This window comes from Mesoplodon densirostris, chromosome 3 (genome assembly GCF_025265405.1).
Source record: "Mesoplodon densirostris isolate mMesDen1 chromosome 3, mMesDen1 primary haplotype, whole genome shotgun sequence".
NCBI classification, from domain to species: domain Eukaryota; kingdom Metazoa; phylum Chordata; class Mammalia; order Artiodactyla; family Ziphiidae; genus Mesoplodon; species Mesoplodon densirostris.
The window spans coordinates 88641492-88713580 of NC_082663.1; positions in this window are offsets into that span (position 1 = coordinate 88641492).

Below are 72089 nucleotides of genomic sequence, written 5' to 3' on the forward strand. Positions count from 1 at the left end.
AAATCATCTTTGATAATGTCTGAAATGTTGAATTAAGAACTCTAGTATGATATCAAATGCATATATCAAACTACCATCCCAAAGTCAACAGATGCAATTTTTCATATATATAGGAAATTTTGATTTTTGATAAATACCTATAGAGGGGTAAATTAAATAATGAGCAGGATGCTTGCTTGTTAGGCATTAGGACAAATTCCTAGAACAACAACAACTGAAAGGTGTATCATAAGAGACTGAAGCCAATGAATATATCCTAAACTGTCCCCCTAAAATTTGAGTCAATGGGGTCTGCACAAAATGGCAAGGTTTTAAATAGTACACAAAAAAGCCTTCATATAATGGACTGTTTTATAGGTCTCCACTCAATTAAAAGTAGATACTGACCAGAATATTTCATCTGAAAATAATTTAAATGACCATTACATGTTTATGAGCTTTGATCCCTATTTTGTAGAAGACATTGGTGGTGGTATCTTAGAATTTTGCGTGCTCTCTTCTCTCTCTCTCATTCCTCAGTACCATCATCCCTTGGTATCTGAAGGGCATTGGTTCCAGGACCCCCTACAGATACCAAAATATGAAGATGCTCAAATCCTCTAGTCAGCTCTCTTATCTGCAAGTTCTGCATCTAGGGATTCAACCAAGTATGAATCACAAACTTCATACATGATCCACGGTAGGCTGAATGTACAGATGTGGAACCAGGGAATACAGAGGGCCAACAATGGGACTTCAGTATCTTCTAAGATTTTGTTATCCATGGCGGGTATCAAGGGACCACTGAATAGATAGATAGATAGATAGATAGATAGATAGATAGATAGATGATAGATAGATAGCTATAGCTATAAATACAATCTCTAACTTATGATGTTTCAACTTATGATTTTTCGACTTACAGTGTTTAAAAAGTGATACAAATTCAGTAGAAACCATACTACAAATTTTGAATTTTGATTTTTTTCCTGGGCTAGCTATATGTGGTATATACTGTCTCATGATACTGGGTGGCAACAGCAGTGAGCTGAAGCTCCCAGTCAGCTACTGGATCATCAGGGTAAACAACTGATACATCTATTACCATTCTATTTTTCACTTTCAGTGCAGTATTCAATAAACTACATGAGCTATTCAACACAATATAAAATACGCTTTGTGCAGATGATTTTGCCCAACTTCAGGCTAATGTAAGTGTTCTGAGCACATTTAAAGTGGGCTAGGCTAAGCTATCATGTTTGGTAGATTCAGCGTATTAAGTGCATTTATGGCTTAATATTTTCAACTTAAGGTAGCTTTGTTGGGTTGTAACTCCATCATATAGAGGAAGGTCTATATATAAAATATTTACTAAATATTACCCATTAACAATTTTACCCATTTCAAATCCTGACAGTGCTGTTTCCCTGTAGAAATTGAACAGTTCTGAGTATATCTAGATATGGTTCATCATATATAAAATTTGATCAAAAATCAATTAATTTATTTAAAACTGATAAATGAAAAAATAGGCTAATGTGAAAGTTCAAATAATCACAAAAATTAAGATTTCATTGTTATATTTGGAATAGAATATAAAGCATAGCATATTTTTATTTTGCTGGCAAATATGTTGAAATGTTAATCTCCTGCACACACAGTCTCTCTCTCCATAAAAAGAACTTTAGGAATTACCTAGCTAGAGATCTTTCTGTGTGTTTTTGGAGTCATTCTTTTTAACTGTGTGGGAATTTAAATTTTAGATTCCTCTCTAGCATATAAAGAATAGTCATCAACACTCATCACTCATTAATGAATTTCTGAAGGTGTCAAGTCACATGAAAGCTATGGATAATCAGTATAGTTATATTCCAAGCTGATGTATTTTCTCAACATTTCCTTGTAAACATTTTTACTTCATACATCAGCAGTTTCAAATAGCAAAGCAGCTGAGTTGTGAGGGGAAAATGTGGCCTAAAGCATTAGCATTTTCATTTTAGCCAGGACTAAACTGAGAGTAGCAGAGTCTCATTTCTCTGATGCTTGATCTCACACCCATTGTGTACACTTTCTCCAGTAATGTCCCCCAGATTAGAGAGATTACTGAATAAAATATATCTGATAGTTTCAATGGTATCTGGTAGCTACAAGTAATTTACAGATGTAATTCTTTTATTGATTTAAAGATGTAATATTGTTAAAATGCCCATACTAACTAAAGCCATGTGTAGATTGAATGCAATTCCTATCAAAATTCCATGATATTTTTCAAAGAAATAGAAAAAAACAACACTAAACTTTGTGTGGAACCACAAAAGACCCCAGATAGCCAAAGCAGTCCTGAGAAAGAATAAAGCCAGAGACATCACACTTCCTAATTTCAACCTATACTATAAAACTGTAGTGATTATAATAGTATGGTACTGGCATTAAAATAAACACATAGGCCAATGGAACAAAAGAAAGCAAAGAAATAAATCCCTGCATATACAGTCAACTAGTATTTGACAAGGGAGCAAAGAGTAATTTCAATAAATTGTGTGGGGAAAAATGAATAATCACATGCAGAAAAATTAAATTGGACCAGGTTCTTACACCACTCAAAAACATTAACTCAAAATGGGTTAAAGACTTAATTAATTAATTAATTAATTTTATTTATTTATTTATTTATTTATTTTTGGCTGTGTTGGGTCTTCTTTGCTGCGTACGGGCTTTCTCTAGTTGTGGTGAGTGGGGGCTACTTTTCGTTGCAGTGCGTGGGCTTCTCATTGCGGTGGCTTCTCTTATTGCAGAGCACAGGGTCTAGGCAAATGGGCTTCAGTAGTTGTGGCACACGGGCTCAGTAGTTGTGGCTCACGGGCTCTAGAACACAGGCTCAGTAGTTGTGGCGCACAGGCTTAGTTGCTCTGCGGCATGTGAGATCTTCCCGGACCAGGGTTCGAACCTGTGTCCCCTGCATTGGCAGGAAGATTCTTAACCACTGTACCACCAGGGAAGTCCTAAAGACTTATTTTAAGCATAAGATCTGAAACTGTATGATCCCTGGAAGGAAACAGGGAAAATCCTACTTGACATTGGTCTTGGCAACAATCTTTTGGATATGACACAAAAAGCAAAAGTAACAAAAGCAAAAATAAGCAAGCAGGACTACATCAAACTAAAAAGCTCTTCACAGCAAAAGAAACAATCCAAGAAAAATGAAAAGGTAAACTACGGAATAGGAGAAAATAATTGCCAACCACATATCCAATAGGTTAATTTCAAAATATGTAAAGAATTCACACAACTCAATAACAAACAAAAAACAAACAATCCAATTTTAAAAATGGACAGAAGACCTGAGTAGACATTTTTCCAAAGAAGACAAACAAATGGCCAACAGGTACATAAAAAGATGTTCAACAGCACTAATCATCAGGGAAATGCAAATCAAAACCACAATGAAATACTACCTCACACTCATTGGAATGGCTATCAACAAGAAGACAAGACATAACAAGTGCTGGTGAGGGTGTGGAGAAAGGGAACCCTTATGCCCTGTTAATAGGAATGTAAATTGGTTCATCTACTATGAAAAACAGTATGAAGGCTGCTCAAAAAATTAAAAATAGAACTACCATATTATCCAGCATTCCCACATCTGGGTAGATATCCAAAGGAAATGAAAACAGGATATCAAAAAGAAGACTTCACCCCTGTGTTTATTTCAGCATAAGTGACAATAGCCAAGAAATAGAAACAATCTAAGTGTCCAACAGCGGATACATGGATAAAGAGGATGTTGTATGTATAATATATAAAATGGATTATTACTCAGCCTTGAGAAAAAAGGAAATCCTGCATTTTGTGACAACAGGGATTGATGTTGAGGGTATTATTGTAAGTTAGGTAAGTCAGACAGAGAAAGACAAATACTGTATGAGATCACTTATATGTGGAATCTAAAAACTGGTAGAAACAGAGTAGAATGGTGTTTACCAGGGCCCAAGGAGTGGGAATTCGGGAGATGTTGGTCAAAGGGTACAACCTTGTAAGTAGAAGATATATAAGTTATGGAGCTCTAATGTACAGCATAGTGATTATAGTCAACAATACTGTATTATATACAAAAAAAATAAAAGAAGAAGGAAAGGAAGGAAGGAAAGAATGAAGGAAGGAAGGGAGGGAGGGAGGAAGGGAGGAAGGAAGGGGGGAAGGGAGGAAGGAAGCGAGAAAGGAAGGAAAATTTTTCAAGAATTTGAAATAACCTTTCAAATATCATAAAATGAGCACTGAAGACAGAAGTGTTTTCTCTATCTTGATTTTTATACTCAGAGATATTCTTCACCCAGTTTTACACCTAACTTCAAGGCTTTAAAATTAACTATAGACAGTATTTCTATAAATAGATTGTGTTTTTAACTGGGACTATTGTACCTTTTAACCCCATGGAGTTGCTCTTTTCTTCCTTGAATGAAGAGAATAGATCAAATATGGCTGAAGGGCCTGTATACAACAAAGAAAGAATTTCTTCTTTGCCCCAGCTGTCATTATATAGTGGACATGCAAGTGCACTACCAAGAGCCGGCATTTTAAGTCTAATTTCCCTTCAAAATGAAAAATGAGAATTTTGTCTCTATTCTATGAACATAGTTTCAGAAAATTTAGAGCAAGAAAGTGATTTCACTAGGATTCAGACTTATAAATTGAGGTTAATAGTGGAATCTTTGATAGATTTTCATGTCTTCAATTCTACATACAGCTCTCATAGAGATCAAAAAATCTCATTCACTTAAGAGGAGATATACCCTCTAATAAATGAGTCAGTTGTTTCAGGTCAGAATTAATTTCTGGTCTTTGTAAGTTTCCTAGGAATTCCTCAGATATAAACTGTGTGTTGAATACAAATTCTTTCATTCACTTTTTTTTTCTCTCTTCCAAATTGAGATTATGCTGTTATTAAAATGCACATGAATAAAGACTGAATAAATAAAGACTGCCCCCAAGACTGCCCATTTTCAAGGGGGATTCCCTGTTATAGAACTAGAACTCAATTTATAAGTCAATAAATATTTTTGAGGGTTACTATATACCTGTACTGTCCAACACACTATATGCATAGCTTTGTCAGATTTAACATTAAAAAATAAAACCAAGGAGGTAGGGTCTATGCTCATTTCCATTTTGCAGCATTTTTTCAGTTGAGAAAACAGGCATAGAGAGTCTAGTTAATTGTCTCAAAGTCTCTCAGATTGTAGGTGGTGAGGAAAGAATGAGTACTCCAGCATTCTGGCACCAGGGCCTAGAATATTAATCTCTGTGCTGTTTCTTGATAAAAATAATAGTTTTACATCAGTCTTTCAATATAACTAAAGGTGATTTCATAAATAACTTCATAGATTGTTATTTTTTAATTTTGTCCTCAATAAACATGTAAATACAAAGAATCTGAGACTTTTTAGATAAACCTGTTAGAGAGACTAGGTAGTATAAGGGCAGGGAATGAGGAAAGAAATCAAATAATATTTTGTAACTCTTTTATTTTATTTCTTGAAGAAAAGGACAGTAGGTGCTTTCACATATGCCTCAATAATATTATACACTATTGTAAATCTCAATATATAAAAAATGAATTATTTGTGCCAGCTGAAAAAAAATAATGTCATGGGGCTTTCTCTTGATCCTATAAACATTTTGCAGTTTTCAAATTGCAATCAATAAACATTTAAAATTATATAACTAGTTTGTATTCAAACAACATACAGCAGAAATATGAAGTTGCACATTAGAAGTTAATACAGAAATTGAAAATAAGATTTTTTCTAATGCTGGATTTTTTAAACTTAATTTTGTTACTTATTTTAATTAATTTCACTTAATTTTTTTACTTTGGTTTTCTAGCCTACCACCAAGTACTTTAGGTTTTAATATGTCAGTTATGAGCTAAATTAGATTAATCATTATATTTTTCTAAATAGAAATCCACCTTAATCGCTATTTTGTTTTTCCTGTTTTCTTTTTTCTTTCTTCAGTTGTAGCATCACCTCTTTGCAAAATCTGAATTTTATCCCAATGGACAAGTCCTTTGATAAATGACTTTTATAGTAAAAATGTTTCTAATTTTTAATATAAACAATATAGTCATTTCAATTTTAAAGAAATGTCAGGCTATTAAATGAAAGTAAATCAGTGTGTTGAGTAACTTTTAATCACTTCATAGTCCTGTCCAGACTTACTAACTTCTTTCTGTAAAGGTCACTGGCTAGGAGAAGCAAATTACTTTAACAGCTATCTCAGGAACATAAGGATATATTTATTTGAACAAGGGTATATTTAAGACTTTAAGTGTTTAATAGCAAATAATTCTATAGCAATTCCAGAAATAGTCTTATGCAGTTAAATATCGAAGAATATTATATATATATATATATATATATATATATATATATATATATATATATATATATATATATATATATATATGTAAGAGTCCAGTGAGATATTTGATGTTTGATTACAGAAGTGAAAGGAGAAACATGACCACCTAGAAAAGCTCTGTTAACAGTCTCTGTAGAGTCACATCACAAAACCTCAGTCAAGTACATATCATAGAGAGAGCACATTGGATATCTAAAGTGGCAGGTATGAAACTTGATACCTACAGAGACAGACTTCCTGAGCTGACCCAATAGATGACATTTACCAATTGAAGTGAACACTTAGGGGAAAAAAGACAAAATGAAATGTTTAATATGCTTATTTAATAAGGACCTAGAAAAAGTTTATATCCAACTTCTATGTGGATACTCTACTTGCAATGGGTCTTGAGTTAATATAGATTATCACAAGCACAGTGTCTACTAATTAAAAAGCTCCAAAATAGAAAGGAGGCAAAGATTTCTTACTTCACTAAAGATGATATCCCTTCTCTTCTTGAAAGATGAAAACAGAAGTGTTGGCCTCTATAGTGGGAAAGAGACTGAACCATGAACCAGCAAGTGAGTTTGAGCCCTTGTAACCACCAGCCTTATAATGCTGGGCAAGTCTTTTAATTTCCCTTGATATCATCTATAAAAAATAGAGGTTGAGGACTTCATATTTCTTATAGTTCCTTTTGGCTCTAAAAGCCAATGATTCAATATGTTGATTAATACTTTTCTTTCAATAAAGCACATGTTACAGAAATTGACTCTAATTTTTAAATATAAACACATACAGGGTTTTTATATATGCATATGTATAATACAGATAATATGTATGCATATATGTATAATCCATTGCATTTTCTTTTTTATTTAATTTTTCAAGGTTAATGATTAATGCCTCCAATAAATATACAAATTAACAAAATTAAGTCAAAATTGCCAATTTTCCCATCAATTAACAAATTCTAGATAATGCTAAAAAACTTGCCAAGTATTAATGCCACATATTCCAAAATCCACATTAATGATACAACACCTCACGAAATCTTAGATGAAGACAAAATAACATCATAAATAATTATCTTTATCCGTCTCAAGAAGCTATGAAGTAATGAATTGCATGTCTGAATTCAATCTATTTGACTCAAAGGTGAATCAAAATGAAGATGAAGAATTACACAAATACCGTCAAGTGCCCACCCCATTGTATTTATGAACATACTGTGATTTTGGTTTTTATTTCTCTGTGTCATTTACCAATTCTAAAACCAGAAAAGGGGAGAAAATAATATTTAAGGGCTAGTTTCCCATCTTATTCTAATCACTAACAAAAAAGACTAGTTCATCAGTCCTAGGTAATGAGTTCGGGAGATAGCTATCTCATAAAAGCTTATGAATTTATCCTGAGCAGTAGTTTGAGAGGTCAGCTTGTCTCTTTCAACTTATAATGAGATTGGCAACTAAACTATCTAAATTGATGGTATCTTATCCTATTGTAAATGACCTTGAGACAAGATTATTCCGTTTCTTTTCTTGGTAATCCAATAAAAAAAAAAATCTAGCCGTGGCTGGAGCAACGCAAATTTACCCTCCTTCAATAATGAAAGAGGTTACTGCTGCATGAAAAACAAGATGAGCAAATTTTCCATAGCCCTTAATTTTCTATTAGGAAATAACTTTGAAACTCTTTAAAGGCTGAAGAGAGACCATTTTTATTAAAAATGAAAGCTGAATATAACTAGAACTATCAGTGATGAAGCCGTCAGCTTTTTCCATATGCTTTCCTTTATTCTCTTCACTCTGAGAGGCTGTAGACCAGGGCTCTGATGCTCATTGTTGCCACTTTCCTCCAAAGTCTGCTCTACCCAGTGTTTCCAAAAATTAGAATGCCATGCCCCCAAACTGTGCATCTTCCCAATTTGCAACACACTAATATTAAAGACATGACAAATTATTCAACACTATCATATTAGTCACTAGCAAATTGATCTATTATTGCCATCAAGAAGGTTAGCCATTTTAAAGTAGACAGGTTTTAGATATCAATTTAAAAGGAAGTATCAATAATATTTTAAGCCAAATATATTTTCCACACCCTAAAACCCTTCATCACTTTCTTGCTTACTCTCATCACCCAGATTTGAAATACTGGAGGAAATATTTGAAATCAGACTTTTCCAGTTCTCTCACTTTCCACATATAATTATTTGACAAATTCAAATTCTTCTGATCCAGGGCTTATTTACCTCAAATGATTTGCATAATTTTGTAACTATATACATTCCCTGGGGCCAGGGTCCAAGCATTCAACAAATTCTCAGAAGGGTTCTTAACTAGCTAAATAAATAAACATATAAAATATTGCATCCATTCTTACTAGTAGTTGCCTAATTCTGTTTTTCCCAGCCATCCATCCTTCATTCCTCCAATTTATAATATACCCCACTGACAAAGTAGATCTTTAGACTGTCTCATCACTTGCCCATTAAAACAAAACAAGAGGGGCTTCCCTGGTGGCGCAGTGGTTGAGAGTCCGCCTGCCGATGCAGGGGACACAGGTTCATGCCCCAGTCCGGGAGGATCCCACATGCGGCGGAGCGGCTGGGCCCGTGAGCCATGGCCGCTAAGCCTGTGCGTCCGGAGCCTGTGCTCCGCAACGGGAGAGGCCACAGCAGTGAGATGCCCGCGTACAGCAAAAAAACAAAACAAAACAAAACAAAACAGAAACCAATAATTGCTGGATCACATGGTAGGAGTATATTTACGCTGTTGATACTATGTATAAAATAGATAACTAATGAGAACATACTGTATAACACAGGGGACTCTACTTAATGCTCTATAGTGACCTAAATGGGAAGGAAATCCAAAAAAGAGGAGGTATATGTATAGCTGATTTATTTTGCTGTACAGTAGAAAGTAACATAACATTGTAAAGCAACTATACTCCAATAAAAGTTAATTTAAAAAAGAGTATATTTGGTTTTTTGTTTTTTTTTAAGTGTCAAAATGCTTTTGTAGCAAATGCAAATAAAGTTGTTTCAAACCACAAATTGTTTTACATAAAATCTTTATGGGAATAATATGTATTGCAGCACAATAAAATAGGTACTTTTTATAAATTTGGTAAATGTTTTGAGGGCATTTTTAAATTAATTTTTTATTGGAATATAGTTGATTTACAGTGTGTGTTAGTTTCTGCTGTACAGCAAAGTGAGTCGGGTATACATACACATATATCCACTCTTTAAAATTCTGTTCCCATATAGGTTATTACAGAGTCTTGAATAGCGTTCCCTGTGCTATTCAGTAGGTTCTTATTAGCTATCTATTTTATATATAGTAGTGTGTGTATGTCAATCCCAATCTCCCAATTTATCTCTCCCCCCTTTACTCCCTGATAACCACAAGTTTGTTTTCTGCATCTGTGACTCAACTTCTGTTTTGTAAATAGGCTCATTTGTACCATTTCTTTAGAACCCACATCTAAGCAATATCATATAATATTTGTCTTTCTCTGTCTGACTTACTTCACTCAGTATGACAATCTCTAGGTCCATCCATGTCTCTGCAGAGTATATTTAGTTTTATTAGAAACTGGCAAACTGTCTTCCAAAGTGACTGTACTATTTTGCATGCCCACCAGTAATGAATAAAAGTTCTTGTTGCTCCATATCTTCGCTAGCTTTGGTTGGTGTTGTCATTGTTCTTATTTTTCACTATTCTAATGGATGTATAGTGGTATCTCATTGTTTTAATTTGCTAATGACATATGATATGGAACATTTTTCTTATGTATATTTGCCATCTGTATATTTGTTGAAGTATCTGTTCAGAACTTTTGACCATTTCTTCACTGGGTTGTTTATTTTCTTATTTTTGAGTTTTAAAAGTTCTTTGTATATTTTGAATAGCAATCTTTTATCAGAGGTATCTTTTTCAAATATTTTCTTCCCATCTATGGCTTATCTTCTCTTAACGTTGTCTTTCATAGAGCAGAAGTTTTTAATTTTAATGAGGTCCAGCTTATCAATTATTTCTTTCATGGAAATAATTTGATGTTGAATTTAAGTAGTCATTACCATATGCAAGGTTACCTAGGTTTTCTTCTATGTTATCATCTAGGAGTTTTGCAGTTTTGTGTTTTACGTTTAGCCTTGTGATCCATTTTGAGTTAATTTCTGTGAAGAATGTAAGGTCTGTGTCTAGATTCTTTGTCTTACATGTGGATATTCAATTGTTCAAGCACAATGTGTTAAAAAGACTATTTTTGCTCCATTGTATGCCTTTGCTCCTTTGTCAAAGATCAGTTGGCTATATTTATGTGGGTCTATTTCTGTGCTCCATATCCTGTTCCATTGATCTATTTGTCTCTTTTTTCATGAATATCACACTATCTTGATTACTGTAGCTTTATATAAGTCTTGAAGTTGGGTAGTGTCAGTCTTCTGACTTTGTTCTTTTCTTTAAATATTTTGTTGTTTACCTTCTCCATATAAACTTTAGAATCAGTTTGTCAATATCCACAAAATGATATGCTGAGATTTTGATAAGGACTGTGTTGAGTCTATGGATCAAATTGGGAAGAACAGATCTCTTGCTAATATTGAGTTTTCTTATCCATGAACATGGGATATATCTCCATTTATTTAGTTCTTCTTTGATATCTTTCATCAGGGTTTGTAATTTTCCTCATATAGATCTTATACATATCTTTTTAGATTTACAATTAAGTTTTTTTTAGGGGGTGCTAATGTAGATGGCAATGTGCCTTTAATTTCAATTTTCATTTGCCCATTGCTGATATTTTGGACATTTTAGTTTTTTAGAATAGCTAAAATATTCTGTGTTCACATAACACATAATATTTTTGAATCATAACTTTTGTAATGGACTTTGTATCCTGATCTTAATTTTTTCTTCTTGCCAATACAAAGGCACAATTTAGTATAACCACAAGAAAAGAATGTAGAGTTTTCATTTACTCCTTCAACAAAAATACATAGCATACTTGCTCTGTGTCCATCACTATGAATTCAAACTAAATAATAAATAAGGTGTTGTTTCTGTCCTCAAGAAAGTTTTCTGCCTAATTGAGAAGACAGAAATAAAAAGAGTTAACATGAAACAGCAAGTTGGCAAAATTTTCTAAAGAAAGATACTGGAAGATACTTGTATCCGTTGCAAATCTTCTCATTTTATTTTTGGAAGTTTTAGTCAAGTCAAAACCAAAACATTTTAGAAATTTACAAAGCATTTCTTTATAAACAGGTAAAGGAACTTCATAATTCATAATCAAATTTCTGTGATGATATTTTCTTGAATGTAGCAAAGGATATATGGCTGTTAGCTGGATTTTTCTTTTTTCTTTTTTTTTTTTTTTTTGCGGTACATGAGCCTCTCACTGTTGTGGCCTCTCCCGTTGTGGAGCACAGGCTCCGGACACGCAGGCTCAGTGGCCATGGCTCACAGGCCCAACCACTCTGCGGCATGTGGGATCTTCCCGTACCGGGGCACGAACCCGCGTCCCCTGCATCGGCAGGCGGACTCTCAACCACTGCACCACCAGGGAAGCCCTAGCTGGATTTCTTTTATGGTCATGATCTCAAGTCCATGCTTAGAAGTATTGTGATATATGGAGCTTTATGTTTAAAAGTTGGCATTCTTCTTTATGATTTTGTTTTACAAAATGGCTTTTAAAAGAAATTCATCTTCACTTGTCAATTGAGAAAAGGAATATTTTTTACAAATGTTAGTGGCACAAATAATTAGTGAAGACATCTTTTATGTGAATGTAAATGCTGATCACAACCCCATTGAAAATAAAAAGCAATAGGACACAGAGGCAAAATCTCTAATATCAGGCTTTTTTCCCCAGAAAAGAATGTCATACTCTGCCGGTTTCATTCATTTAGCAGTTTTCACCTTCTCCGATTGATTGCCAGATGCCTATGTCAATATTTCTGTTTGTACACATTAAGCAATTAATTCTTGTCATTATGCTTTATTTTTTATTTATGTTAATGAGGCAGAATCTATACAGTGGAGAGCAGGAAATTTTCCATTCTGATGGATAAATAACATTTGTGAAAATCTTGAACATTCAAAATGTGTTTGTCTTGAGCAGCATGAGCCACCAAATTTTAATGACAGACATACAAACACATTCATCTAGAACTACCTGACTGGATTAAAAATTTGTATCCTATTAAAATAATATGCAATGCTCTCTGTGTAGTCATAATTGGTATTGATGTGGGAGATGAAGTATCAGTGTAATATTCCACGATTAGTTGTGCAGATCTGTTCAGTCCCCCTTACAAGCTCAGTGCTATGAATAGATTTAGTGAGTTAAATCTCAAAAGCCATTCAGATGGGATTCAAGCATTATTCTTTAATCATTATTAAAACTAAATTCTATAGTGGGAGGGGGAAGTAGAGAATGAAAGCAATGCTGAGCTAATCATACTCTTATTGAAGTCTCTCAGGGAGTCTTAATTTAAGAGTTTTTCTCTCCTGATGTGGCCCTGACCCTCTGCTCCACTTATGCACCCCCCACACAGATAGAGCTGTCTGGGGACTATGGTCCTCACAATGCATTTCTTTTCTCTTTGCTTATTTATTATCAATTTAAACCATTATTGATATGTTAGATCTTCATTTCAGTCCAGTACTGTGGTACAACTTGCAACAATTTTATTTTCATTTCAGAAACCCTCTACTATTATTTCTGATTATTGATAAGGTATGATAAGGGGAGAAGACAAGGAGGAGAATTGTTAGCTTTTCAGTGAAGTTATTGCTTGAATTAAAATACCCAATAAGGCTGTCTGCTCCAATCTAGGGTAATAACACGGGATTTTACATTTTAAAAATATATTTAATTATATTTAAAACTAATATAAATTTAAATATATTAATATATTTAATTTAATTTTCAAATAACATTTTTAAAAATAGGAAGGTATATTAGGCTTCAATAAAATTATTTTTTTCTTAAATCAGAATTGCCTAGTTAGAAATAATTTCACATATCTCATAGAATATTATTATAAAAACTTAGATTAATAAAATAAAATTTCCATTGTATAGAACATAAGAATGGCATCTAAGTTGTCCCTATGCACCTGTCTAGGTGAGAACATGCTTTTTCACCGTAATAGTGAAGACTCCTCTTATAAAATCAAAAGATTTAATCACTTTCAACTGCTGATGTGAATAATTCCAGCCAAAAGGTAGACCTGTGAATTCAGTTGTCATTTTGGCTTCTAAAATGGAGCCAATTTGCCAAATAATAATGATTCGCATCTGCATTTTGCTTTACTCATATTATCTCATTCCTCAAGTCGCAACTAAATGGCACCTCCTCTGTGCTGATCTCCCTTTCACTTGGTTTATGTTAAGCACTATAGCTATGTACGCCCAAAGCAACATTTAATTCTCCTGTTGTTTTATTATATTACAGCTAGAGTCTATTGAATTGCCTCACTTATTCATGAGTCTGTATGTTCTATAAAGGCTTCACTATGTCTATCTTATTCAAAGTTTTTTGGAAGCATCAAGTAGAGTGCCTGGCACATGGTAACTCCATCATAAATATTTTTATTATTGTTGACAGATACAGAAAAAGACTCACAGATAGTGTATGTGAATAACAGGATCAGCCTCAGCATCTGAAAGCTCCCCTAATTCAGAGCCAGAACCAGAACCCAGACTAGAACAGACTTGCTGGAACTAGAACTTGTCACTCGCAGCAGATTGCTGTTCCCACAACGTGGCCTAACTCTCTCCACTGTGGACAAAGACTGCATTTTGCGGTCAGCTACAATGTACCACACAATGGAGTGTTCTCCTTATTTTAGATGCATTTCATTCTCAGAAAGGATTGTAAAAAATACTTTAAAAAATGACAAATCTAAGGTAGTTTGAGGAACAATATCAATGAAAAATAATGTTGCAAATGTGACAATTTATATCACCTCATTATTTGTTTTAAACAGGCTCTCAAGATGCTTACAAGCATGCTTTGAATTTAATTTCCACATAATGTAAGCTCTTCCAGAAGATGAATATTCATCAACAATTAGTATTTCTAAGGATGCATACCTTGCTATGTATCTCTTTGTAGTGCACTTTATTAGAAAAAAAAAGAGCATTTTCACGCACTTTATTAGAAAAAAAAAGCATTTTCACTTATCATTATTGATTTTGCCCAAAATATGAATTTTGATGTATTTAAAAGGGCTTTTGCTTAGATACTGGAAACATAGCCTTTATTTCCCATAACAGTCCAAAGAGCCCCAGAATAGGGCAGATTGCCCTTTATTACTTAAGGGCCTGTAAACAAACTCCCACAGGTATGGCTGATTTTCTTTCAATCTCTGAGACTACTGGAATTAGTCCAAATTCTGAAAGTGTACATCCAGGCCATTTGCTGAAACAATGCTATGTACATTTTTTAAATGCTTCATTGATTGAAGAGTATACCATTAAACTGTTTTTCACATATTCTGCAGCTGTGCATTCATGATATTTTGTTTAAGGAAAAATAGTCTTCTGAGAAATTAATTGATACAAGCCAGAATTTATTGGCCATTTTAAGCACTTGTCTATAAGTTCCACTTACTGAATAAGTAGTTCTATTAGCCTCAAACCCTAGCAATTTCAGCATATGAATACCCCAAGAAATGTGGCAGTTTCTTATCTTCCAATACCGACTTGAAAATGAATTAGTGCTAAATTTTGTTTTGCCTAGGAATTAAATGATAATTGGCTGCAGATTCCATCAGAATTCTAATATGAATAATCCAAAAGAGTTAACCCATCCTGTTGATATCTACATTTCTGAAACTCAACTAGAATGTTGATTTTGTTTTCTAACTTGCATTGAGTCCCTATAAGATACATGAAATGAATAAGATTATTTTACATGTGTGTTTTATAATATTTATAATTCTTTTCAGGAATGTCTAACATTATCTTGTATATGAGAAAGTAGACCTGGGAATTTTTTTTAATTTAAAAAGAGAGAAAAAGGAAAAGAAAAACAAACCCAAAACTGTCTAATTACCATCTGGTTAATCCAAGTGAGATTATGTTCTTCTGATTCCAAAGTTGAGTTTCTCCTCTACATTATATTAAACATTAAGAAATACAATGATGTTGCTACAATTTTACCATAGGTGACTCCATAATTTTTTTTTATGTCCCAAGATTATTTTAATTCAATTCAGTCCTACAAGTGCTGGGGCATAAGAAAACAAACAATTCTTTCATAGATGCTTCTCTCAAAGAGCTTAAAATCTAATTTAGAAAACCTGTATCCAATTATGATAAAACAGGCCAACAATGAAAAGTGAAGAGGAAATGTGCAGCTTTCTTTGGTAGCACAAATGAAAAAAATATTACTTCAGTTGGAGAAAATTATAAAATGAATCACTGATTCACAGATGAGTGCATCTCTGAGTAGAAAGTAGAAGGAAGGCTAAAGAATAAAGAGACATGAATGTAGAAGAGTGAAACCCAGAGGAAAAGCATAGTAAGAGCAACAACATGTCAAGTATACTTGGGGAAAAATTATCTCATTAGCCTAAACATAAAGTAAATAAAAAAAATTAGGAGATACATGTGGAAATGCTACCCCTGGCTGGAAAGCCTCTCTTTCTTCTTCGTTCTTTATCTGGCAAAACTCTGCCCTTCAGTGGTCTAATATCTCCAGTACAGAATCCTTTTCTAGATTCCACATTCATGTAGCAGAAACATTAAGAGCAAGTGTACTAGTTATCTATAGATGTATAACAAATTCCCCCCAAATTTGGCAGCTTGAAACTATAACTTTTTATCTTATTTCACAGTTTCTGTGGGTCAGGAATCTTGGAGCAGCATTGCTGGGTGGTTCTGATTCAGGCTCTCTCTCAAGGTTGCAGTTAACTGTTTGTCAGAGTTGTAAGCATCTCCAAGGCTTGATTGGGGCTGAAAATCCACTTCCAAACTTACTTCTGTGGTTGTTGGCAGGCCTCACTTCCTCTCTAGCCCTTGGCCAGGGACCACAATTCTCTACCATGTGGGCTCTCCATATTCTGCCTGTGTCCTCATGAAATAAGAGCTGTCTTTCCTCAAAGTGAGTGATCCAAGGGTGAGCAGAAGTGAGCAAGAGAGCACCCAAGACAGAAGTCTAGTCTTTTATAATATGAACTTAGAAGTTACATCCCATCACTTCTGCTCTATGCTACTGGTCACTCAGACCAACTGTGATTCAAAGTAGGAGGTGAGTACACAAGGGTGTGAATACTAGGTCACTCAGACCAACTGTGGTTCAAAGTAGGAGGTGAGTACGCAAGGGTGTGAATACTAGGAGAGAAGATCATTGCAGGCTATCATGGAGGCTGTCTCCCACAGCCAATTAAGCTGTGTGTCCATGTCACGTTTCCAGAGTCTGAGCTGGGCAGGAAGCAGTTGTGTTCTCACAGAATCAGTTCAATGATGAGAAGCTCCAAGCCTGTTGATTCTGTTGTCTGATATTCAGAATGCTAATGGTCATTTTAAGTCTTTGAATTCCTTAAGAAAAAAGGCATATCATAATGCTGCCCACAGGCTTCTGGGGTTCCAAGACAATTATTCTCTCTCAAGGATTTACATTAAATTATATTTATTAAAACATTTTTCTCCTACCTAGTTTCAGTGTGGCTTAACGATTGCTAACCATCATTGATGAGAAATCTTCCTCTAACACTCTTATTCAAAAATTTCAACATCACCGAGAGTGTAATTCATTAAGCAAGATACCTTAAAATAACTGCATCTAACTCCTGTATACAGTATCTTATTCTTCATGTATCATCCATTGACAGGTTTTTATACCTGGCAACACAGTATCTCTTTATATCTTATTTTAGTCACATAATGGTTTAGCCAAAATTTCTGTAAACACTTTCTAGGAAGCCACCATCTTATAGACACCTTACACTTGAGATTTCTGCCACCTCACTTTACACCTTAATTTGTTCATTGCTTTTTCCATAGACTTGAGACCTTAAGGTGCTTTCCAAGTGTGCTAGGGATCAGATATAAAATTTTCTCCTCTTCAAAGCTCTTTTGGTTGACTTTACATCTTCTTTGGTTATTCTACTACTACCTCCAAACATTTGCATACACGTCTATAAGCATTCTTCTCCTAGGGTTCCCTTCCCTCTTCACTTGTCCGTTCATGGCACCAAGTTGCTCCTTTTGTATTTACTGAAATCTTTTCTTTTCCATAACATCTTCCTAGACTAATTGGAAGTTAGGTAAAAGCTTTCCAGAATCTATTTACAACCTAAAAGTGCATCTGATTTTTATGAGTAAGTAATACATAAAGTTAGTCATCATTTTCTTTTTTTTTTCTTTTTTTTTTTTTTTTTGCGGTACGCTGGCCTCTCACTGCTGTGGCCTCTCCCGCTGCGGAGCACAGGCTCCGGACGCGCAGGCCCAGCGGCCATGGCTCACGGGCCCAGGCACTCCGCTGCACGTGGTATCCTCCCGGACCGGGGCACGAACCCATGTCCCCTGCATCGGCAGGCGGACTCTCAACCACTGTGCCACCAGGGAAGCCCATTTTCTAAGTTTATTAAATCAGTTAATAATATTAAATGTTGGGCTTCCCTGGTGGCACAGTGGTTGAGAGTCTGCCTGCCGATGCAGGGGAAATGGGTTCGTGCCCCGGTCCGGGAAGATCCCATGTGCCGCGGAGCGGCTGGGCCCGTGAGCCATGGCCACTGGGCCTGCGCGTCCGGAGCCTGTGCTCCGCAACGGGAGAGGCCACAGCAGTGAGAGGCCCACATACCGCAAAAAAATAAATAAATAAATAAAAATTTTAAAAAATAATAATAATATTAAATGTTAAAAATGATACAAAATAACATATACTATGATTACAAACATATAGAAATATTATAGTTAATATAATACATTATACTGATTTTTTAAACTTGAAGGAAGTACATATATATTCTAAAACTATTGTATTAGATTAGTAGATCAGAAAATTTTTGACTTTTTTCTATTTTCCAAATTATTGATTATATTAGGTTAATTTTACGATTGAAAATAATAGAATATGAAATGGATTTTAAGCAATATAAATTATATGTTTCTAACCAGTAAGTAGATAATGAAATAAATATATTAGAATATAAGTAACTCAGTTTAAACACTTAGATCAGAACCAGTATAGTTTATATGAATTAGAAGATGTACATTGAGGCTTTGCTACTGTGTTAGCATTGCCTGGCCTCTTATTTTGAGAAATTATTTTTAAAAAAACTAATATATGTGGAAAACTGTATTAGTTTCCTATTTCTTCTGCAACAAATTTCCAGAAACTTAATGTCTCAAAATAACACAAATTTATTTTCTTACAGTTCTGGAGGTTAGAAATCTGAAATGAGTATTATGAAGCCAAAATAAAAATATGAGCAGTGCCACATTCCTTCTGTTGGCTCCAGAGAAAAATACTTTTCCTTTACAGCTTCTAAAGGCCACCTGCATTCCTTGGCTTGTGGTCCCTTCCTCTATGTGTAAAGTACAACACTCCAACCTCTGTCTCCATCAGCCCATCTCCTTCTGACTTTGACCTTCTTGCTTCCCTCTCAAAAAGACCCCTGTGGCTCCACTATGCTCATCTGGAGATTCCATGATAATCTTTCATTCTCAATTTAATCACATCAGCAAAGTTCCTTTTGATGTGTAAGTAAGATAACGTATTTCGCAGATCCTGGAGATTAGGATGTTGATATCTTCAGAGAGCTATTATTTTGTCTAGCACAAAACCCTTATTGGGTTTTATATAGAATAAAAAACTACATAAGTAGCATTTTTCCAAGTTTGTTCTGTTAAATATAAGATCATATCCATGAAAGCAGAGTGATCTGATCATGAGAATAACAGAGATTTTAAAAGACATTGCCAGTGAAAACTCAAACTGTTTCTATGTAGGATATATATGAGCATATGTATGTTTATATGGAATATATGTATAAGCATAGGTAATTATTTGAGCATCATAGAACAGCATAGAATCTCTCTCTGAAAGTCAAGTGTTTTTGTAATCTTATCTCTACTGCTGCCACCCCTTAAAAACAATAGAAACTTTTTACTGTTAAGTATTATTTTAGTAGCTATAGCTAAATTTATGTTTTAATCAGGAATAAATGGTTATGGGATTAGCCACTTTGTGATTATAGTATATTGTGATACTTAAAAAGGCATTAAAACATTCCAACTTAATATTTCCACTATAGTTATTTTAAGTATTACCTTAAAGTCCATCTGCTGTAATACATACATAATACCTCATAGTCGAGGGTGGGAGGGAGGGAGATGCAAAAGGGAAGAGATATGGGAATATATGTATATGTATAACTGATTCACTTTGTTATAAAGCAGAAACTAACACACCATTGTAGAGCAATTATACTCCAATAAAGATGTTTAAAAAAAAAGCAAGGTAAACAAATCATTTTTATGTATGTCTCTTTGTATAATTTATAGTACTAAAAATTATTATGTAATGTCTAATAATCAATTGGTTAAGTAAATTATAGGGTAACCATATTACATAGCCAAAAGTCATGTTTTAGAAGAATACTGAATGTTATGGGGAAAGGTGTTTTCTTTTTTTGATTTTTAATTGGGGTATAGTTGTTTTACAATGTTGTGTTTGGGGAAAGGTTTGTGATGGATTGTAAGCAAATCCAGACACAAACCAGTATGTAAAATATGAAAATATATATTCATGGCCAAAGAGAGTGGGAAGATATATACCAAACTATACTTAGAGGTTGGATTTTTATTTTGTTTTTTCTGCCTCTCCTACATCGAGTGTTACTACTTTTATAACCAGGGACAAAAAAAAAAAGGTTGCTTTTACTGGAATTATGATCTGCTAAATTTTTAATGTATTTCAATGAAACCAAATTTAAACTAAATGAAAATAGCCTTACAAAATAAATGCCAAGCAAGCGGTAATTAAAAAAAATAAAAAAATTTAAAAACCCTCATAGTCATTTGTGCAAATGCATTTCATTGATTCAATTAAAATAATTATAAGTCAACTGATAAAATATGTTTGTACTTAAAGATGGAAATTTCAATTTGTGATTCTTAAATAGTGATATATCTATGCTAGAAGACAGAAAATTTTTTACATCAAATTTAGTGATATGCATGAACAATATTCTGGGAAACCAGACAGCTTTCAAAGCTTATCTGATTTTTAACTTTTCAATTAAAGTACCCTAAATTATAAATTCATATTCCTTTGGAAACTGTATGACATTATCAGTGGTAACTCAAAGATCATCAACTGTAAACAAATAGAGGCGTTCTTTATCCACACAAATAATTAAAGAACTCTGATTAAGGAAAGATTTTACAATAGATTAACAAGTATACATACTGTTTAAAATCCTGCACAGATTTCCCACAAAGCCATGGTTCTCTACACTGGCTGCTTAATAAAATCTGGGATCATTTACAGCTACCATTTCCTGGGCACCAATAAGATTATCAGAAGTGGAGGGGTGCTTGGCATCAGTGTTTTTTAAAAAGTCATTGAATAATTCTATGTGCTATTTAGGCTGAGAACCTGCACTAAGCAAATGATGTTGGATGACAACCTGAAACTCTGTTGCTTTGTCTTCTGTATATAATTGGCCAAGAGAAAGACGATAGTTTTCAGTATTGGTTATAATTTTACAGCTCATATATATGTATATATGTATGTACACACACACACTCAGTGCATATATATGTATATTATATATATTATACAACCATATATTATATGTACACACTGAAAACTATGTTCTTTCTCTCAATCAATTATTTTTAATTGCCACAGTTCTTCAAATTATATTAGATTTTTAGACCTAGGGATATAGAGTCAAATCCAAATCAATGGCAGACACAGGAATTATAATTCCTAAATCCGGACTCTCTATAAGAGTAACTACTGTCATAATTTCTGTTAAATGATAAATGTATGATAGAAATAGATATTTAAAGGACTTTTACCTATTTGTTTGTATATGGGTGAAAGGAATTGACATTAGTTGAATAACCACTATTATGTATGTACCCATGACTATAATAAGTACTGAGACTAATTTAATCTTTAAAACTATCCTTTGAAGCAGAATTTTATGTTTTGTGTTCTCTTTAATAATAAATTTAACGACATAATTAATGCATGATTATTATTATTGAAATAATACAAATCATTTCAGAGAGTTCTAAGTTTCCTTCAGACCACACAAACACACATACTTTCACAGAAAATATATAGTATTTTGTGTATTTTGTTTGTCTTGTTTTATGTAAAAGTTGTCATCCTATATATATTCATCTTTCACTTTTTAAAAAATGCACTTTGGATAGTCATCTGTGTTGGCATATAAGGATCTTCATCATCTTTCTTAATTAGTGCATAGTAATCCACAGATGAACCAAAATTTATTTAACTATTCCTATATCAACATCTTTTACGTTGTTCCCATTTTTACTATGAATCTCCTACTTGTAGAGATAACACTGATATGAACATTCTTCTTATGGAAATTGGTGGATATTTCTAAAAGATTGAGACAGAGAAGTGGAATTTCTCCGTCACAGAATGTGCTTACTTTAGTGCTAAGAGATAATGGTGGATTGTCTTATATAAGACTGTATCATTTGTACATGCCAACCATTAATGTCTCAGAATATCCATTTTACCATTTCTTTGCCAAATCTTGATATCATCCAACTTTGACTTTTGGTTCTCTGTTGTATGAAAAAACTTGTTATAATTTGTATTCCCTTGCTTATTAGTGAGATCCCCTTTATGTTCATTGGCCATTTTTTTCCCTTTCTGTGAGTTACCCAGTCATATCATCTACCCCTTTTCTATCAGAGTGCCAATTTTTTCTTTATTAATGTTAAAAATTTATAAATTATTTTGTATTTTTCCTTTTAGTCAGTGACCTGTCTTTTAACTTCATTTAGGGTGTTTTATCTGGTAAGAAGTTTTTGATTTTGATATGGCCCCAATTATCATTAGTTTCTTTTAAGCCCTTTGTTTTCATGTTTTGTTTAAAGAAGGTCTTTATACTCAGTCATAAATATATATATTACTGTCTTCTCTAGTATTTTATACATTGCCCTCTTTATATTTAGGTTTGTAATACATTTGAAAATATTTTATGAGTGGTATGAAATATGGGATTGCATTATTTTGCTAATGTCATCATTATGCAAATGGCATCTATTGAATGGTCCATTTTTTCTCCATTGAAATGAAATACTACATTTATCATACATCCATATACATGGTTCTGTAGGTGAACCCTCTGTTCTTTTCTAGTCATATAGTTATCTATGCTTGTGCCAATACAGTTTTTAAAAGGGTATCTTTGGAACATCTTGACATATGGTAGGATAATTCCCATTACCTGGTTCTTCATTTGTAGAATATTAGCTGTTGATTCTTTTCTCTTCCATATGAACTTAAGATCAGTTTGTCATGTTTCAGCAAAAACCTATTAAAATTTTGTTGGGAACTTAATTTGACTTTTATATTAATTGTCTTCTTGATGATATTGTATTTTCTCTTCTATGAACATAGAATATCTCTCTGTTTATGCAGGTCTTCTTTATTTTGCCCTAAAACAAATTTGTATCATTAAAAAACAAAATAGGTCTTGCATCCTTTTTAAAGGATCATTTCTAGGCAGTCTATAGTTTTTGTTGTAATGAAGCAATATTTTTTTCATTTTATAATTATTATTTCTGGAATATATTTCTTCACTGAGAAACTAAATAGCTTTACCTACTCATTCATTTATATCAAGGAGAACTGATTGTGGACAAAGATGTCATTGTTGCCAACCTTAAAATCCAAACAAGTTTTGTGAGGATTGGTCAAACTCAAGTTCTTGTACTTGCCAGTTAATTCTCTTGGACTCATAGATAAATGTTCAGAAATACTATTATCCACAAATATTAGTAGTTTTATCTCTTCATCCTTTTTCACCTTTCTTTCTCATTTATTTTTGTTGATTTGATTCTTTGGCTAGAAGTCTCAGAAAAATGTTAAAAACTAAATGTTTTAGTGGGACTTATGCCTTTTCCCAAATATGAATGGGAATACTTTTATCACTATTAGATATAGTGTTTACTGTAAATTCCTTTCTCAGGCTAAACAAATTCTCCTCCTTCAAATAATTTTAAAACTTATAGTTTTGTAATAATAAAATTTGTCTCATCTATTTTAAAACAGGACAAACTAACCAGGTCTAGGTATTAATAAAATACGAGTAGGCTCTTTAGGAATCAACAATAGCACTGATAGTCATAGAAGTTACAAATTATTGTGTACCTAATATACATATGGTACCATGAATGTTTGTATACATCTACACCTGTAGACAATTTAACAATATTTTAATAGTCATTCTTATGGATTAGAGAGGTTAAATATTATGCCCAAATTCACCCAGCTAAATAATGGTGGAGTTAGGATTTGAACTCAAGTCTCAGTGATTACATCTACTGCCACATCTACTGCCGCCACACTAGACACTATAATTAAAATAGAATCTGCTTTTACAAGGATCACCAGAGTCTATAGAATTATGATATGGATGGAAATATTTTAGTTAATATTTAAATTTCAGTACAAGTGTTTGGAAAATGCTTCTAACAACACCCATGTGATTTAGGACACTTCTGTTATCCCCTGAATCTGGCCTTTGATTTGCTTGTTCCTGTACCATACATTTCAAAGAGGCATTAAAAGAAAATGTGAAAATATTAAAGGAAGTCAGAGACAGGAACCATGTTGCAGACTCTGACCTGTTGGTATTCAGCATAAATTAGTAAGTAAATAATTAAACTAAATTTGGTTTGCATGGTCTAGTTCAGCCCATCACTACCACCAGGAAAATAAAGTGGAAAACCTCAAATTCATACAACAGTGACCCAATACATAAGGAATGCCACTCCCTGGTATTTTAGGCATAGGATACATTTATGAGCCACAGTATCTTTTTCAGTATTCTGAAGCACAGCTCTTGTTTCATTTTGTTGCATCTCCTAAAATTTCCAGAACTCTTCTGTAATACTTTGCCCTTGAAGCTGTCAGAAGAATTGAGAATTGAAAATATTTTCTTCCCTAAATTGGTACTTCCTTGCAGATAAAATGTGTTGAGTGTGTTTTTTAAATGCTACTTGAGAGCTGGAAGTGGAAAATAGTGTGAATTCTGACCTTGAAATTTTTCTATACACTTTCTTGCCACTGAATAAAGTACTTAGTTTATTCCATATGGAGTATCCTGTCTTGTGTAGCATGGTATAATATAGACTCAGTCAAAACAGTCTCTACATTAATAATATTATATTACAGTGTTAACCTGAAATTTAGTATTATAAAAAAGAATACATTGAAAGTTCTTAAAAGCCCATATCAGAGTTTCATTAAATTAAAAATGCTGTGTGTAATACTTCTAAAATTAAAATGATTTATTTCATTTAAATGTACAAATTATACCTGTACTTAATTTGTACACATTAACTACTTTAGGCATTTTTCTAAGAAAATTAGAAAAGAAGCCTCAGATTTACATATAAGAAATATGGTAGGGATATGTGTGTGGGCAATTTTTAACCCTAACTCCTATGAGCCTACTTTCTACATATTAACTATTGTATTTATAATATCAGATTTATTAAAGAAGACATATAAAGGCCAAATGACAGTGTTACATATAGAACAAATTAGAGATCTGGCTTATAGATTATAAGAGCAGATATATTGTGATTTTAGTTATAAAAATAATTTTGAGACCATGTTATATACTAGTACAAGTTAACCAGCAAATAGCAATAATAATAATAAGAGCAACAAGAATAGTATTAATGATAAAGGGGAAGAAGAATTCCCCTTCTATGATACTATGAGGTAGGCTTCATTCTAAGCTCTTCACATATAATAACTCATTTAAGCTTTTCAACAACCATATATAGAACTTACAGTTATAATTCTTTTTTTGTCAGTAAGCAAACAGAGGCTCAGTGAAATTAATAAAGTAGTACATGATGGACCCAGATTTTAAAGCCAGACAATCTAGCCCAAGAATGTATGACTGTATATGCCATTGATTCAAAGTATAGTGACACTAAAATCAAATGATCATTAGTTTAAAAAAAATTGACCTCAACCATACCTTCTACTAGCTTTTTGATAATGATCCAAGGAAAGCTGCATTTAATGCACACATTTTCTTGTCCATTGGCAACTATGAAGGGGAGAATTGAGTAGTTTTTAAAATTTAGTTAATTTAGAAATTCTTAGACCCATGTACAATAATGTATATACACGTCTCTGAGAAAGACAAATTGTTTTCACGAAATAGCTTCTATACATCTCCTCTCATATTCTTTCCCTCTCCATATACTTTTCCAAGACAAATGCTTGTGGACCACATAGGTTCTTGGTTGCAACAGTAGTCAAGGCTAGCTAACTAGAACATTAAAGGACTTTATTTTCAGAATCTCGGGCAAATAACAAAAGCAACTGGGAAGACTAGAGAACCAGGCTCAGAAAATGAGCAGAAATCAAGGGAAACTGGATGCCAAAAACATAGCCAAGGCATTCTCAAGTAATAGTCCATTTCAAATACTATTACTGGTACACCCCTACCCTTCACACCACCACTGCCTCTATGAATGTTCTCACCTGCCGCAGGAGCTTTAATCTCTCCATCCTGAGTCAAAGTCCGGGAAAGTATCTGATTTGTGAGCCTGGCTAATACACTTACACCTGAGCCAACAGAGAGAGGAAAAAGGAGGCAGTGTTCTTCTTCCCTTCAAGACGCACACCATGGGAACCCTTGCCTCCAACAAGAAGAACAAAGTTTATGCCAGGTAGCCAAAAATACTATATTTTTTATATGCTCAAAATCATTAGCGCCCAGCATTCAAATGCACCTGCCTTGAATCTATGTCATTTGTGATATTCTATACCAAAGAAATGGTTAGGAAGTTGCAGATGATAATTTAATTAGATATTTCACAACTGCATTTATTTATTAAGCACCATTTACTACTTATCATGAGCCAGACACTGTCCTGAGTTTTACAGGAAGACTGAGTCAATAGTCACACAGACTCTTTGATGTAGATATTATGATTAGCCATGATTTTACTCATGCAAGAACTGAGACATGACGCTATGTAACTTACCAAAGGCCACTCTTTAGAAAGCAGCAGAGCTAAAATTTGTCCAAGACAGTTGGATTTCAAAGTCCATGCTCTTAACCATTATTCCATGCCGTCTCTCACTGCAAGTCATGGTCTGCTAGATGAGAATGCCTGAATACTAACAGTAATTCCACTGCTTGCACCCCAATAGGTCAGATAACCAACTGAAGATTCATTTAGTTTTCCATGAAACTATGTTATCTGAAACCCAATATTTTTTAACCCATTGTAGTCTATAGCAAGCACTATCAGCACCTCATCTAAAAACCTGTCTCGTCATTTCTGTGGGTTAGTTTTCTGCCCCCCTGGAATCTCTGTGTTTTTGCTTATAGCCTGCACCTACAACTCTCCTTGGAGGACTGCCATACAACTACTAGAGCTGTTTTGCCTAAATAAGCAGACAGCTAGAAGTCCCCCTAAAGTGGGACTTCAATAACTGAGCTGTATATAAGTATAAAGCTCAGTATCATTGCCTTGATCAACAGTCTTTATCGGTGTAAATAAAGAACTTACTCTCTTACAATAGAGAGTTCCCCCTTGGGGAGGAGGCTAAATTCCCTCCATAGGGCTTTTCCTGAAATCATGTCCATGCTTACTCTCTCCTTTCCCTATGCTTACTCTCTCCTTTCCCTATCCTGCCTGACCCATTCATTAACCTTGAATGCTATTCCTTAATGAATCTCTAGCACAGAAATCCTCACTTTGGAGGCTGCTTCTAGAAAATCTGACCAACAGCAGGGCCCTGTTGAAAGCAAATAACACTGTTTCTGATTAACTTAAGCAGAAAAATAATACATTGGAGGCATGTTGATCAGCTCAGGAGATGGAGCTTACTAGGAAGTTTAAAAACTGGCATAACAAATTAGTAAGAAACAAATTAACTGGAAAGCTAACAACACAGACAATATCACACCATAATATATGTGTTGGTATAGTTCACACACACTTGTGTCACCACTGCTAAAATCTCCTCACCAGTAACGCTTCCACCACCAGGCATTGTCTCTGCCAGTAGACTCTCAACTTTGCGCTTCCAGTGTAAATTGTGTCTACCCCTTCAAATATAAAGAACAGAGAATGTCTGCCTGATCGACTTCAATAATTTGACCCATACAATCGGAGGAAGGCCAAATATTGGTTATATCTCAGACTTCCTGAGATTTAATCTTAAATACTCCAATTTTCTTTTGTAATCATACTCAGTGATTTTATTTATCTTGAATGCTCTTCTTCCTTGCCATCTTGTGTTCCTCACATACCTAAATCCTACCCATACGTTTTATAACATATTCCGAAAGCTAGTTAGAACATTGCCTTGTCCCTGATTCATCTTGCTAAAAATTATCCCTTCATACTCTGGACACTATTTAGGACTTTATCATTACCTTAATATTTACATCCTATAAAAGACTAAGTTCTTTCTGGGCATTTAACATGGCTTAACACAATACCTTGACAATTTAGCTATAATAAAGTTTGTCAAATAAATTAGAGGAAGAGCTGTGGAAATATTAGGACAGGGATTTGGTAGACTCAACAGGATTTAGCAACTGATTAAATTTGGAGGGTTTGGAAGGGAAAGTTGCTAAGTTTGTTTTTCATAATTCAGCTGGAATATCTAGATATAAGATGATGTCATTAAGATATTTAAAGAAAACAGGATAGGCTTGATAATTGGAATATCTAACAATAATTTAGTTGTGGACATATTGAGCTTGGAATTTTTAATGTCCTTTAAGACTGATAAGTCTAATATAGAAAATTGAGTCTGAAACTCAAGTGAGAAATGAGGGCTGAAAATTTAGATTTAAGTGTTTTCAGAATACATGTAATAATAGAAAACATAACTACAAGAGACCACTCGGAGAAAAATTACAATGAGAAAAGAATGACTTTTATAAGGAGCCTTATGAAGTGCCAACTTTTGAGAAGCAAGACACAAAAGAATTATGAGTAGATGGAAAGCAAGATGGAACTGAGATTAAGAAAGCTATCAGTTCTAAAGAGCTCATAGAAGGAAGACATCATAGAAGAAATCATCCTTTTGGCTGTTGGGAGGTGTATGGCCCCGGTTGTTCACCATTCCTGGCATTGATGACCTTTGTTTTGTAACTTTGCAGTTTGTGGCACAAAAGACAGAATGTACTTCCCAACCTCTTCCCATAAGGCTCAGCCGTGGGACTTACTTTGGCCAATTAAATATGCAAGGAAATGAGAGTGACCAGTTCCAAGCATAGGCCTTAAGAGGCCTCTCATGTCTCTACTTATCCTGCACTTTTGCCATCACTGTGAAAAGACTGTGCCCTGGACAGCTTATTAGTCCAAGTAAAATAAGAGCATGGAGCATACATAACTGGATTCAACTATAGCTGCCCCCTCAGCTGAATCATAAATACATGCGAAATAAGTGCAGAGTTTTGTATGCCACTGAGATTTTCTGGTTTTTAGAGGCAAAAGCTGACTCATGGAGGACATTGATGACTTCAGAAAGATCATTGACTACATGCTGACAGGTTCATAAATCAGGTATTAATGGCTTAAAGGATGAGTTAGAAATAATGAGCTGAAATCAATGAGAAGTTGGTTATTGAAGGGTTGCAAATAATTAAGATAGTAACTTTATAAAGACTAAATAGTAGAAGATAATGAAGAAAGTATACAAGGTTACATACCCTTATTTTGAATGCATAATTCAGGAAATGAGACTCCACATATACACTTAGGCATTTAAAAGTAGTTAATGGAGAAGATTTCGGGTCAATGAGGGAACTGATTTTGGTTAGGTAAATTTGTAACAGCACTGCTTAAATCATGTTGTGTAGAAAAGATAGTCTTTATTGTACAGTGGGAGATTATCAGATAAACATAAATCTCCTTTCAGCAAAAGAAAAACTAACAGGAATATACTTTAGGAATGGCAGCTTTATAAATTGGAAACAGCACTTAAATAGATGAAACAAGATGATTCACATGAATGCTAGAAAGAACAACTAAATGTTGCCAATTTGGCAAATTGGCCTATATGCAAATTAGTAATGTTTTAAATAAAGAAAACACATCAAAGGGCATGTCTGTTCATTTATTTTGACATTTTATAATTTAGTCTAATTATTTGTGAAACTGTAACCCATTAAGCTGCCCTTTGGTATAGTTTGTGAAAAATAATGACATTTTAGTCAAAGAAGTACTTACTTTCCCTTTCTATAGTACATTCAAGCAAGATATTTAATTAAAAACTGAAATGTCAAGTCTTACCCACATTTCTGTGCATTAGCCAAAGATACATACGGACTAGAAATCAGAGAATTCAAAATGGGTTCTTAGTTTAATATGCATTTCCAGAGACAAATCTGTGAAATGAATTCTCTGAACATTGTATGAACTACATATTATGCCTAATTATTTGCCTTACGTATCAAATATACCTTCCTTCAGACTAAGGTATCTGATTTTGCCATTTTACCAAGTTTCTTTAAACTTTGTGTAATCTTACATTTCAATGTTCTCCATCTATCTTTGTTGATGACACTTTGGCCCTGGAAAGCCCAAAAGGAGATTTTTTACAGGGGATTTTTAGCTCTATTTTAGACTAGCCTTATATTACTATCATACTTTGCAGACAATTGTTTTAAAAACAGGTAATTATGGACTTGTCTTAAAATTGAGCTGGTTTCACTTTTATATAACTTACTTCATATGAAATAATTTCTAGTTTGTCAAGGCTGCAAACATATTTTGCTCACTGCAAATTATCGAGACCACATACAAGTACAACCTAACAGCATTTGCTCCAATTTGGTTTTCTAAGTAAACAAAGCCTGCAGCACAGTCTTTCATTAATGAGGGATGAATCTGAGTCTTTTCTGATAAATCAAGGGGCTGTGCTTATTAAACAAAGATGATGTTATTGATTCAAAGGGCATGCTCTTTAAGCAGTCTTTTCTAATTGTGCTGATCCATCTACATTTTATATTTTACTTCCCATTTTAGCCACACACATTTTACAAAATGCCCAGGCAAGCTAGAGGTTTATTATAGGCATAATATGATACAATACTCACTGGCCAATGAATAGTAGACCCCATGACCTTCGCATTATTAATGGCAATTTGGGCTAACTGGCTGATAGGTGCATTAATCCTAGTGTCAACATCAAGGAGAATTTCTATTTGAGGCAATATAAATTATATATGCACAACTAAAAGAAGAAATCAGCAGTATAAATACTTGGAAGTAAAATTTTTTTAGTTAAAAAGAAAACATTTTTTTCTTCCTCCCCTGTGCAAATATCATTTCTTAAAATAAAAGAAATAACACAGATCTTCCATGGCAAAAACAGCAGCCCGTGAGACATTTATCATGAGGTTGCAGTCTTCCTTAATTGCATGAGCAACATTAACTCATAGGACAGAAAAGTGCCATAGAATTTTGCTCATTTTCCTTGTTCAAGATACACTCCTAAGTTAATAGACGTTCTGCTAGGATACCTGGTGGGTTAAGCATGAAACAATTCCTAGGTAAGATGGTAAAATTTTACTTTACAAAGATCATCTCCTATCATTTTGGTAAATGCACCATGTGCACCTGAAAATAGTTTGAATTTTGTCATTGTTAAATATAGGGCACACTATAGGACAATTAGGTCTGTTAATGGTGTTCATCATATATAGGGCATGCAATATGACAATTAGGTGTGTTAATTAGGTCAGGTTTGTTAATTGTGTTGTTCATATTTTTCTATCCTTACTGATATGTTTTCACTGCAGGTATTATCAACTTTTGAAGTTATGTGAATGGTAATTTCATGTATATTTTGAATCTACATAATGATGGCATAAAAATTTAGAATGGTCATATTTTACAATTGATTTACCTCTTTATCATTATGTAATTTCACTCTTTATCTCTAACAATACTCTTGCCTTAATATTGTCTCTGATATTTATATAGCCATATAATTTACTTCTTTTACTTTGTATTTGCATGGTTTATCTATTATTCAATCTTTTGGATTTCAGTCACCCTATAGTCTTATATTAAGATGCTTCTCTTAGGAGTGGCATATTGTTGAGTCTTTTAAAATCCAATCTAACAATCTTATTCTTAACTTGAAGTATTTTGTTCATTTACATTAAATGTAATTATAAAGATATACTTTACTTCATATTTACCATCTAATACTTGTTTTCTATTTGGCTAACCTGCTTTATGCTCTTGTAAAGCTTTTTGGCTTTCTTTTGGATTAATCTGTTTTTGTTTTGATGTTATAACTATTTTATTTTCCTTTTGTTAATTTTCTATAGCTTCTCTTCTTATTCTTTTAATGATTACTATAGATTAGAGCATCTATTCTTGAATCATTATAATTTAATATAAATTATTACTTTCAGCATTTCCTCTACAGTGCTAGCAACATAGAACACTTCAACTCTGTATGCAACCTCCCACTGTTCACACCATTTTCATGCATTTTATATATATGTACAACTGCACAAATATTATTATTATTATTCCATCCAGTCAACACTCATCTATATGAATCTCTCCTTTGCTGGACTTTCCTTCATATACTTATGTAACCTGGGAACATTCTCCTTCTGCCTAAGTAATTCCCTTCTAATTTCTTCATGCAGGTATGCTGGCAGTGCATTCTATGTTTTTATTTGTCTGAAAGTATCCTTAATTCACCTTTACTTAAATTTTATTTTTTAATATTTATTTTATATTTTTATTTTTACAAATATTTTTGCTGGGTAGGGGAATTTTGGTCAATTTGATTGGCAATATTATTTTTTGTTTCTTTGAAAGTAACCTGTTTTTCCTCTTTTGCTACTTTTAAATTTTTCTCTTTGTCATTAGCTTCCAATAATTTTATGATGGTGTGCCTAGGTGTGATATATTTTGTATTTATCCCACTTGGAGCTCAAAGAGATTCTCCAGACTGTGTCTTTCGTCAGTTTTGGAAAATTCAAGCTTTTTTTTTTTTTCTATTTTTACTTCTGGCCCAATCTTTCTCTCTACTCTCTTTTCAAACTTCAATTCTACATCTATATTACACCTCTTAATTGTATTTTGTATGCTTCTTATCCTCTTTTTTCCCCATGCTACAGTTTGGATATTTGCTAGATATGTGTTCCACTTCACTAATACTCTTTTCTGCTTGTGTCTAATGGCCTGTGAACCCATCTATTGAGCATTTTTATTTTGGACATTTCAATTTTCAATCCTAGATTTCCTATTTAAATATCTTTCATAGATGCCATTTTTAAATGAAACTTTCCATCTTTTCATGTATTTTTCCGTGTCTTTGTCTATTTTCTTTGACATTAATCATAGTTATTTTAAAGTATTTTTATTAATTCCAGTGTTTGGATCAACTGTGTCTCTTTTTAGTTGTGTGTGTGTGTGTGTGTGTGTGTGCATGCACGTGTGTGTGGAGGGGATGTTGACATCTCTAGTCATTTTTTAATTGACTGTTGGACATTCTGTATTTAAAAATCTCTAGTGTTATATTTCCCTAGGAATGGTTCATTCTCCCTTTGCTAGACAGGGTAGCATCTGATGATTATAAACCAATCAGGGACTGAGCTGAGGAGGCCAGCTAGTAATTTTCATATGAATCTCTAGTTCATAGTTATTTCTAAAGTGAAGAACTTCCAGGACTTTCAGCTCAAAACTTGATGTGTTCATCACATACTCTCTCTACTAAGTCCCAAACCCTAATTTAAAGACAGCACAATGAGATAGCAGAAAACTCTGCTCTTCTTTTAAAAATATTTCTGCTTAGCTTTTCAGCCCCTCACCTTGAGCAGCTTCAAAATTGAGTAAATAATGGTAGGGGAAAACCAGCTTTGTATGAGGCTGTTTCCTCATCCCTTCTCACTGAGGTCTTCACCCCTCATGTTCCAACAGTTTCTCAAATTTTAGATCTTGTTAAAAGTTCTGTTGGTATCACTGTTTTCCAGAAGTTGCCCTCTGTCCAGGTAAAGACTGGATTCTTCAACTAGTGTACTGAAATGGTTAGAATCACAAATGACTCCAGAGAAATGCAGAAAGTCACCTCACTTCACCTCCATTCTCCCCTTTGCAGAATCTTGGCCTTTCAGTTCTTATTGCTTCAGCAACTTTCTCATGCTTTAAATAAATGAATTTTAAAAATTTTATTGAGTTTTTCTAATTGTTCTTGAGATAAGCTTTTTCTATAGGAAGATATTACATCCTCTTCAGATAAGGAAAACACATTTTTGTTCTCATTTTCCATTTCTGAGATTATCTCCCCAGCCAAAAGGAAAATTTAACTTGTTTTGCTTGCCTGTTTGCTTGTTTTTGCAGCTAGATTTTTAAGCTATTGATATTTAAATTTGTAAGATGAATTTATTTTATTTAATTTTTAGAACCACCTAGAATTTTAGCTCTATCAAATTTCAATATTATAGATGTGACCTATATGTCTGTTTTTACAAGCATACATAAATAATTGTCTCAATATATAAAAAAATACAACCAGATGAGTTCCTAAACTGTCAGTTATTCTGATCAGGTACCAAGTTATGCTGATTTTTGGACCAGAAAGTATTTTGGGACTAGAATTTAGAAATAATCCAGCAACACTCTTAAATTTGACTTCAACCTATACGTAAAGCTTAATGCTGAAAAGTGCCATGTTTTTTTGCTTTGGGTTTAATAGAAATTGTTCAGTAATTTAGGAAGTTGTTTCATGTTCTAAGCACTCAAAGAAACCTGCTTAGGCTAACTACAGATTCAGTTTAAAACATGCCATTATTTTGGATAAGTAATATACAATTTCTGTGCTCTGTGCACCAAAATCAATAACTTTGTAATGAGGTATTAAGTCTCCCTAGATATTAAGATGACAGAGTTCAAAAATAATACATTATTTGGTTTTATTTTCTTTCTGTCAATTTACTCTAACCTGGGATAGCTTTTGAAAATTAACAAAATTGAAATATTTTTGCAAAATAGTCTGTCACCCAATCATTTATTTTAGTTTCGATTACAAAGAGCTCATGTATTACACATTAGCTTCTTAACATTTAAAATAAGTTATTTTCATTTTCTTTCTTGTTTACTAGTTTCAGATAGGAATATGTTTGCATTTGTAAAACTGTGTATAAATCAGTATGTTTCATAGATAAGAACAGGAAAGGCAATGGAAAAATGGCTTCTTACAAATTATTCATATTTAAAAGGAAGGAATGGATAAATATGCAAAACCTACATTTCCAGTACTGAATATAAATTGATATAAATGTTCAACTATATAAAACAAATAAACAGAAACTTTTGTGTAATGCCCTCATGAGTCACAATAATACGTTTAATTAACAGATCTACCAAATACCATAATTTCTTCTCTGGACACCCTCATGTGTGTTCTCATATAAAAATAAGTGTTTTAATAATGATTTAAATAATTTATTATCAGATTCAATTTTGTTGAAAATAATGGGCTAACCTTTAGCTTTATAATTTTTACTAGACTCAGGAATAGATATGTTACAGAATGTCAAAATTAAAGTGTCAAAAGAGGACCTCCAGTCAAAACTGTTACAGAACAGCAAGACCAAATAACCACATAGAGGTTTTCAAATGGAATGGGAAATACCTATTCCATGACTCTTGAATCCCTTTATGCACCTTGAAAATATAAAGAGGTACAGGCCTTTATGGAGACTGTTAGTAAAGAGATATGTTGGGTTGACCAAAAAGTTCATTCAGGTTTTTCTGTAAGATATAGAAAAACCCAAATGAACTTTTTGGCCAACCCAATATTTAGAGAGAGTCCTTTCCATGCTCTCAGTTCATACTCTTACACCTTGGAAGAAAAAGGGAGGTATGCCAAGTGGCCATGAGAATATGCCTCTCAGATCTCCAACCAGAGAAAGTGTATTGGTCAAGAGTTACAGCTGCTATGCTGTGGTTTATATGAAGGCCACACTTCACATGGACCATTCTTGGCCAATGACTCAAGGATTCAGGGATATTGATGAAAACCTACTCTTAGGAGTCACAGGACTCCTCTCACAGACAACAGTGGCTTGAGGACTCCAATATGGCCTTGCCAAACCTTCATCTGACTACACAGCAGTCTATGACCATTCAACACAACCTTCCCTCCCACTCTCCTTTACTCAGGGTCAGACTGGCATTAGGTCTGAAGGCTCTGCCAGACTTTCTGGATCCCTACCCATTTTCTCTATGCAGGCTTTCACCTAGAAAAATACTATTCTTGCCATCTTCTCAGAAGATTTGGACAAAAACAGGAGGCCAACTTCTAATTACAGACCAAGTCAGGTGTTCAAAGCGACCACTTGGAGGTCTAAGCAATACATTCCCTGTAATTGACAGACCTAGAATACTGGGTTGGGTTCCCACCTATAAAAACTAGAGTCGACTGTGTTCTCATTTCTAGTAAGATAATATGACAGGAAGGCAAGGCTTTGCTGGCAGAACCAGGAGAGTGCTGCCTCATTGAGGTCTTCTGGCAAAGCTAAAATTAGCCAATGGAAAGGATGAGAGCATGGTTTTCTTGAACCAGATGTGTACCTCCAGATGTGCAGAGAGCTGGCATGGGGTCATCATGGGTCCTGCAAAATAGACCTACCAAGAGAAATTAAAATCCTATCAAAAAGAGGATAAGGCTGTAGAATTGATCCCCAGGTGCCAAAGAAAGTGACAAGGAACTGCTGCAGAGGAGTAGTTCAGCCTGTGTCAAAACAATTGGATCTGTGAGGGGCATAGCAGGAGCCATAGCAGGAGAGTCTATGAACAGTCTTAAAACATTTGCTGCCCACTTGGTCACATCCCTTTACCTGTTGTTCTATCCTCTCTTCTCTCAAGAAATCTGGGGAAAAGATACTAGCAAGGAATGGGAGAGGAAATGAGCTGACAAAAAAGTAGAGAACATAGGTGAATTGTGGTCTGTTTTTCTCACTGGAGGCCCCAGGCCTGAAACAGGAGGGAGGAGGGAAGATTTAGATCTTATACAAAATCAAGCTTGAAATTCTGATTGTTATTATGGGGCTGCAAATGGTATTTGGTGAATTGAGTGAGTACATTCAGACTCAAGTACTAGAAAACTATTAGCTAAGCAAAAGCAGAAAATCCATGAGAAGACTATAAAGCTTTTGCAAAGAGACAGGAAAAGTTTTTCTCCTAATTAAATATTTAGTGTCATGAGTCAGATTTGTTTAACCTACTGGTCACATCTATTAATCTTCATGTAGGGTTAATAAAAAATATAATAAACTAGTAGTTATTAGCATAACATAGTTATTAGTCAACTATTTGCATAAAAGTCCATATCTTGAATTCCATACAAGTGATTATATAAGTTAATTTACTAGTATCCTTCACACAGTGTGGAAAACTATAAATTCTCCATTGATGTTATTGTCTTGAAAATGTTTAAATTATTTATAGACAGGTATATGTAAATATACTTGTAAGTATATTCAATTTACTATTTTAAACTGCTACCAAGTAGGTATGATCAAAAACATTAAAAGTTTATTTTATACTCATCCCTGTATTTCATAATCAGAAGGAGCTAGAAGAATAAAAATAAGCCACAGTGAGATTATTGAAGAAAAAGGGATATCTCTGTGTTTTTTAGCATAAAATGAAATAATAAAACTGAAAGATTTTATCTTGGCTCTTTAGCAAAAGACATGAGTAACAGATACTTTGAGCACGTGTCTCTTTCTGAACAATTATGTGTCTATAAACTAAAATACAGGCAATGAATACAAACTGGACCTTAATGAGCAGCAAGAATCCAAGAGATGAAAAACAAAGGGCCAAGAGAACCCCTAATGATGTTACAATTGCTACTATGAGCTTTTCACATTTGGATTAGCAACATCACGATTCATGAGCAAACTAAGCAAGTTTCATTTTTTTTCCATCATCAAATTAAAGCCTTTTGCTACTTTTGTATGACCTCAATCCATTAATTTTGTTTTGACTCTTCATTTCCAGTCTTCACTAAATCAAGATGAGGAGGCTAAAATTGAGTCAGACTTCAACTTCTTGCCTGGAAAACTAACACACTCTTCTAATAGAAAATGTATTTTTAAATGTTTTATGGCTTTTTAGTCAAACCAAACACCAAAACTATGGAAAAACTGTGGTCTCTTCCTTAAATACTTTGGCTTTTACAAGGGTGCTGACTCTTCATGCATATATTTACCTCGCTTTGTTAGGTTTGTAGTTTTGCTTTCTATTTCCATTATACTTGAACAGTAAGTCAATGAGGATTCAGTAATATTTGAGCATGTCTATTTCTGGGAATAGCTAAACTTAAGGAAGATGCACATGTTAAAGAAAAATGCTTCATTTTTAAAAATTCACAGATAAATCTAGATTTTTTTAGTTGCCCCATCTATATGAATAAAATGGTATGTTGAAATATGGTTAACAGGTTATTTAAACCGGGCTAATACCTACTTTGGACTAATTTGAATGACCTGATTCCAGTTAGTGTCGACTGGATAATAGGCCAGTAAAAGATTCCCCTCACCTGATTTCCACATTCCCATTGACGATAATATCACTAACACTGACTTATTTGTAGGTGGAAAAAGCTTGAGGTAAATAGGGTCATAGGAAATGGAAACCGTTCACTTGATTTTTCTCCCCAATCCCCTTGATCCGCAACATTAGAATGCAACATTTTAGCTTAAGATAGTGACCTAAACAATCCTCTCCCTCCCCAAAGCAGTGACAAGAACAAAATCTGTAACTCCAGATTTCTATGACCAGAGAAGGTAAGAAGAACATTTGGGGGAGGCATAAAATACATTTTAAAATTTGTTGAGATTGTTCATAAAACATATCTATAATGTTCTCTAGCTGAAAAATTACTTTAAGAAATATGCAGCCCACAGAGAAAGGAGCACAAAAACTTATTGTAAGGATATATTTAAGCATAAAAATTTTTCTAATTGCTAGTATAAATTAGGTAAGGAAGCAAAATTTAAGTATTAGTATTATTGATGTAAAGATTTACTGAAAGTAATGATAATACAACTAAAATACACTGGGTCAAAATCCCAGAACATGCATATATACATACATACATTTATTATTTATTTATTTGAAACATAGTTGATGTATAATGTTGTGTTAGTTACTATATAATGATTTGACATTTATATACATTATGACATGGTCACTCCAATAAATCTAATAAACATCTGTTTTCCCAAGACTTACTGTTTACTTCCCTTCTTATTCCTTCCCCCATAATGCATTTCTGTTTCTTCACTTGTGATTACACTTGGTTGTACATAGAATTATTTACCCTTCTCTTCTTAACTCCATAAACATAACAATTTTAAATTCTGGATCAGAGTATTACCAAGTCTTAAATCAACTTGATTTTTTTCTGCAGATTACTTGCTACTTGCTTCTAATAATAACAATGACTGTGTGTGGACTTGCAAAGATATTCTATGAACATACAAGCATAACTGTGCAAATACTCTGTTTTTAATTATACATATGGGAGCACACTATAAACACGTCTCTGAGCTTTCTTCCAAAAAAAAGAAATTCTAGTCAGCAATATCTGAGGCCTCTTGTTTGTTTACAACTTCACTAACACAGTGTTTTCAAACTGTTTGATATTTGCCAATTAACAATTGAAAACTGGAATTTTATTATAGTTTTCATTTGTATTTTATTTCTCTCATTATACACGGGGTGAGTATCTTGTCATATGTTTAAATGACTTACCTGCTATTTTCTGTGAAATTTTTGTCATATTCTTTGCACATTTTCTGATAGGTTGCTACCTTATTTCTTATTAATTTTCACTAACTTTTTATATATTAAGGAAAGGGAACATTTTTCACGGGAAAATATCCAAGTAATTTTCCCAAGGATTTAACTGCCTACTCAGTTGTCCCAATATCATTTATTGAAAAATTAATCTTTCTCCCAATGATTACATTGGCACTTCACTCATTTATCAAATCCTAATTCATATGACCCTAATAGTCTGCTCCATGGAACAGTTTCTGTATTCATGTACCACACTGTTTACATTTTAAATGACTAATTTTATAGAATGTTTTAATATCAGTTTGGATTAGTCATTTTTATCTTTTTTTCCCAGAACATTTCTAAATTTTTTCATTATTTATTTTTCTTTATAAACTTCAGAATAAGTTGGTCAAGTTTCAAAAACTATTTTGGTCATTTTATCGGATTGCATTATATGTACAGATTAATTTAGGGAGAATTTTAAACTTTTCCTGCTTGGTCTTCTTTTCCAAAAACAAAGTATGCTTTTCCATATATTTGTTTCCTTTTGTGTCTCTCAAAAGAATTAAAAATTTTTATTCACATATATATCTTTTTCATTCCATGTAAAATACATTTTTAATTGAAGTATAGTTGATTGACAACATTGTGTTAGTTTCAAGTGTAGAGCAAAATGAATCAGTTTTTTTTTTCAGATTATATTCCATTGTAGGTTATTACAAGATAGTGAATATAACTCTCTGTGCCATCCAGTAAATCATTGTTGCTTATCTATGTTATGTATAGTAATTTATATCTTCTAATCCCATACTCTCCTTCCCTCTCCCCTTTGGCAACCATAATTTTTTTTCTACGTCTATGGGTCTGTGTTTTTGTTTTGTTTTGTTTTTTCTTTATTGTAGTTGATTTACAATGTTGTGTTAATTTCTGGTGTACAGCAAAGTGGTATAAATATATATGAGTTCGCATCTGCTAATCCCAAACTCTCAGTCCATACCTCCCCCACCTCCCTTCCCCTTTGACAACCACAAGTTTGTTCTTTATGTTTGTGATAGGTTCATTTGTGTAATATTTAAGATTCCACACATAAGTGATATCATATGGTATTTGTCTTTCAGACTTATTTCACTTAGTATGATAGTCTCTAGGTCCACCCATGTTGCTGCAAATGGCTTTATTTCATTTTTTTTTGTGACTGAGTAGTATCCCATAGTATATATGTACCACATCTTTATCCATTCATCTGTTGATGAACATTTAGGTTATTTCAATGTCTTGGCTATTGTGAATAGAGCTACTATGAACACAGGGGTGTGTGTATCTTTTTAATTACAGTTTTGTAGGGATATATGCCCAGGAGTGGGATTGCTAGATCATATGGCAACTCCATTTTTAGTTTTTTGAGGAACTTTCTTACTGTTTTCAACAGTGGCTGCATCAATTTACATTCCCACCAACAATGTAGGAAGGTTCCCTTTTCTCCACACCCTCTCCAAAATTTTTCATGTGTAGATTTTTTTAATGATGGCCATTCTGACTGATGTGAGATGATACCTCACTGTGGTTTTGATTTACATTTCTCTAATAATTTGCGATGTTAAGCATCTTTTCATGTGCCTGTTGGCCATCTGTATGTCTTCTTTGGAGAAATGTCTATTAAGGCCTTCTGCCCATTTTTCGATTGGGTTGTTTGTTTTGTTGTTGTTGAGTTGTGTGAGCTATTTGTATATTTTGGAAATTAAGCTCTTGTTGGTTGCATCTATTGCAAGTATTTTCTCCCAGTCTGTAGGTTGTCTTTTTGTTTTGTTTATGGTTTCCTTTGCTGTACAAAAGCTCATAAGTTTGATTGGTCCCATTTGTCTATTTTCATTTTTATTTCTATTGCCTTGGGAGACTGACCTAAGAAAACATTGGTACAATTTATTTCAGAGAATATTTTGCCTATGTTCTCTTCTAGGAGTTTTATGGTGTGATGTCTTATATTTAAGTCTTTAAACTATTTTGAGTTTATTTTTGTGTACGGTCAACATCCCAATCTTAATATCAAGAAATCTAAGATTAAGTAACTTGATTAATTGGCTCTTTTGGCTAGAATTATTATTTGGAACAAAATTATTCTGAAGGTCATGCTTTTAATTCTAAATCTCTTTCAAACTGTAATTATAAAACCTGGTGGTATATTAGTATCACTTTAAGATATTAAAAAACAAAACAGAACTAAGATTCACAGGTTACATTCCATACCTGTGGAATCAGAACCTCTAGGGGTGGAGCAAGCTATCTGTCCTTAAAAAAATAACAACAACAAAGCACACTCAGGTGCATGTAGAAACAAACAACACACAAGTATTGCTGACCTGCTCCCAATATTGGGTCTCTTGCTTTAAAATCTATGCACCTCTTCTGTTACTATTATTATAGGAAAATGTGCATTTTTCATTAATATCAATAATATTTGACCTGTTTAAATTATTGTGTTATTCTTGGAAGATCACAAAACTGCAATATTAAAAGCCCTGGATAACTGTAGGAACTTCAACAGGTGTAATACCTTGTTCCTGCCAATTCTTATATATTATGTATAAAGTTAACAATTTGTAAAGATTCAGCTTTCTTTTTTAATTTAGATTTTCACCAGTCTCAAACTGTCTTAACACTTCAGAGATCACATCCAAGATAATCCCTTTGCTCCTTTTGCTCTTTCCTCAGCACATGAACACTTTGGCACCTTTCCAGATGTATTTGCCCACTGACTTCTGTATAATTTGCTGCAACCAAATTGGGTAGGAGATTCTAGCATATGAGGTTAAGGACTAAAGTGTCATTTTCTTACATATTTGCCAGGCTTTGCCTAGCTCTTCTTCAGTGTCCAAATCTCTCCTCCTCAATTTTGAGGGACATTGACTCATCATTTTGGTCACAGGCTTGCCCTGAGTCTCTGGTAAAATTGTAATCTTAGAAAGCAGAGGCCTGCAGAAGTAAAGTACCAGCTTCTATCTGTCAGAATCAAGAAGAACCCCATGCTTACCCCACTCTGAACTTGAGCCTCTGTTCTAATGTATGGGTCTCAGCCTTTCCCTCAACACTCAGGCTTATCTTCTATCAGAGCATTATAACTTCTTCCCACTTCTGACCATCCTATACATGTTTAATACTCTAAATCACTGAATGCTAGAGAAAATATAATTTTTTCTTCTGGTTTATACATAGGCTGGCTTAACTGCACATTTAAGAATCACAAAGCCAGAATATTGGAATTCATTGGACAAAGAAGGGGAAATGCTTGCCCCTCTCTATGTGCCGATCTTTTTAACAAGATACAATACTTTGATTTTCCAGGTGACTTCTTTTTCAATGTATTTGCTGGTGACGGGTGTAATGCTAGTGAGACCTCTGGGACACTAGCTTATCTGATTGGCTCCAACTTCAGCTGCTTGCTCAGGAACTACCTTGAATTTAACATGTTCTCAACAAAATTAGAAAAAGCAAGAAGAGCCATTCAACACCCTAACCTTGACCATATCTCAATGATTTCTAAGTATCTTTTGCTCTGATATCAGGAATCAGGAGAGACAACCTGATCCAACTGGTACATGGCACCAAGATAATTATTTTTCATAAAAGTATACCTTTTTAAAGTTGCTATATCAAAGGTCAAGGCTTTCTCACAACCAATATGAAGCCACTTAAAAATTACTTGCAATGCATCAACATGTTGACATTTTCTCTCCTTTTTTTCCAAAGCAATGCCAAACAGAACATAATAACTTTTGTACAGGCTAATTTTCATTTGGGGCTTATGGCATTAGTGTTTTAAATTATAATCATATTTATTAAATTTAGGCAAAAGTGTTTTTTTAAGTGGCTTCATATTGACTGTGCCCATGAAGATAATTAAATCACTTGATGGTTCTCCAAAGTGTTATCTGTTGACAGATACAGCAAATTATGGAGGGTGAACAATAAACTCTTCAGCTAATCAGCACTATATATAATTATGTGCAAGTTTCATTCTACAAAATTGACATACTAATATTTTTATCTTCCCTAGTTAAAACCAGTCTCTAAAATTAAAAAGGCCATAGAACAGTGCTCACTTTGGACCATAGCCATTCACAGTCATTCTGTCTAGTGAAGGTGCTCATGTTGTGCTATTTGAAAAAATGAGTGGGAAATATTCAGCTCCCTACATCCCTTTTCATCTCAGAAAATCTTATAGGCATACCAAAAGAAGTACACCCAAATATGAAATTATTTGTCAGAAGAAAAGAAAAATTGGGAAATTGAACAAAGACTAATTTTTAAAAGCTGTGCATTTTCTTTACATATAGTCCCTGATGAATGTAAGCCATCTTGCAAGGGGTATTTCACTAGTGCTTCTTGTGATAACTCTGATCACTAGACTCAACATTGAGAAACAAGTTTTGAACAACAGGGACTTCCCTAGTGGTACAGTGGTTAAGAATCTGCCTGCCAGACTTCCCTGGTGGCGCAGTGGTTGAGAGTCCACCTGCCGATGCAGGGGACACGGGTTCGTGCCCCGGTCCAGGAAGATCCCACATGCCGCAGAGCAGCTGGGCCCGTGAGCCATGGCCACTGAGCCTGCGCGTCCGGAGCCTGTGTTCCACAACGGGAGAGACCACAACAGTGAGAGGCCCGTGTACTGCAAAAAAAAAAAAAAAATCTGCCTGCCAATGCAGGGGACACAGGTTCAATCCCTGGTCCGGGAAGATCCCACATGCTGCGGAGCAACTAAGCCCGTGCACCACAACTACTGAGCCTGTGCTCTAGAGCTGGTGAGCCACAACTACCGAGCCCGCGTGCCACAACTACTGAAGCCCTCACACCTAGAGCCCATGCTTCACAACAAGAGAAGCCATAACAATGAGAAGCCCATGCAATGCAACAAAGAGTAGGCCCCACTCGCTGCAACTAGAGAAAGCCCGCGCGTAGCAACAAAGACCCAACACAGCCAAAAATAAATAAATAAATAAATAAATGTCATGCTTTAAAAAAAAGTTTTGAATAACACATGAATAATAGTCTCATGTCCTGACATTGTAGTTTGTTCACATGAGAATTTTTACTTGTGGAATCTATCATTTCCGTGGTTTCTAAATTTTGTGTATATGAACTTAGAAACAAATCCAGGTATTCTTTCACCATATGCTTAACAGAAGGTGATTAAAGTCAGTGAAAAACATAATCAAAGGCTTTGTAAAATATAAAGCCAAAGAAAGTCTCTAAAAGCAAATAAGGAGACATAAGATTGTTATAAAGTATTGCTGGTCACTGAGTCAGTTACAGAATCAATGAACTAATTTAATACTGGAAAAATCATGGACTTTAGCATTAGGCATACTTAAATTCTGGCTTTACAACTTATTTCCTGGGTGAGTTTAGAAATATTGATTAACTTTTGTGAAGCCTCACCTTTTCTCACCTGTGAAATGGATAGAAAAATTTCTACTTTGTATCTATTTATTCATTTATTTGTTCTACAAATATAAACTCAACAGTTACTATGTGGTATGTAGCTAAAAGCCAAATAGCAACTTGCTTGCTTAGATTTTTAAAATTATCTTAATGTGTTAGAAATGCTTGTTTCTGTGTCCTGAGTTTTTTAAAGGCTGAGTTGTGTTTAGTAAGAATGAAGCTTACCTTCTATTTGTGTGGAATTTATCTTTAATTCCTGGGAATGAGACATTGCTCATAGGGACAGTCACTATTTCATGCTCTATTCCTTTGCTCTGTATCAATTTAAAAGGAGTCCATTGAACAGAGGTGTAAAAGAAATTCACTCTGTTGAGGCAGCTTCCTAGCAGTCAGGCCCCTAAGCAGCTGTGTGTCCAATTGTGCTTTCATGCCAACTTTTTTGATGCGTAGCAGAAGCTAAATCCAATGTTTAGGTGCCATGCCCCTCATCTTCCTATGCCACAATGCCTCTTTGTGGTTCAAAAGTGCAAGGGAACATTTCCTGCCTATTATCATTGCTGGTTCATATCTCATTTGCTCTGCACCATCACCCAGAGATTTATTTTGCCCCTAACTGTTTTCTTGGGTCTGTCCCACCCTCTGAGTAGCTGCATTAGGTTCTTTCCTCCCCGTGTGTAATGATTTGCATTTTTACAACTTTAATCTCAGTTTTATCATTTTCTTACCACACTTCTAATGCCTCCAGGTTCTTTATTAAAATTATTTCCCCATCCTCCCCTGTGTATGCAACATCATCCAAGTTAGTACCATCTACAAATAAAAATGTGTTGCTTATTATCTGTCCTGAGCATTCATAAAAATGTTGAATATAAATGAACTTAAAAGTTCCAACTTTGAAATATTCTCATTCATTTCTAAGAACCTCAACATTTGTATATGCTTTTTTTTATCTGTTGAAGATCATAAAGCCAATGTAAACATATTTAACAGGCCATATTTAGGCTAATTAGAATATGTTACATCAAATTATATTATACATCAGGTTAAATGCCTTAACACATAATAGATTTTCTTTTTTGTTTTATTTCCCTCTCTTTCACTCAATACATCCTTTTGTTTAACTTACTGAACCTAACTGATCTAATTTTAATAGATTAAATTTCATTTTTTTTCATCAGTAAGTATAGGTTTAAAGAAAAACATCCTGAAAGGTTGATTTGTGCTTCTGGATCATGATACTGACTTTTAATAACTTTTACATGGTGATTCTCTGCAGAAATTATAACCAGACTATGTTCAAGAGCAATTATTTGTGATTCACAATTCAGTTGTGGCTAGTGAAAAAATTTGTCTTTGATAAATTACAGTTAACTATCAATATACCAGAAATAAAAATAAATTGGTTGAAATATTTAAAAAAATAACCTCTACCGTCAATTAGTTTTACCTCAGGATCCTGCAGGAAATAATGTAGAGGTAGGGAAAGCACATTCTGAGGTCTAATCTGCATGGAATTACCTCTCTCCTGAGTACAACCTCAGTCAGTCTCTGTAAATGGAAAATCCACAAAAGGGAATACATATCATGAATGCTGGAAGTAGTTTAAAATCATCTAGTCGAATCCCTTCATTTCACAGATGAAGGAAAAGAAGCCCAGAGAGATTAATGGAGAGGACCGAGGTCACACAACTGAGGAAAATGTCTGTTTCACATTACTGTTATGGACACTACCTGAGTCCTTCAGAATTACTTTGTTTCCTTTAGGCCTTAGGCACATGCTTCTGGTATTTTCATGCACATAAAGAAAGGCATTGCTTTATGACAAATGGCCCTAAAACTCACCAAATTAAAACCAACTGAATATCGTATTCTTGAGAAATCATTCCTACACTGATACAAAATTTTAGATCCATTTTACTTAAACTTAGTAGGTAACATCCTAATTTTATTGCTTGAGTTTGTAAATATGATTTTTTAAAGAAGCTAACTAAATTAAATGTGTTTTCAAAGCTCTGTTACTTGGCACGAGATCAACTAGAAGTCTAGAAATAAATATTGGTATTGTCTGCTCCATATATTTCTACATCAGTATCCCAATAAATGTCTCTTTAAGAAAGTAGAGAGAAACTATGATTTGAGGAAAAATGTTCCTCATTCCCTGAATCCTGCATGAACTCTGTTATCAAGAAGGTTATGTAGGGGCTTCCCTGGTGGCGCAGTGGTTGGGAGTCTGCCTGCCAATGCAGGGGACACGGGTTTGGGCCCTGGTCCGGGAAGATCCCACATGCCGCAGAGCAGCTGGGCCCGTGAGCCACGGCTACTGAGCCTGCGCGTCTGGAGCCTGTGCTCCGCAACAAGACAGGCCGCGACAGTGAGAGAGGCCCGCGCACCGCGATGAAGAGTGGCCCCCGCTTGCCACAACTAGAGAAAGCCCTCGCACAGAAACGAAGACCCAGCACAGCCATAAATAAATAAAGCAAAACTGTCAAAAAAAAAAAAAAAAGAAGGTTATGTAGATAGGACGACAGATTCTGTTTCTTAAGAAGAAAATATGTTCAACTAGAAATGGCTATGTGGTATGAAGGAGAGAGAATCCAACACTCTCAGAAAGGTGGCCACCATCCTGGTTACTCTAAAGGATAGAGAGGAACAGAAAAAACATTTTTTCCAAACTAATGCTCAGAGAAGAAAATTATATTTAGCTTTATAAAAATGTCAATTTATATCTCTTTATATGGAGTAAAATAAGGTGGAAATAAACCCAAGGGCCTGAAGAATTTAGTTTTCTTTATCCCCAGTATTTCCACTCCATGCTGTTATATCAATATTGTTAGATAATTATTTTCAAGTCTCTATAGACACCCAAAGCCTTAGGGGTCATATTAGGTACAGATATTAAGCATGTACAAACAAAGTTTTAAATATTTGGTATTAAGCAACATTGTAGCTCCTTGAAACTAAGATATCTATAAGCTAGAGCTGACTAAATCTTCCTAATTAAAATTCTTAAATAGCAAAACAGCCTCAATTCTTTTAATCTAGCATAACTAATATTTTTACCAGCTAATCAAGCACTGTTGCTTAAACAAGAGCAACATTGTTGAGCTGAAATATTCCCCCTTTGCATTTAGTGCAAGGTACTTTGTTTCAATTTGGATGTCAATCAAATGATAATTTAAATATGTATTTTTAAAGATTAGCAAAATTCCTGATATGAAACTGTCTATAGAAATATTGCTAAGCCACATATTACAACTGCAATATATTAATTCCAACCTATCATTTGCAAATGAACTTAAAAGATAATTATACTTGTGAGATTAGAAAGGTCTTTTTTTTCCTGAATTAGACAAGACAAAGATTCAATTCAATAAAATCAGTTGAGCATTCAATTTGCATAAGGCATTATGACAAATTAAAATGTAGCCCCTGCCCTCAAGGGGCTCAAATTCTAGATGGGAAGACAAATTATTATTCATCTTAGATTCCACTAGCTAGAGAATTAGAGAATTATATGAAATAATGTATTTAATGTAAATAGAGAGCAAAAATTACTTTATCAAGAACAAAAAAAGAAAAATGTGTAAATAATAATAATAATGATATGTTGCACCAAAGCTTCATATTTTTTATGTGCTGTGTAAAGTATATGTATGTGGCACTCTAAGTAATATTACATGAGAGCTGTATGAACTAGGAATAATTAGGAAGCCATAAAAAGTTCTTAGATATATTAATTGTGTTACCAGTCACACAGTTCATACTTTAGCTTTAAAGCAATCTTTGCTTCTCATTCAGTCAACCCCATTTGAAAACAGTTACTTTACTTCCATCTCGGCTAGTATTAAATACTCATTTGTTAATGCCCTTGGTATTATAATCTTAGCATACTTAGAGAATACGTGTGTGCTGTAAGCACCTAAACTAATATAATAAACCAGGTCACTTACAGCAATAGAGGCTTAATTGGAGCTCGTAACCAAAGTAACACAAATCATGTCTGCAAATGTCAATAATGAGACAGTTGGGAAAAAGAATACATCATCCATGAGTGTGTGTGTGTGTGTGTGTGTGTGCACATGCAGGAGTGCACATTTATAAGCTACAAAATAACCAGCAAATTCTGTGTCAAATTATTCCTTTTAAATGAAATAGAGTACAGGTATTACTAATTTTACCACTTGCCCCCAGGAACTTCACAACCAAGCCAAGCCCAGTAGGAAATCATCTCTCACATCCTCTTATAAAAGCGTTATTCCCTGGACGGAATTTCTTTTAGCCTTCCATATTCTAAAACAAAGCAAAACAACAACACCTAAGAAAAAGAAATGCATGGGCAGAAGTGCGTAGCTAGCATTCATCCAAACAGTAAGGGAGAAGCTTTTTCAACTTTCTCTCAATCTCATTCTTTACAGGAATGGGGATATTTAGCCTGAGTTATCTAAAAGCCACACCCTTGACTTCAGATTAATACAGGCTGAGTTATCTAAAAGCCACACCCTTGACTTCAGATTAATATTCTCCTTTATCACACCCTCTCTGAGCAGGAGTACACTTCTTTGTATTGCTATTTCAGGAATTTAGAGATATGTTTCTGACTACTTCTTAATTGGTCTCATAAACAATCTTCATTCTCACCATCTTCATTTGTGAGTATGCTACAAAACTCTTGCAGATGTCTGGTTAAACTACGAAGTGGATCAGTCTTCCATTTCATGTATGTATATATATCCATCTTTATATATAAGAACATTTTGTCTCAAAGTTGAAGTACACTCAGTAAATTAGATTGTGATTTAATTTTGTCCAAATAAATTGGGTATAACTACACAGAAAATTATAATAATAAGTATTCCTGACCATCACCCACAAATTAGGTAGTGCCACCTTAGCTGGATTTACCAGAGGAAACTGAGCTATCTAGTTCTCTTGCCATAAGTTATTTATTTGGGGTACATACTCCTAGTTTCAAATTAAGACATTTATTGAGCATGTACACTATGACACTGTGCAAGAAATTAAGAGATGACATAATATTTAAACGGTGAAGTGTCACTTGCCATTTATACAAAATGAGAACTCTATTTTCAGCGTACTTTCTCAGAATAATTTTCATAATAGAGCTATGCTTTTTGTTCAGTGTTGTTGAAGGTAGTAGTAGAAGTTGCTGTGTAGTAAAGGTTTTATTTTTGTGATAGGATGGAGGCATGTAATAAAAAAAAACTAGCAATAGGAAAATTTATAACATCCTTTTAGGATAAGTCTATAAAAAAATATGTTCTTCCAACTATCACAACTAAAGCAAATGTAATTCCTGGGTTCAAAGATATATTTGTTTTAAAATTCATCTCAAAAAGACAAAAGTATGTTTGGCAAGGTAAATGCAGTGCAAATATCTGTTCCTGCTATGTAGCAAGAATTGAGATTTTACCTCTTTGCCAGTGGTTGCAACTGTATTCCATCTACCTCTCTAATCTGTACACCTACTTACTATCAATTTATCTATACATATGAATGTCTATGTACATTTAATATTGAAAATATGGACATTTTTTCAGCATGCTATAATTTCTGGCTGTGTAGATTTAACAACAAATTATTTCTTTTGTCCTGACATTTACTCAGGGGGTTATAATAATTTAAACATTTCCTGGTTGAATAAGTGAAATAGATTTTATGCAACTAAAAAAACACTCCCCTGGTACGAATGAGAGTTTCTCATTTATCAGATGTATCACTCATAGTAAGAGTAATCACTCATAGTCAGAGTAATGTCCTGACCTAGGAAGGTACTCAAATAGCATTGAGTTCTTATTACCAGGCTGCTTCTCTACCACATCCAGGACAGCTAGGCCATATGGCATAGAGTAGATTATTTGACATGGTGTCAAGTGCTTACAGGATTCTGGATGACTAAGCATCTTTATTTAACTGCCGTGCTGCTAGCCCCACATGGGAAAGGGACTGAAAAGGTTAATGTAAATTTACAAACAGATTTTTGAGTCAGACAGACCCAAATTCAAATTAGAAACTGGCCAAGGCAGTGCGATTGTAGCTAAGTTACTTCACTTTTTTTTGTAACACCATACATATGTTGTCAACATCTGGAAAGGGTTACAGGAACAATCTGTATTTAGAAAGAAAATAGTTTTACTCTTAGAGAATTAAAAATTCAGCCAGGGGCCAGAAGTTATTGCAAAAGAGTTCTTTGCTAATACCCCCAAGTCTCACTATAGCCGTGCAGAGTTCCTAATGCATGAGCACTACAGAGTTCCTTCTCTTTTTTTTTTTTTTTTTTTTTTTTGCGGTATGTGGGCCTCTCACTATTGTGGCCTCTCCCGTTGCAGAGCACAGGCTCCGGACGCGCAGGCTCAGCGGCCATGGCTCACGGGCCCAGCCGCTCCGCGGCATGTGGGATCTTCCTGGACCGGGGCACGAACCCGTGTCCCCTGCATCGGCAGGCGGACTCTCAACCACTGTGCCACCAGGGAAGCCCTCCTTCTCTTTTTTTAAACTTTTTATTTTATATTGGAGTATAGTTGATTAACAATGTTGAGTTAGTTTCAGGTGTACAGCAAAGTGATTCACTTATACATATACGTGTATCTATTCTTTCTCAAGTTCTTTTCCCAATGGATAACCAACAAGGACCTACTGTATAGCACTGGGAACTATGCTCAGAGTTCCTTCTCTTAGAATTCCCTCCCTCAATCCATCAATCCTGCTCTAGGACTCTCTTCCCGGCCAAGTCTAGGCACTATCTTGGAGAGATGTCCAGCCTTGAAGTGTCCTGCAGAAGGATACTTCAAATACTTTTGATTTCTTCAGTGTAGAGCATCTACAAGGGTAACTATTCTGTTGCTGCTATGGGCCAAATCTCATAGCCTAACTATGAAGTTTATTTTGCTACTGATGCATTTGTCTCTTGACTTTATTAACAGAGAGGCTCTCTTCCAGGTGCTGGAGTGTAGAATGGTGGTGAAAAAAAGCAGGTTTGTGAACACAAAATCTTGTATTGTTATGCCTCAAATGCAATAACAGTACTTTTACTGTTATTGTGAGTGGTATTGTGAGAACTGTTTAAAAAGGATCTATAAAACAGGTGGCATAGTGGAACTATTGGATAAACTATAGTTATCTTTAATCACCAGCACTGTCCCCAAGTAAGTCTCTAGATCATTATCGAGAGTTAGATTTTTTTAGTCTTCTCTTTCACTTGTATTGCCAATAGTATATTCTGAAAATTTTTCTTGATCAGTTTAGCATACAACTTGCTGTATCTGTAGATATCCATACATTCAACACATAATACATACATGGACAAAAACATATATGCACATATATTCAACACAGTTATGTTCCTAAATACCAGCTTAAGAAATAAAACTTTTAGCCATAGTAACTTGTCGATATTTATTTCCAACCAAGGACAGGAATTCTCTATCCTGTTCCTCCTCCCCCACCTCATCTTCCTTCTTTTTCGCACCCTGAGTCTTCCTGTCAAGAATGGTGGAGTACACACCCGAATCAAAGTAAGACACTGCAGAAGCAGCAAGATACACTGGGAAAATTAGAGTGTAATAAAAATGGCTCTAAGATAGTCTACTGATAAGAGTAAATTTAAGAACAGACAATTTGGACAGGTACAAATATAAGAGAATTTTCACATAGGGATGTCTCAAAGCCTGTCATCATTGGCAAGAAACCTAAAATAGAAGAGATAGAGACTTCTTTCCTTGTTATCTTTACATTTGTATGCGTTACTACCTGCCTACATCAGTTTGTATGCCTACAGCATATTAAACTGATTAGCTCTGTTTATTGATATAATAGTTGTGGGCCTAGACACATGTTGGGACACACTAAATCACTTATTAATAGGAATTATTACTTTTAAGCTGTCACAAATATTTACAAAGGAAAATCTTCATGAGGTTTTTTTTTCCTATTGAGCATTATGATCAATTTCACATTTGTAAAATGATATTTGTGTTGCCTTAAAGCTGTTGCAACATTTAAATCTACTAATATCTGCTTTCTTCTTTTTTCATAAATTAAAAGGGAATGACAGAGAAAGATAACAAGCTTTAAGAAAACCACATGCTATTTTAAGTTGTCAGAAGCTTTAACCAAGAAAAGGCAGGTGTTTAGATTTGTCTTTAATTTCTTAGGAAAATAAATGTATAGGTTTAAATGTAGTCATCTCTATAGGTATCTGTATTCTTTCCTGGATTAAGCTACTAGTATTGCCAGATTTCAATAGTTTATCATTTACAGTAAATCATAAAACAGATGAAAAGAAAATTGTCCTGTTAGTATAGTTTCCATGGTGAAATGTTGAACAATTTGAAAGGGCATTGTTTACTAGTCTGCCCTGTCTGTAGTGCTCTATCTGCAAGATCATAATCCAAGAAATAAATAAAATAATTGAAGAATCTTTTTGCAGTCCAGAAATTCATAAAATCAGGATGAAATTTTCATCCATTTCCTGTTAGTGGCCAGGCGCCTCATAATGAGGTTTGGTAAAAGCATATTACCAAAGGGAAAAGAAAATAGTCAGAGTAATGTCCTGATGTAGGAAGGTACTCAAATAGCATTGAGTTCTTATTACCAGGCTGCTTCTCTACCACATCCAGGACAGCTAAGCCATATGGCATAGAGTAGATTACTTGACATGGTGTCAAGTGCTTACAGGATTCTGGATGACTAAGCATCTTTATTTAACTGCCGTGCTGCTAGCCCCACATGGGAAAGGGCCTGAAAAGGTTAATGTAAACATCGTATGCTTCCTTCAAACCACACCAGAATACCACATCTGGTGGGTCACTTCACCCTGCAGTCAAAACTCAAAGGACATTTGCTTTGTGAATGTCAGGATAATTTTATGAGAACCAGACACCAGGCAACTGATGTGGGGCACAGAGAAAAAGGCAGATTGTTGCCAGTGAACTGTTTGGGTTATATAAAAAAAAAAAGTGTATGAGTGTGAGGCCAGGACCCACTATAATAGTCATTGAAGCTTCCAGACAAATTACATCCATGCTACGCCTAACATCAGATGAGAAGGAAACTCTGCAGTAATGAGATTTCAGAACACAGTGACTCCACATGAATGAAAGTTATGGATTAGACAATTCAGTCACATCTGGCCAGTTTTGTGATAAGAATAAAGAATACCAGATGCAATATGGGACATATAACAACAAGAACAACAAGAAAAAAAACTGCCTTAATTTGTAGGCTAGAATTTCATTATATGAATGTTTTATTTATTGATTCAAGGTATGGGTACTCAGGTTGCTTTCCACCTTGCCCTCCAGAGCCAAAAATAATGCTGCAGTGAGCTTCTTTAAACATACCCACTAATGAACTAGTTTGGGCAACACACACACACATTCACAGATCATGAAGTATGAGTATATTAAAATTGCATAAGTAGTATGCCAGATTGCTGCACACCTGTTACAATTACTCTACAGTGAAAACACATTACTTTTGTAATTAGACAAAATAAATACCTTTAAACATAGACAAAAATTCTTCTTTCCCCTACCAACTCCTTCCCTTATTCATCTGTAGAATCACAATGTAGGAATCTAATCCTTGGCTTTTACTTGTTTTCCATTACCAAGAAGTCACAAAATTTTATAGAATCTACAGTATGAATAGGTTTTTTTTTTCTTAGTTTCTGCTTTATAACAAAGTGAATCAGCTATACTATACATATATCCCCATATTTCCTCAATCTTGCGTCTCCCCCCTACCCTCCCAATCCCACCCCTCTAGGTGGTTACACAGCACCAAGCTGATCTCCCTGTGCTATGCGACTGCTTCCCACAAGCTATTTGTTTTACATTTGGTAGTGTATATATGTCCATGCCGCTCTCTCACTTCATCCCAGCTTACCCCTCCCACTCTCCGTGTCCTCAAGTCCATTCTCTATGTCTGTGTCTTTATTCCTGTCCTGCCCCTAGGTTCTCCAGGACCTTTTTTTTTTTTTTTTTTAGATTCCATATGTATGTGTTACCGTACAGTATTTGTTTTTCTCTTTCTGACTTACTTCACTCTGTATGACAGACTCTAGGTCCATCCACCTCACCACAAATAACTCAATTTCATTTCTTTTTATGCCTGAGTAATATTCCGTTGTATATATGTGCCACATCTTCTTTATCCATTCATCTGTCGATGGACACTTAGGTTGCTTCCATGTCCTGGCTATTGTAAATAGAGCTGTAATGAACATTATGGTACATGACTCTTTCTGAATTATGGTTTTCTTAGGGTATATGCTGGTAGTAGAATTGCTGGGTCCTATGGTAGTTCTATTTTTAGTTTTTTAAGGAAACTCCATACTATTCTCCACAGTGGCTGTATCAACTTACGTTCCCACCAACAGTGCAAGAGTGTTCACTTTTCTCCACACCCTCTCCAGCATTTATTGTTTGTAGATATTTTGATGATGGCCATTCTGACTGGTGTGAGGTGATACCTCATTGTAGTTTTTATTTGCATTTCTCTAATGATTAGTGATGTTTAGCATCCTTTCATGTGTTTGTTGGCAATCTGTATATCTTCTTGGGAGAAATGTCTATTAGGTCTTCTTACCATTTTTAGTTTGGGTAGTTTGTTTTATTGATATTGAGCTGCATGAGCGCCTGTATATTTTGGAGATTAATACTTTGTCAGTTGCTTCATTTACAAATATTATCTCCCATTCTGAGGGCTGTCTTTTCATCTTGTTTATGTTTTCCTTTGCTGTGCAAAAGCTTTTAAGTTTCATTAGGTCCCATTTGTTTATTTTTGTTTTTATTTCCATTTCTCTAGGAAGTGAGTCAAAAATAATCTTGCTGTGATTTATGTCATAGAATGTTCTGCCTGTGTTTTCCTCTAAGAGTTTTATTGTGTGTGGCCTTATATTTAGGTCTTTAATCCATTTTGAGTTTATTTTTGTGTATGGTGTTAGGGAGTGTTCTACTTTCATTCTTTTACATGTAGCTGTCCAGTTTTCCCAGCACCAATTATTGAAGAGGCTCTCTTTTCTCCATTGGCTCCTTTATCAAAACTAAGTTAGCCATATGTGTGTGGTTTTATCTCTGGGCTTTCTATCCTGTTCCATTGATCTATATTTCTGTTTTTGTGCCAGTACCATACTGTCTTGATTACTGCAGCTTTGTAGTATAGTCTGAAGTCAGGGAGCCCGATTCCTCCAGCTCCGTTTTTCTTTCTCAAGATTGCTTTGGCTCTTCAGGGTCTTTTGTGTTTCCATACAAATTGTGAAATTTTTTTTCAACTTCTGTGAAAAATGCCAGTGGTAGTTGGTTAGGGATTGCATTGAATCTGTAGATTGCTTTGGATAATATAGTCATTTTCACAATGTTGATTCTTCCAATCCAAGATGAGATGGAGAGATGATATATCTCTCCACCTGTTTGTATCATCTTTAATTTCTTTCATCAGTGTCTTATAGATTTTTGCACACAGGTCTTTTGCCTCCTTAGGTAGGTTTATTCCTAGGTATTTTATTCTTTTGTTACAGTGGTAAATGGACATGTTTCCTTAATTCCTCTTTCAGATTTTTCATGATTAGTGTATAGGAATGCAAGAGATCTCTGTGCATTCATTTTGTATCCTGCTACTTTACCAAATTCATTGATTAGCTCTAGCAGTTTTCTGGTAGCATCTTTAGGATTCTCTATGTATACTATCATGTCATCTGCAAACAGTGACAGTTTTACTTCTTCTTTTCCAATTTGGATTCCTTTTGTTTCTTTTTCTTCTCTGATTACTGTGGCTAAAACTTCCAAAACTATGTTGAATAATAGTGGTGAATGTGGTCAGCCTTGTCTTGTTCCTCATCTTAGTGGAAATGGTTTCAGTTTTTCACCATTGTGATTGATGTTGGCTGTGAGTTTGTCATATATGACCTTTATTATGTTGAGGTAAGTTCCCTCTGTGCCTACTTTCTGGAGGGTTTTTATCATAAATTGGTGTTGAATTTTGTCAAAAGCTTTTTGTGCATCTATTGAGATGATCATATGGTTTTTCTGCTCAATTTGTTAATATGGTTTATCACATTGATTGATTTGCATATCTTGAAGAATCCTTGCATTCCTGGGATAAACCATACTTGATCATGATGTATGATACTTTTAATGTGCTATTTGATTCTGTTTTCTAGTATTTTGTTGAGGATTTTTGCATCTATGTTCATCAGTGATATTGGCCTGTAGTTTTCTTTCTTTGTGACATCTTTGTCTGGTTTTGGTATCAGGGTGATGGTGGCATCGCAGAATGAGTTTGGGAGTGTTCCTGCCTCTCTTATATTTTGGAAGACTTTGAGAAGGATAGGTGTTAGCTGTTCTCTAAATGTTTGATAGAATTAGCCTGTGAAGCCATCTGGTCCTGGGCTTTTGTTTGTTGGAAGATTATTAATCATAGTCTCAATTTCAGTGCTTGTGATAGGTCTGTTTTTATTTTCTGTTTTCTCCTGGTTCAGTCTCGGAAGGTTGTGCTTTTCTAAGATTTTGTCCGTTTCTTCCAAGTTTTTGTTTATCTTCTCAAAGAACCAGCTTTTAGTTTTATTGATCTTCTCTATCGTTTCCTTCATTTCTTTTTCATTTATTTCTGATCTGATCTTTATGATTTCTTTCCTTCTGTTAAATTTGGTGTTTTTGTTCTTTCTGTAATTGCTTTAGGTGTAAGGTTAGGTTGTTTATTTGAGATGTTTCTTGTTTCTTGAGGTAGGATTGTATTGGTATAAATTTCCCTCTTAAAACTGCTTTTGCTGCATCCCGTAGGTTTTGGGCCATCGTGTTTTCATTGTCACTTGTTTCTAGGTATTTTTTGATTTCCTCTTTGATTTCTTCAGTGATCTCTTGGTTATTTAATATTGTTTAGTCTCCATGTGTTTGTATTTCTTACAGATTTTTTACTGTAATTGATATCTAGTCTCATAGCGTTGTGGTCGGAAAAGATACTTGATATGATTTTAATTTTCTTAAATTTACCAAGGCTTGATTTGTGACGCAAGATATCATCTATCTTGGAAAATGTTCCATGAGTACTTAAGAAGAAAGTGTATTCTGTTGAATTTGGGTGGAATGTCCAATAAATATCAATTAATTCCATCTTGTTTAATGTATCATTTAAAGCTTGTGTTTCCTTGTTTATTTTCATTTTGGATGATCTGTCCATTGGTGAAAGTGGGGTGTTAAAAGTCCCCTACTATGATTGTGTTACTGTCAATTTCCCCTTTTATGGCTGTTAGCATTTGCCTTATGTATTGAGGTGTTCCTATGTTGGGTGCATAAATATTTACAATTGTTATATCTTCTTCTTGGATTGATCCCTTCATCATTATGTAGTGTCTTTATTTGTGTCTTGTAATAGTCTTTATTTTAAAGTCTATTTTGTCTGACATGAGAATTGCTACTCCCGCTTTCTTTTGATTTCCATTTGCATGGAATATCTTTTTCCATCCCCTCACTTTCAGTCTGTATGTGTCCTTAGGTCTGAAGTGGGTCTCTTGTAGACAGCATTTATGCAGGTCTTGTATTTGTATCCATTCAGCCAGTCTATGTCTTTTGGTTGGAGCATTTAATCCATTTACACTTAAGGTAGTTATCAATATGTATGTTCCTATTACCATTTTCTTAATTGTTTTGGGTTTGTTATTGTAGGTCTTTTCCTTGTCTTGTGTTTCCTGCCTAGAGAAGTTCCTTTAGCATTTTTTGTAAAGCTGGTTTAGTGGTGCTGAATTCTCTTAGCTTTTGCTTGTCTGTAAAGGTTTTAATTTCTCCATCGAATCTGAATGAGGTCCTTGCTGGTTAGAGTAATCTTGGTTGTAGGTTTTTCTCTTTCATCACTTAAAATATTTCCTGCTACTCCCTTCTGGCTTGCAGGGTTTCTGCTGAAAAGTCAGCTGTTATCCTTATGGGGATTCCCTTGTATGTTATTTGTTGTTTTTCCCTTGCTGCTTTTAATATTTTTTGTTGTATTTAATTTTTGATAACTTGATTAATATGTGTCTTGGCATGTTTCTCCTTGGATTTATCCTGTATGGGACTCTCAGTGCTTCCCGGACTTCATTAACTATTTCCTTTCCCATATTAGGGAAGTTTTCAACTATAATCTCTTCAAATATTTTCTCAGTCCCTTTCTTTTTCTCTTCCTCTTCTGGGACCCCTATATTCGAATGTTGGCATGTTTACTGTTGTCCCAGAGGTCTCTGAGACTGTCCTCAATTCTTTTCATTCTTTTTTCTTTAAAATGCTCTGCAATAGTTATTTCCACTCTTTTATCTTTCAGGTCACTTGTCCATTCTTCTGCCTCAGTTATTCTGCTATTGGTTTCTTCTAGAGAATTTTTAACTTCATTTATTGTGTCCTTCATCCTTGTTTGTTTGCTCTTTAGTTCTTCTAGGTCCTTTTTAAAGGTTTCTTGTATTTTCTCCATTCTATTTCCAAGATTTTGGATCATCTTTACTATCATTACTCTGAATTCTTTTCCAGGTACACTGCCTACTTCCTCTTCATTTCTTTGGTCTGATGGGTTTTTACCTTGCTCCTCATCAGCTGTGTGTTTCTCTGTCTCTTCATTTTGCTTAACTTACTGTGTTTGGGGTATCCTTTTCACAGGCTGCCTGTTCGTAGTTCCTGTTGTTTTTGGTGTCTGCCCCCAGTGACTAAAGTTGGTTCAGTGGTTTGTGTAGTCTTCCTGGGGGAGGGGACTGGGAACTGTGTTCTGGTGGATGAGGCTGGATCTTGTCTTTCTGGTGGGCAGGACACGTCCAGTAGTGTGTTTTGGGGTGTCTGTGACCTTATTATTATTTTAGGCAGCCTCTCTGCTAATGGTGGGTTTGTGTTCCTGTCTTGCTAGTTGTTTGGCATAGGGTGTCCAGCACTGTAGCTTGCTGGTTGTTGAGTGGAGCTGGGTCTTAGCATTGAGATGGAGATCTCTGGTAGAGCTTTTGCTGTTTCATATTATATGGGGCCAGGAGGTCTCTGGTGGATCAGTGTCCTGAACTCGGCTCTCCCACCTCAGAGGCACAGGCCTGACTCCTGGCCGGAGCACCAAGACCCTGTCAGCCACAGAGCTCAGAAGAAAAGGGAGAAAAAAAGAAAGAGAAAAAGAAAATAGAATAATGTAAAATAAAGTTATTAAAATAAAATTTTTTAAATTATTTAAAATTAAAAAGTTAAAAAGGTAATTTTAAAAAAGAAAGAAAGAAGACGTCAACCAAACCAAAAAAACAAATTCACCAATGATAACAAGTACTAAAAAGTATACAAAAAACAAACAAAAAGAAAAGGACAGACAAACGGTAAAAGAAAAGCTATACAAACAAAGTCACACAAAGAAGCATACACATACACACTCAGAAAAAGAGAAAAAAGAAATATATATATATTTTTTTTTGAAAAAAAGGAGGAAGAGAGCAACCAAATCAATAAACAAATCTACCAATGATCATAAACTGTAAATACTAAACTAAGATAAACATAAAGCCAGGAACAAATTAGATGCAGAAAGCAAACCCCAAGTCTATAGTTGCTCCCAAAGTCTACCGCCTCAGTTTTAGATTCACTGTCTATTAAGGTATTCCAGAGATGCCAGATACATCAAGTTGATTGTGGAGATTTAATCCACTGCTCCTGAGGCTACTGGGAGATTTCCCGTTCTCTTCTTTGTTCACACAGCTCCTGGGTTTCAGCTTTGGATTTGTCCCAACCTCTGCATGTTGGTCGCCTGAGGGAGTCTCTTCCCTGCCCAGACAGAGTGGGTTAAAGTGGCAGCTGATTAGGGGGCTCTGACTCACTCAGGCTGGGGAGATGGAGGGGTACAGAATGCGGGGCGAGCCTGCAGTGGCAGAGGCTGCATGATGTTGCAACAGCCTGAGATGCGCCGTGTGTTCTCCCGGGGAAATTGTCCCTGGATCACGGGGCCCTGGCAGTGGTGAGCTGCACAGGCTCCCAGGAGGGGAGGTGTGGATAGTGACCTGTGCTCGCTCACAGGCTTCTTGGTGGCTGCAGCAGTAGCCTTAGCATTTCATGCCCGTCTCTGGGGTCCGCAGTGATCGCCATGGCTCGCGCCTGTCTCTGGAGCTCGTTTAGGGGGTGCTCTTAATCCAGTCTCCTCGTGCACTGCGAAACAAAGAGGCAAGAGAAAGTCTGTTGCCTCTTCGGCAGCTCGACTTTTTCCTGGACTCCCTCCCGGCTAGCCATGGCGCACTAGCCCCTTCATGCTGTGTTCACACCGCCAGCCCCAGTCCTCTCCCTGGGGTCTAACCTCCAAAGCCTGAGCCCTAGCTCCCAGCCCCCACCCATCCCGATGGGTGAGCAGACAAGCCTCTCAGTCTGGTGAGTGCTGGTTGGCACCAATCCTCTGTGCGGGAATCTCTCCGCTTTGCCCTCTGCACATTTGTCACTGCGCTCTCTGCCGTGGCTCCAAAGACCCCCACCCCGCCGCCCACCACCCGTCTCCTCCAGTGAAGGGACTTCATAGTGTGTGGAAACTTTTCCTCCTTCACAGCTCCCTCCCAGAGGTGCAGGTCCTGTCCCTATTTTTTTGTCTCTGTTTATTCTTTTTTCTTTTGCTCTACCCAGGTACGTGGGGAGTTTCTTGCCTTTGGGGAAGTCTGAGGTCTTCTGTCAGCATTCAGTAAGTGTTCTGTAGGAGTTGTTCTACATGTAGATGTATTTCTGATGTATTTGTGAGTAGGAAAGTGATCTCCATGTCTTACTCCTCCACCATCTTGAAGGTCTCCCCCAGTATAGATAGTTTTGATAGTAACTTGTACAATTTTCTGAGTCGTCCCCACTAATCCATTAGTACTCTTCCTAATTCATTAGCCTTAATTCCTTCTTCCTTAATTCTATCCTTCATACTTTATTGATAGTTTGATATCTGCTCTACTTTCACCTCAACAGTATTACCCAGTTGTCTCCCTCAATCTGAAATGTGTCTCATATTATAATGATATCCCAAACATCATTAAAGAATTATGGAAAATGCCATCTCTCCCATAAACCCACACCAGTTTGCAAAACTCTTCCTTATAATACTTTTTACATTTTATTGTAATTATCTATTAATATCCATTTCTCACAAATCAAAAATTCCTCAAAGAAGGAATTATATTGTATTTGTAATTGTATCCCCAGTGCCTGCAAATGTTAACTGTTCCACAAATGTTTGTTGAATGGGTTTTTATTATTATTCCCTCAGGCTCTTATCTCTTTTCAAATTATACTTAATTATCTGACAAAATAATCCTACATTAAGATGTTAGTATAAAATTGTACACCCATTAATAAGTTAAAAAACAAGCAAAACTTTTCAATATATTTGTTAAGCCTTTTTATGTTTCAGTGATAGAAAATATTAAAGAAAAATAAGGGAGTGATAAGCATCAACTTCTGGGTATATGATACTTCTGGGTGAGAAGCCAAAGATAGGATGTGGGGAAATGTGCATAGGTAAATATAAATTTTTAGAAATATTTGAGTTCTTGAAATGCATGATACATCAGAGGTGTTAATTATATTACTAACAAATATGTAAACAAATATAATCAGAAAGCCATATATGGACCAAAATGTGAGTAAGCTATGAATAACAAAACTTGATTGATGCAATTCTGTGACCTGGGTTCCAAAAAAAGCAGAAAAAAGAATAAGCAAAACGTGTGTGTGTGTGTGTATTTCTGAAATGAGGATCTTGGGTTTTATAATTTTATAGCAGGAGAACTCTAGAGTAACAATCTCTCAATTAAAAAATAAATATAATACCAGTGTTATGTGACTGTGGGCAAAACACTGCCTTCCAATTTCTTCAATGAGTTAAATTCTGGTTCTAACACTAACTTCAGTAGTGAAGTTTATAATTTCATAGACAGATAACCTTGTATATTTTACAGCCAAGAATTGTTTCAACATGTCTCAACTCATGTCATCCAGACTGCTCCTTGTTCTAGACACACTATACACAGGCTGCTTTAGAAGTTATAGAAAACTTAGATTATGATTGTTGAATCCCTGAAGTAAATACTCAAAACTTGAAAAAAGTCCATATTTTTCAACACTGACAAGAAGTCAGATTATTTGCTTCACAGGTAGTAGAAGGGTCTGAAGCACACATAAAGACCAAAGAGATCAGGATCTTTCTTTTGTACTCCATGAGATAATCTCAACCAAATCATAATCCTTGCCTTTTCCTGGTCTCTTCATTTGAGAATCTCCACACTTTTGTTGACGCAGTTTGCTGAGCCTAGTATACCTATTTAGATTCAATTTTGAAATGGCTTTCAGTGTTTAATGTGTAGCCCCAGTGCCTTTTCTTCGAAGCCTATTTTTTTTTTATTTCTCAATTGGAGTCAAGCCCATTTCCATCTACAATCTGAAAATCCACTTAACTTTAATTTTATTTTAACTGATATTATAGGTAGTTTTTGCATATCTGTCCCCCTTTCACTCGAAGACCATGGTAGAGCTTAGAAAAAAAAGGTTTGTTTAATGAATTACTGAATATTTAATCAGTTGTGCACACATATGGTACAGCATGCTGCAGAGCCCAAATCAGGGGGAGATAGCAAATGGCCAGGGCTAAGAATAGCCTGAAGTCGAGATGAGGTGGTAGTAAGTTTCTTGGACTCTCAATACAGCTCCTCCTGGCCCTCTTTCCTGGCCATTCATCATTATCCATTGAAAGCTATTTATTGAAGAGTCAAAAGAGATGAGAAAATATCTAATCATGGAAAGAAGCAAGTTATAGGGAAAAGTTCACTCTCTAACTGGTCACTTAAGATAAGACACTCTCTGGGTCTCAGATTCGTTATTTGTAAAATAAAATATTTAATCTGAATAATTTCTGAACTTCTCCAGGTAGGCATACTATGATTCTATACATAAAGAAATTTAACCTGAGACTAAGAGACAGCAAGTGAGCTTCTGTTTTTCTGTATACAGCATAAGTGCATCATCTTTTATGATTTATTTTATTCAGAAATTTTCAGAAATCAGGACATAAGGAAGAAAATCACCAGCTACCTATCATTAGCCAATAAAAACGTCTAAATAGGTATAAAAAACCCCTATTTTATATGGTAAAGGAAAACTATTGAAAGAACTTTTTCTTTATGATATTGAGTGCAGATGAATGCTATGCTAGGACACATTTTGTGGCAAATGCCCATTGAAGAGTGTGTATAAAATCACCCCTTGTGAACACAAGACATTTGAATTTCTGAAATATAAGATCATATTGGGACTAATTCTTGACCAGCTTTTGTATTTAGAACCCTGTCAATATTCTTCTTACAGATTGTAAAACAAAGCTTTTACAGTTATAGCTTTGTGTTCCCTTTTTTATGAGAGAATGCAAGAAATATTTCCAAAAAAGGACATCTCTGTACTTAAACTTTTATAAGTTAAAGTTTTATGTTAAAATTCTATGTAGTCTAAACAACATTGGAAATCAAGTGACTATTGGTTAGGACAGAAAGAATGCTTAAAATATTCAAAAGTTGAGTACAGTAATACGTCATTTCTTCCCCTACATAAAATCCCATCCTAGATCGCATTAAATCAACAAGTACAGTAAGATACAGCCACAAAAACTCTTGTTTGTAATTTACATTTCTACTTATTCAAGTATCCTCTGAGCTAGAAGAGTAACTAAAATGCTTGCTAAGAATAATGCCAAAAAGGAATAAGAAAAGGATACAAGCTTAGCTCTCACATCTAGCAAACAGCACTGTCTGTAAGTCCTTTGGAAAAGGCAACAGCACATCTAATGGGATGTTCAGTAATCAAGAACATTTGCGTGATGGCTCATTAGATACTTGTGAAATTTTTGAGGGCTTTTTTTTTTTTCAAAAACCCATCATGCACCATGTTTGTTTAGATTATGTTCATAAATCACTAAATTAGAAAAGACATACTATGGGATGAATTGGGAGATTGGGATTGACATATATATAGTAATATGTATAATATAGGTAACTAATAAGAAACTACTGTATAAAAAATTAATTAATTAAATGAAAAATCAAGGCAGAACCAGCAATGAACAAGTGGAATTTGAAATAAAAAACACAATAGCATTTATACTACTACCCCAGAAAATGAAATACTTAGGTACAAATGTAAATAAATATGTACAAGATCTATATGAGTAAAACTGCAAAACTCTGATGAATGAATTCAAAGAAGAACAAAACAGAGAGAGAATCTATGTTAATAGACAGGAAGACTCAGTACTGTCCAAATGTCAATTCTTCCCAACTTGATCTATAGATTCAGTACAGTTTCAATAAAAGTCCTAGGCAGTTATTTTGTGGATATTGACAAACTGATTCTAAACTTTATATAGAGATGCAGAAGATCCAGAATAGCCAATACAAAATTGAAGGAAGAGAACAAAGTTGGAGGACTGATGGTACCTGACTTCAAGACTTACTAAGACAAGCTATGGTAATTAAGACAGTGTGGTTCTGGCAAAAGAATAGACAAATAGATCAATGGAAAAGACTAGAGAACAGATATAAATCCATATACATATAGTCAACTGATATTTGACAAAGGAGCTAAGGCAATACCATGGAGCAAAGATAGCCTTTTCAACAAATGATGCTGGTTCTGAAATAATTAGAAAAAAAAAAAAAGACATACCAAGGCTCAGTGTTTAAGAGGTGATTAAAAGAAAGAGGGAGAGAGCCATCAGTATCCTTCTTTAATATCTGCTTCTATGCTGACAGGCATCTCCTTTTCTAATATATGTATAAAGGTCAAGGCTATCATCAGGAGCCCTAAATTGTTACCCAAAGCCTAATAAGCATTGATCTAGTGTGAGTCCATTCCTGTGAGGTTCAATTTTCCTTTGCTCAGACAGGGTTTCCCTACCTCAAATAGAGAATAAAATAGAGAGTGTAGTTATTATTAAGTTAGGTAATACTGGGAAAGTTCATCACTTAGTTCTATACTCATCTTCACCTTGCTTTACAATACTTTTCCTTGGGGAAAAAAAAAAGACACAAAATTAGAAAAATATATAAGTGATTTATTTCCTGATTTCAATTTGGGGAAGAACTTGTTAAACTGAAAAGGAAATGGAAATAATATAAAAAAGAAACTAGATTTTATTACATAACATAAACTCCTTGATGTCAAAATTACTGTATAAACATAAATCAAAAATAATTTTTATTTATTTAAAAAAATTTATTTGTTTATTTATTTATTTTTGGCTGCATTGGTCTTCATTGCTGCTTACGGTCTTTCTCTAGTTGTGGCGAGCAGGGGCTACTCTTCGTTGCAGTGAGTGGGCTTCTCATTGCGGTGGCTTCTCGTTGTGGAGCACGGGCTCTAAGTGCGTGGGCTTCAGTAGTTGTGGCACATGGGCTCAGTAGTTGTGGTTCACAGGCTCTAGAGCACAGGCTTAGTAGTTGTGGCATATGGGCTTAGTTGCTCAGCGGCATGTGGGATCTTCTCAGACCAGGGCTCGAACCTGTGTCCCATACATTGGCAGGTGGATTCTTAACCACGGCACCACCAGGGAAGCCCCAGTTTTTAAAAGAAGTGTTAACAATAAATATGATGGTTAAAGAGTAAATAACTTTATGGAATAAAAATACTTACCATATGCTATGTGCCAGGTTCTCAACTAGATTTTTTACTTTAAATTTGTTTAAAATAAACAGATTTAAATTAAAAGTATTATTTAGTTAAATCTTTTAACAGAATTCTTACTTACAAATTCAACATCTCGATTTTGAAGATCTATCCAAATGGAGCCAGAAAGCTTGAAATGGATTTTCCAGGTTTTGAATCCAAATGAGTGCAGCTCTAAAATTTGTTTTTGTCCCACTTTTCCAGGCTGCTTGTTATTAAGAAATATAAACAGCCACAGTATTTGGCATAAAAATTCCACTTCGAGATATGAACCATCATTTATAATGATAATTAGTAAATATATAAATACCAAACAATAGAAGGCTGGTTAAATAATTTATGGAATTACAATATAATGAAGTAGAATATTTAATAACATGAAAACATAGGCAAAATACAGTCTTAATTTTTTTATACTTGATACAAAATGCATTTATTTTTGGCTTAATTGATGTTTTATTTCCTATTTACATGTATCTTTTTATCATGTCTATAATTCTTCCTATGTATGAGTATTATCTTGATATTGGGCTCATGGTTGCTTTTTAACTTTATAGTGTTTACCATTTTCCAAATTTTATTTAATGATTGTGTATTACTTAAATACTTGGGAAAATAAGCCACACACACAAATGTGAGATATGTTACAGTAACATGCTTTTCAAACATTCAGAAGGATTTAAAATAGGTCCACTAAGCTTCTAGAATCCAGCAATGTGTTATTATTGAAATGGTATTTCTGACCATTTAGCTCTGAAAGACTACTACAGTGATAAAGTTGCAAGTGAAATTAAAATAACAAAAAAATAATTTAACTCATATTCACCAACCTCCCCAAGGAATCTCAGAATTATATAGATCAGAGTGTAATTTGACCTCTAAAACAAAGCTAAACTAAAAAAACAAGAACCTATCACCCTACCATTATCCTTACTACTAAAGGTAGCAAATTATGTATCAAAATGGAAAAATGTATCTCTAATTTTCTTTGCAGAAATAAGCCTTGATGAAGCTCAAATCTTTGTAGCTTGGGCTGTGAGTTAAGCACCTTAGTGAAATGTTTTTGCACAATTTTTCCAAAATGGCAGCCTTAAGATAGCATCTTAAGCCTTTTTCCTGTCTATTCAGGACATCACTGACTCCATCCCCACCCAGAGATTAAACCCCTGCCCCTGTGACAAAACTCCTAGGAGGGCCTCCCTGGTGGCGCAGTGGTTGAGAGTCCGCCTGCCGATGCAGGGGATGCGGGTTCGTGCCCCGGTCTGGGAGGATCCCATGTGCCGCGGAGCGGCTGGGCCCGTGAGCCATGGCCGCTGAGCCTGCGCGTCCGGAGCCTGTGCTCCGCAACGGGAGAGGCCACAACAGTGAGAGGCCCGCATACCGCAAAAAAAAAAAAAAAAAAAAACTCCTAGGAAAAACTGACTTTGTGTTTCTCTGAAATGTAGATAAATTGTGTTTGTCTTTCATATACCCATAGACTTCATATTCAACAATGAATGAAGAGAAAGCAAAGTGAAGTAGAGAATCTTTATATGCCTGCTCTGCTTTCCTATAGTTTCTGGAATTCTCTGGAGAGTTCAGGATTTTCTGCAGGGACAGGAAAAGTACAAAAAAATTTTTGTTCAAAAAACTCATCTCTGTCCATGGGAGTTAAGGAGGAGAGGAACAGGTCAGAAGCAACAGATAATTCCTGTTTTCTTTTGGCACTTTGTTCCACTTCTAAACTTTTTTTAATAGATCCATATTTGTGATTATTTATCTTGTTCTTCTTTAAAAAATATTGAGGGCTTCCCTGGAGGCGCAGTGGTTGAGAGTCCGCCTGCCGATGCAGGGGACACGGGTTCGTGCCCCGGTCCGGGAAGATCCCACATGCCGCGGACCGGCTGGACCCGTGAGCCATGGCCGCTGAGCCTGCGCATCCGGAGCCTGTGCTCCGCAGCGGAGGGGCCATGGCGGAGAGAGGCCTGCGTACCGCAAAATAAATAAATAAATAAATAAATAAATAAATAAATAAATAAATAAATATTGAAAGCAAAAATGTTCTTCTAATTGATCTCTGAAAGCTTTCTGTGACACTGAATATATTACCTTTATAGGTTACTTTATGTCTATCTGTATCTATCTAAATGTGCATATGTATGCAGTTCTCCTCTCTCATACACACACACATACAACATACATGCGTCTTCCATATCTGTAACATTCATATTTGCTTGTTTGCTTGTTCATAGGTATGTGCTACCGTGTGTTACATGGCCTTTTTGACCCAAATGTTGAGAAAGATCATGTGACTTTTTAGTATTGAGTGCATTTTCTGTAGGCAGGATGATTGCATTTTTAAAAATACAGTCAGGGACCTTTCTACTTACAAGAGAATTGAAAACAATTGTTCCAAGTATTATACTTTTTCCTTGTGTCATTTAATTTTTATCTCATGATGGTATATTCTCTATTTTTATTTATATGTATTTTCTAGTTGACACTAAATTCTAATTCCCTTAAAATTTATTTGTAATCTAATCTATAACTTTTATGCAATATACTTATAACAATATAATTAACCTGAGAGTTACTTTTCATAGTTTTCTAATGATGAAAACAGAATGTAACTTACAGTTAAATGTTCAGTCTTATTCGCTCTTTATTTTTCATCACGACTTATTCTTACTAAATAGATCTTGAATTTACTTATTAAGAACAGAAGTGTCTTTCTCATGTTAAATTTCTCCTTGTCCTACTCACTTTCTAGTTATATCTTGTAGATGAAAATTCTGTGAATTTCAATCTTCTGATTTTCCATTTTTCACATGTTGGTCTAATTTCCTATATCATTTTACTTCATTCCATTAATCTTGCCTCACATAATTTTTTCTAATCAATGTTTACTAAGTATCTTTCATGTGTCCTGAGATACTCATTTTTATTTCTGTTCAACTTTGCTATGGTGGGAGTATTTGAATAATTAATTCAGAAAGAAAAGGTCAGCTTGGTGGGACATTGTATTTTGCAGTGATTACTCTTTTGTCCTGGCATTGGGTAGATTGTCTCCAAAGCCAGTAGGGGAATATGTCAAGACATTCTTGTCACTGTATCTCCTGCTTTCTTGTCAGTTTGTAAAGTCTTCTCTTTGTTCTTAATGTTTTAAACCTAAAAATTTAAAGTTTTCAAACATGACAAGTAGAGGCTTAGGAATGTTGTGTGTGTGTGTTTCTACTGAAAGAGATTCTGTTATCATTTATATCCATTCCAAGGAAGCACTGTAGTTAAAATAAAAGTTTGCCAACTAATTTATTCAACTCCCTCCCTGCCCCCAAAAATAGGTGACTGTCATTTGCTAGGCATTTGTTTCAGTGTTTTACACATAAGATCACATTTAATTATTTCAAAAATTCTATGACAGAGCTATAATGGCCTATTTCTCTTGAGGTATCTGAGCTTTAAAAAGATTAAATAGCAGGATCAGACAAAGAAGAAATGACAGATTTGGAATTAAAGTGCATATACGTCTAACCTTAAAGCCCAATTTTAATTCCTTACAGATTTGGCCTTCTCCATTTGCACTAATAACAACTATTTCAGATGAATGAACTTCTGTATCTTTATAGGCTTTTAGACTCTCTTGCATTTAATCATGCGTTTCTATAAATTACCTTGATTTGAAATATTGGCTTTTTGTGCTAGGATATTAACTCTCTTGTCTTCCATCAATGTTTTCACTTTATCTTGCATTTTCAACTTTAATATTATCTTTATAGTATTACAGCATAGTTTTTTCTTTTATTTCCTATCATTTATATCTTTGGAGAGATAGTTCATACTGAAAGACTTTCATACTGAAAGTCTCATGTGTGTCTATTCTTACTCTTCTTTCTCATTTGCTACTACTACATTTGATAAACATTTTTGTTTTGTTTTGTTCTGAGATTTGTTCCTGGCTTCTCAAGCTTAACTTGTTGAGCCATTATTATTTTGTTAATCTTTGTTTCATTTTATTACATTTTGCATTATTATTTTATTATAAGGCTTTCTAAATATATTAAATTTTAGATTAATAGAATGAATATCATGAATGTTCTTTTGTCAATGGAATCTATGCTTATAACAGTTTGAGAATCACTTTTTATGAATTTCATAATCATAGGAAGGATCGTAAACACGAACTCTGAAATAACTGTGCTCATTCAGTCAGGGAGAAAAGGATCTCAGACAAAATCAGTGCTTTTGATTCCCTCTCAAAGGCAATTTCTCCTCCATCATGCTCCATATTGAAACCTTTCATATAGAAGCACTTTGTTAAGGGCTTAGTTTTCCATCAAAATCAATTTTTTTAAAGAATAACTTGTTTCATTCTCATACAGGCAGGATAGCAATATATTTCAGGTAATTAATTTTTCCTTCTATAGGGTCATAGATTTTTATTAATTTAAATGGAGACTATATTGCTTGATGTGAGAGGGAGAAATGTATGTTAGAGATTAAAGCTAAAAAAATAGAGCAGTATGTTCTATGTTTATGCAAAGACATATCAGCGATGTTTTCTTAGTTTAACAAATTATGAGAATTTAAAAGTGAGGTCTGTATACATTATATACTCAAAGACAATGCCTGTGTTTCAAGATCAATATGAATTTTCTCAATAATAACAAAAAAGGAACTGTTGAGATATGTTGTATCTCTATTTCCTCAAACAGTAAGTTTGAAATTTTCACAGAAGAATCTTAATGAGTTCTTTTTACAATGACTTCCAGGTGCTTATATTGCATAATGAGTGAATTAAAGCAAGAAAAATAGTTTAATATTTCAAAAGCTAATTTTAAAAATCTCTAAAGATTCAAATATTATTGAAATATATCCTTTCTTTTATTCTATTGCTAAAGACAACAGAATCTTAAGAAATCAAATATTTGAAAATAGGAAACACCCCTAATTTAGAATCACATCAAAATTTTTAGTGTTCCAACTTCTATTACATTTTTTTTAAAGTTCAAATTTCCTATTTTAAAGAAAATATTGTTATACAGAAATAGCTCATAATGTTTTTATATTTACCAACATAATCCCTCAAAATTTGCTGTGAGATATTTGATTAAATCATATTATTTTATAAACAAATGATAACCTATTCTTATAAGATTAAGTATATATGTGGCACACCTAAGGAGAAGTAAGCCCTCAGTGAAAGAATTCTGTAACGAAAGATACCAACACATTTATTCATTTTATTATTATTTTTTTAACTGGGAATCAGAAACTGTGTTATCAAGTGAATATCCACAATTTGAAGTATTTAACAATAACTAGGAAACTTAACAGTGTATATATTATATAAAAAACTAAAGGACTTGTTAAAAATGCTGATCACATATTCTCTAATAAGAACAATTGTTCTTATCATATAAGTTTAATTACATGAATTACAAGTACTATACAGTGATTCTGAACTATGTTTCTAGGTTTTCTTCACTAACAAACTTTTGTTTGGATCAATATTCTAGATCAGTCCTGAGTTATGTTCATGATTCTAGAGTGTTAT